This window comes from Xenopus laevis, chromosome 3L (assembly GCF_017654675.1).
Source record: "Xenopus laevis strain J_2021 chromosome 3L, Xenopus_laevis_v10.1, whole genome shotgun sequence".
Lineage (NCBI taxonomy): Eukaryota > Metazoa > Chordata > Amphibia > Anura > Pipidae > Xenopus > Xenopus laevis.
The window spans coordinates 87679839-87735884 of record NC_054375.1 but is presented as its reverse complement, the minus strand read 5'-3'; the positions used below and the strand labels follow the sequence as shown (position 1 = coordinate 87735884).

The 56046-nt window shown below is 37.5% G+C and overlaps 3 protein-coding genes across 7 annotated transcripts; all 3 read right to left on the bottom strand.

Moving 5' to 3' along the window:
* Nucleotides 1-322: 322 nt before the first annotated feature.
* On the bottom strand, nt 323-9351 carry ucma.L (upper zone of growth plate and cartilage matrix associated L homeolog). Its single transcript, XM_018252722.2, has 5 exons — nt 9201-9351; nt 8086-8151; nt 7726-7821; nt 2096-2194; nt 323-813 (listed from the first exon to the last, which is right to left on the bottom strand). The coding sequence occupies exons 1-5, from the start codon at nt 9256-9258 to the stop codon at nt 716-718; spliced, it is 417 nt and encodes a 138-aa protein (XP_018108211.1). The 5' UTR covers nt 9259-9351; the 3' UTR covers nt 323-715.
* A 2712-nt stretch (nt 9352-12063) lies between these two features.
* Nucleotides 12064-28572, bottom strand: phyh.L (phytanoyl-CoA 2-hydroxylase L homeolog). The gene is made up of 9 exons (XM_018252724.2): nt 26782-28572; nt 22315-22370; nt 20777-20887; nt 19905-20073; nt 18563-18644; nt 17165-17346; nt 15416-15565; nt 13939-14070; nt 12064-12702 (listed from the first exon to the last, which is right to left on the bottom strand). Exons 1-9 carry the CDS (start codon nt 26848-26850, stop codon nt 12649-12651), a joined length of 1005 nt encoding a protein of 334 aa, XP_018108213.1. The 5' UTR covers nt 26851-28572; the 3' UTR covers nt 12064-12648.
* Nucleotides 28573-30688: 2116 nt separating this feature from the next.
* sephs1.L (selenophosphate synthetase 1 L homeolog) lies at nt 30689-55533 on the bottom strand. 5 transcript variants are annotated; one of them, NM_001086490.1, is given in 9 exon segments: nt 30689-32055; nt 32716-32928; nt 33440-33539; nt 35640-35730; nt 38187-38341; nt 39980-40087; nt 42854-42957; nt 45023-45281; nt 55495-55533. In NM_001086490.1, coding segments are annotated over 8 exon segments (1179 nt in total). In that variant the 5' UTR covers nt 45216-45281; nt 55495-55533; the 3' UTR covers nt 30689-31840.
* Nucleotides 55534-56046: the final 513 nt, after the last annotated feature.

The following is a 56046-nucleotide window of genomic DNA, read 5'->3' as shown; positions in this document are numbered from 1 at the left end:
AGGGCAGACGCACAAGATGTTGAATTTACGCACTGCTCCATACAGATTTATCATAAATTAACTGCATATTTGAGACAAAGTAAGAGTTAAATGATTTTTGATTTTTTTCCTTAAGGGAACCAGATAATTGCAAAATAATCCTATTTACTAACCACTTATTTGGGAAGATGAAGAGAGAACAAGTATGTATGTATGTATGTATGTATGTATGTATGTAGTTGAACAGGCCAGTGCTCATATGACAAATGCTTTTGGATTTGACGACATCCAAACACTGAATACCAACACTCAGATTTACATGGCAAAATAGGGGACATACATATTCAGTCATAAATTTACACATACAGTGCAAAATTTAATATGACAAGAAAAACAATTTACCTGTTAAGAAAGACAATAACAAATGAATGTGATATTTCAGAGAAACCAGCAATAGTCAAGAGAGTGCTGGATATTTCTAAATAAAGATTTTATACTCTACTGCAAAAGCAAATATTATTTAAAGGAAAAAAAAGACCATTTTTCTAACATAATCATAAAATCATGTTCTTTATCATTTACTGACCCTGAATGAAATACAGTAAAGCATAAGAACTTGTTAACTATAATAGAACACGGAGCCATCCATGGTCCACTTGGTATCCGGTGATTGTTGGATGACAGATTTTGGCAGGATTAAAAAAAAATGTTAAAAAATGTTTTAGTTGGATGGAAGTTAAATGTTCTGTCTCTGATAGAGGTAAGAAGGAGAAAGGCCGTCGTAATGCCACTGGCGCCACTGCTCGATCTGCTCGCGGCTCCGCTCTTCTTGCTCTGTCCACAAACATTTATTACAGACCAGTTATTTCAGATCACTTATTACAGATCAGCTAGAGCATATCATGAAATTGCTAACCCCTGTAAAAATGAGTTGAAGGTACATCAATATTTGCAGTGAGTCTATGGTTTGATCTGAATCCTATCATAAAGGCAGCAGTCCAGTGTCCATATATAAAGAACACAGAATTCCTCAGTCTTTCATAGTTTAATTGGGGTATATAATCCTTTATAATCTACTGTGTTGTCTTCTATATTTGTACCCTATAAACTTCCTTTTCTGGGCAGAACCAGAGGGCACCCCTTCTCATTCTTGCCAGAGACTCATAAATTGGGGTGTCATACAAGGCAGGATGTTCCTGTTTGGGGGTCCAGGCACAAAGAGATTACTAAGAGTGTCCGTAAATGAGCACTAGCACAGAGACAGCTATTTTTATGTGTGCTGAGTACTTTATTAGAATTTCATATATCTTGTGTAGTCCCTGTTCTCACTTCGTGCAAGTGCCAGCACAGAGCTTTGGGGGGAGCCTGTTTGCTTATTACTGTACATGTTGGAAGCTCAACTGCCTTCTCCTGCATTAGCTCTGGCATTCCATGTGCTGGTAGCTGCATGTTGGCCTCTGTCAGCTTGGCTATGAGCACTGCTCTGACCGCAGAATTTATAGTAAAGTTGTGTGCTTCCTGCCAGAGTCCATTTTCACAGCTGTCCGTTTTACTATTGCGTCCTCTGACTCTAAAACCCATTGTAAATCTATGTGTATACCACTTTTTTTCCTGACAAAGATTTCCATAGAGGGTAATTCTAAGTAAATTTACCTTGGCACAAAAAATAGGAAGCAGTAAATAAATAAAAACAAATTATATTGAATTTTAGTACCTTTGTCCCCTGAAAAACTGATATCATTGGTAAATACTGCTATTTTATGTTACTGTGAATGCAGGGTCACACATTAGCGAGGAGATTTGGTGAACGTCTTAGAAGTTACTGAGTCATCTTATGTGGGAACTTAAGGAATCGTGCTACTAAAATGCAGGGACCTTATAAATGTTCCTATTTTTTATCTAAGCAAGCTGTTCAATAAGCTTATGAATGAAAACCAAGCTTGTCTATAAAGCTCTCAGCAATGTAGATGTATGAACTGAAGTACACCTGACAAAATACAATTTTGCTATTTTTAGTTACATTCTCTATACAATGGAATTCTAGCCTTGTCTAACTGTGCCTAAAGTGCTCCTTAGGAATTTACCGAGATTTATTTCAGAAAGCTGTAAAGCTTACCATCTTGCTCTTCCTCTACATAGTTCTCAAATTCATTTCTTTGCTCTTCGTAGTACTCTCTTCTACGCTCATCTGCTGACAGTCTTTGACGATTCTCAGCTAAAATAGGAATTATAGAAGGAAAAAGATATACTGTAGTGAATATTTACCCTAGATAAAAACCTCAGTGAGACTCAATGGGGAGCAAATATATCACCCAGCAACTGCATAATGGGAGTATTAGAAACCTTTATGGGATCTTTATCAATGTGCATTTTCAACATTTGTACAGAAAACATTGACTTCCTGAAGGTTTAATGGGTAGGAGCCATAAAAGATGAAGTTGTTATCTTTATAAGGTTGTTAGTGAGATTGCTTGTGCAGAGTTAGTTAGTGAGGCCCTTACTGTCATTTTGTTAGGAGTGTTGCATGTATTAGCATCCCCTTTAATGATAGCTAAAGAGTTATTATTGTTCCTAGTGGGGCCACCTGTCGTAGGTGCATTCCCGAATCCCATTATGTAGCAGGTAAGCAGTCTCTCCCAATACCACTGCATAGTGGCTCAGGTTTGTCCTATGCCATCAGGTAAGCACCATAAGTGGATTGTAGCATTGTCAGAAGGGGTGCCAATAGGGTAACAGATATATGGCTCTGAATTATTAGGTTCTATCTGTGATATTAAACCAGTGGTTTTGGATGCAAAATTGGCCACAGGGATGTTAAGGTGTTATTTGCATCTCTGCCTATAATACATTCATTTAGGGTTGGAGCCTTTCATTTTTGGTTTTAAGCAAATGCTATTGTGTGTAGCTTTAAAAAAAAAAAGTACCTTGAGTCCCCCTTGAGGGAGAAAGAGAGCATAGACTAGGGGTAGGCAGAGGAGGTACCTGCCCAACGCCCCCACATCGTTACACCCTAGGCAGGTGCCTCTTCTGCCTACCCCTAGTTCCACCCCTGTTTTGTAGTATCTATCGTAGGAAATATTTATATTATAGAGAAAGCATGTGAGACAGCACCACATTTCATGTGTATTTTCCCTGGAGCACAGTAAAGTTCATCATAAAGAGGTAAAAAATGCCCACACACTGCAAAGTAAAGTCTATGTTCAGTGTGTACAACAAACCATGTACAATAAAATATACATACAGTACAGTACATACAATTAAATATTTAGTAAGGTCAATCACTCTGAAATGCACATAACACAGTACAGTTGAAAGTGTACTTTCTGTCATCAAATCAAACTCCTGCCGTGGGGAACTTTGATTTCTTTTTCACTCCACTTGTCATGCTCATTGCAAAATGACTAGAGTTTTGCTTCTATGTAATTAAATATGAGCTTACAGTTGGAAAGGTATGCCAAGTCCAAGACATTTATTTTTCACCAATATGGTGCCCCATACAAAGTATAATTAGTGGCTTAGAAATGTAGAGGTTGTGGCTGGTTAAAACCACTTGCTCTTAACCACTAAGCTTCTGTCTACCACTAGTTTATTTAGAATCAATGAAGCAGAGTTCCTGTCAACCATAACATTTTGTTTTGGAAGTTAGGGGTAAAATTATTAGAAAGACGCAAGGGCAGCTTATAACCAAAATAAGAATACTATATATGAAATATATGTTAATTAACCTGAACCTTACAAATATATGGCTATAATTTGATATTATTCCTAATATTATAATTGCATATGCAACGGGTAGGGATTGTTTTTTTCCAGATTTTCCAAATTTTTCAGGTACTCCAAGATTGGCCTTGGTCAGAAAGTCAGGATAATGTATTATTTGGCCTAAAATGTGGATGACACAAATCTTCTTAATTGGACTATCAGATTAAAAGGAGGGAAGAGCTGCCCTGGTCAGCATCAAGTTGGCTCATGCTACCCCCATATCCTTTGCCATTGAGAGGATTTTCTTCTAAAATAAACTATGATCCAATGGAATTGCAGAGGGGTCAGTAATAATTGTTTGATGGCCTGAAGAGAGGGATGGTCTTTCTTTACATGGAGTGGTGGTGGTGGATAATTTATGACCTGTGAGTAATAAATTATTAAGATGAAGTGACCGTGCAGTACAGAAAAGAAAGCAAGTTGCCTTGCACAAGGAAAGGATTCTGACCCAAAATAAGCCATAAACATGGGGAAATGTAATAAAAGTTGCCAAGTTTGCTAGTGAACTACTAAATCAAAGCAAGCACCATTTACTCGTGCCCTGTTTGAAAACAAACATCTGATTGGTCAGAGGGTACAAATGGTTAAAGGGGAACTAGCGCTGCAAAATATGTTGGCGCTATATAAGTAAATGTTAATAATAATAATAACTATTGCGAAAATGAAAAATTAATATAAGCGTCATCATACTAAAATAAGTCGTTTTATAAATATAATCAATTAAAAATTCTGAACTGTTTATGAAATAATTCAGAACCGTTTATGAAATAATCAAGTTCATCTTCACTATCCCACTCTCTTCATTCTCCCTTCATGCAGGAGTTGGGAGTCTGATTTTGACAGTTGAATCCAATATATCTTTTGGGGGGGTTGTACTTATTTTGTTAGATTTTTTTTTTGATTGAATCACTATTTTGAGTTAGATCTTATGTATCTGCTAGGAAAGGGAGCCCCCCTATAAGATATATTGGATCTGTCAATGAAAATCTGACATTCCTGCATGAAGACAAATTATAGAGAAACAGATTCCAAGAGGGGGTTAGTGAAAATAAACTTGATTAGTTTAGAAATTGTCCAGAATTTTCAATTGATTGTATTTAGCAAGTTTCGTATTTCATTATGATGCAGCTTATATTGCTGCACAATATGTTGGTGCTATAAAAATATGTTATTAAAATATTACATTTTCATTTTCTTGATTGTTCCCCTTGGATGCACCGAATCCTTAAATCTTCAGTGTATTATTCACTTTTCATTTGAATCCCAAATTTGACTGAATACCAAACTCAATCCCAATGTTAATTTGCATACCTCCCAACTGTTGTTGGGACAGTCCCAATTTTGACAGCACAGCCCGCTGTCCCGGATTCTTATTGAAAGGTCCCACATTGCTCCTTGATCGCTTACACTGAACAGCCAGGAAACAGAGTTTCAAACTAAATGAGATTAAGGAATTTTGGCAGAGAGCCCAGAATACCCAACACCTGCACGTAGATACATTTGTAACTAATTAAGTTAAAGGGGAACTATTGCGAAAATGCACGCAGCACGGCGGATCATTTTGTCCCTCTTTAAAATTTTCAAATGTCAGGACTCAGGAGGTATGCATTTTGCATTTGTGCTGTCAAGAGACTTAAAGGGACATGTCTTCCAGGCATAAAGAGCTGTACAGGTATGGGACCTGTTATCCAGAATGCTTGGGACCTTGGATTTTCAAGATAACAGATCTGTCTGTAATTTGGATCTGCATATCTTGTCTACTAGAAAATCATTTGAACATTAAATAAACCCAGTAGGTTGATTTTGCTTCTAATAAGGATTAATTCATTTGGATCAAGTATAAGGTACTGTTTTATTATAACAGAGAAAAGGGAAGTAATTTTTTATTCGATAAAAATGGAGTCTTATGGGAGACAGCCATCCCATAATTTGGAGCTTTCTGGATAATGGGTTTTCGGATAATGGATCCCATACCTGTATAATAAAAACCATTTTCAAATTAAACATGAAACCTAAATTATCTGGCCACGCAATAACGTCATATACTGTATGATATAGCATGATAAAAAGAAGATTTGGTATAATTTCATAGGATCCCAAGTCCCCTTTAAATTCACACAACACGTAAGTGTTTCACTGAACCAAATTAAAATCCTGCAAAATATGAGATTCTGTGTATTCCTAGTTTTTATTTAGTTTTTTGAACAGAACATATTTTCAAAATAAATTGTATTCTTTAATCTCTTATGTATGTTGGTCCCTAGAGTTGCACCAAAACATGTACTACCTATCTACTGCCTCATATGTTCATAAAAGTTTAAATACCCTATTCCATACAGAAAAGTGATACGAATGGCAATAAATGTACCAAATTTCTTTTTAGAGGGTGTTTGCTAACATGGTCATTATAAAGGCATTTCTCCTGTATGCAGCTTTTATTTATACCCTCCATATCTTATTATTTTACGTGGTTATAAATGTCACAAAGAAAAATACTTACCATCACTTAATCAAATGTGTCACTTTGTAATTTTTTAAATCCATTTTTAAGATATGATACATCACAGGATTGATATTACACAGCAAAACAAGTAAAAAATAGAGGGAAAGAGATTGTACAAGAAAGCTACAGCAGATTATAAAATAACAGGATTTAATATGAAATATACATTTGTAGATAACCCCAGAAGAGAAAAGTATAAAAATGTGAAAGATGCACAAAAAAAGTAACTTGTAGCTCAGTACAGACCAGGTGAAGGACAAGAGCGCTTTGGGATTTTCACCATGATACCCTGTACCTCCTTCAGAGGACTGATAATGTCCTGCACATACCAGAGACTCAGAGCTGCTCTGTGAGCACACACAAGCTCACGCTGCCTTTCCAAAGAGACCACTGTGTTATAGAAGCTAACGTAAACATCCCTGAAGTCAGTTTTGAAGTATAAAGGTGCATTCTGTGGTGGAGCAGCAATTCCAGCTATGGAAGGGAGAGCTTCATAATGTTTATTAAGTTAATGTGAACAGTCAAAATGCAGTCAGCAGATTGAAGATTAAACTAAATTCAGCAAACACAGTAAGCTTAGTAAATTAAGTGTAGAGGAATATTGTATTTTGATATATTTGACATTTTCCCAAGAGGTTGAAATGAAAACAAATTCTGATCTTCCTTACATTACCTGCAAAGCATGTTGAGAACTATGCTTGCTAACAGTACTTCAGCCTTGACTAAGAAATGCCTTAAAAGTATTAAAACTCTAAACATTTCTTGCTAAGTAATAAATGCAATTGGGCTGCACATAAAATAGGGGCAACCATCATAAAATAGCTTATTTCAGGACTCCAGCACCCAGAATACCCACTTTTCTTAAGGGTTTAAATGATCCAAATGTCAAGGTCAGTTTTTGGATAGGGTACAAAGGACATTAGCCTTGGACTTCATGCAGCAGAAAGGTGTGACTAAAAGTAGTAAGTGTTATTGTTACATACTGTATATGTTGTATAAAACTCCCAGCATTCCACAGACAGGAATGCTGGGAGTTTTGCTGTAGGGTTGTAGTTTGGATTTCAGTAATTTACATTATTACAACTGAGACCCAGACTTCGTGCATAGTCTTCTCTATCTGCTGTCCTGCTCGCTGTGCTGGAACTACTGATCTGGGATGGTAGCCCTGCAAAAGATAACTGGTTCTTCTGAGCCCACCAAATTATTGGCAATTCCCTTGTGCAACCTATCATGTAAGGACATATAATAAAGGTCTCTCTGTTTATTCAGCAGAGAAGAGCCAAGAAAATGTAGATATGATGCTTTGGGTAGAAGGAAAGAAAAATATATGAGGTAGCACAGATTACTCATTGCAGTGTAACAAGACAAGCCTGAAGGAACCATACAAATTCTGTAATTCAGTAATACATGTTAACAGTGGGGAATCCTGGAAACTGCGGGATGGGAAGAAAAACAACTTTCCATGAAGCAAACAGACTTACCATTTATTTCATCTTGAGACTTGGTTGATCTCTTGCCACGCTTCTTGAAAAAATTGGAAGCCTCCGATCCTTGCATAAAAATCTTACTTTTCAAACCTAAGGTGGCAAAAATGAATATTTCATCGCTTGTGACCAGCTCCACAAGTGGATGTTAGTATATGTAGAATATATTCATGTATGGTTTCTATTTAGGTTTCTTTACTAGCTGAATCTGGGTACATATATGATACAGCCATAAGTTTTGCAAAAGTGATGCAGACAGTCTAACAGAGAGATAATAAATAGATAAGTAGATTCATCTTCAAGAGGCTGCTGATGTTGAACCTTATACCTTAACACCATATTACAACATTGACTTACTTTCTTTCTGGTCTGGAGCAGGATCATCTTTGCTTCTAACTGCAGCACTTTCACCTTCATGTAAAACTAAAAGCAAGACAGTGGAAAGCAATGGTCGGTGTGATTGTAAATAGATCATTCTATTCATTTCTATTGCCACTTATCACAAGAAAATAAAGTCTACTTGTATATACCATATGATGGCTTTATGTCAAAATGTGTATTTTCCATAGAAATAATGTAAAATAACTTAAAACAGTCCATTGACCTTCTGTTGTTGCTGTACTATAACTTCCAGAATCTAATGAAGCTTGCAATAGCTTTTGAATTGTGTTTGCAAATCGGCATCTGTAAAATGTAGCTAAGCAATTAGTTTAAAAAAAATTCAAGCTGTAGTCAGTTTATTTGCATCACACTTTGCTGCAGATGTTGTTGACCTACAAATCAAATTACCACCTATCAACCATAAGTTGTCAGGGATGCTGGGAGTTGTACTTTTGAGAGAACCATGCAATGAGCAAATAAGTCATTCTCTAAATAGGATGAAAATAAAAAAAAATAAAAATCACCAAAACACATTTTAGCACTTGCTTATACTTGCATCTGTGAGATAATGCAAAGCTTTTCATTACAGTCACTAAGTATACAGAGTTTCCATTCCTATCATTGGACAAACTAGCCCTAGGGAACAATTATACTGCTGAATGTCTGCATTTATGTATGTACTAAAGTAAGGAGCAGCTCAAACACAACTTAGTAGGACTTCAGTGCTGGCAATGTTGTACACAGTTATGTCACTATACTTACACATTAGTAAAACAAGCCCATCCTATTTTCACAGTTAAAAATTACACCATGGTGTAAATGATATGTGCATAGCAGAATAACACGAGTTGTGAGCAAACACAAATACCACTACTTGTTTCCTATCTAATGAACAGTTTTAAATGCCCATGCAATTGGCAAGTGCTACAAGGAGCAATACATTTAAATTCTACCAATAAAACATATGTCTTACAATAAAACAAGTGCAAATGTTGCACAGGCTAAAACTATTTCTATTTACCATTTACATTTCAATGCAGACATTGATATTTGTAACGTGTTTAGAAACATTATAGCAAGTTTGTACTTACCTGCCAGTAACACAACTGCTGCAGCACAGCTAAGAAATAGGACTTGTTTCCCGTTCATCCTTTCTGGTTTTAACTTGTCCTGTAAAATTCTGCAAGGGACTGAGGGAGAGTCCCAGATTTCTCATGTGTCAGATAGGAAGGTGAGGCGGGCAGCAGGAATGTTGCTGGAGGAGGAGGGGTCTCGCCACTGAATTCTTCTAGTCCCATAGGATTTTAAACTCCATTCAACCTTTCAAGTCACAAAGAGGCATACTGCACCAAAACAATATCCAACATTTAGCCGTGGCTTTGAATTTCCAGTTTGCCATCTTTTTGTAAAACACCATTGCAATGTTTTATCTCAATTGGGCCTCTATTTGCAGCCAGTGACCCTACAACGATGCACTCCTTACTTTATCTTAACTTGTTAGCCCAGCAAGGCCTAGAGTCTTAATATATATTATATAATAATCTGTTTAAATTATAAAAAAGACTGAAAATAACAGGTCTATTGCTGATCCCTAGGATACCGCATACCGATAAGTTTAGAGCAGTTGTTATATTTAATTATAGCCTGACTCTGGCCCAGGTTGGAACCAGGACCGGTATTCAAAATAGGCCCTGGCATTTTAAGCCCACAGAGTACCAAACAGCCCCCACAGGCCTAAGGTATCTTACAGCAGCCCCTCTGGCATCTGCTGTGTCCTTTTAATAGCTATTGCACTCTATCCCATCAATGAATTAACCTTTGCAACTCTCCCACACATTTGCATCTCTCTCCCACAAGAGAGCACTGACTCTCTTTTTGCCAGCTTCTTTATCCAAGTACTTCAGCCTCAGCATCTCTGCCAACCAAATTCATTAGATTCTCCAATCTCTCCCTGGGGACAGGGAGTCCTCTAAAACCGCACTAGATTAAAAATGGCCTCAGACTGTAGCAAATATTCTATTTCCTAGTTTTCTAATAGGAGTAAAATCAGAGAAGATCATAGAGAAGTCCAAATGGCCAAGACTGTAGTATATGTCACAGAGCTGTTATTGTGTCACTTAGTAAGGTCAGAGAATGCTGTCATGGAATATAAACAAATTCCTCATCCATTCATTACAGTGAATGATTGGTGTGTTCTGGAGATATTGGCAAGGAATTCTACACGTTAACCGAGACTGAGGAGTCATTGATCCTTCTGAAAAGAACTGTTTTTTTTTTTTTAAAAGTTAATATATTATTTAGCTGCTATTTTCTATTTCAAACAAATTCCACAATGACTTCTACTTAAGAAAATACTATTTACATGGGCCACTATACTTAACTGGAAAAGTGTGCTTAATACAGAAGAAGTGAGAAAGAAGAATAAGGACCGCACTAGCTCACCGTTTTCCCCACGATTCAGGTGCTCAGTCTCACAGTGTCCCCACTGTGGAAGTAGCAAAGATGCGAAGAAGCAGACGGTAGACGGCACTTCTGAAAATGGGGTTTATTGGAGTAACTGCTGATCAGCAGTTACTCCAATAAACCCCATTTTCAGAAGTGCCGTCTACCGTCTGCTTCTTCGCATCTTTAATACAGAAGAATACCTATTATGATATATTTAGTGATTGGTCTTTGAAATTAATCAGGCCCGTGAAATGAATACAAGTATACTTAAAGATTTGCTCCTGCTATGCAATTCCATTACCAGCCATTGTCAGGTAGCAACGACCCAACATAATGTTCTAAACTGGTTTTGGTTCCCACTAAATATCTGCCTGGTCGAAGTCAGTTTTGGCTGACAAATTGTTTGGCCAACTATTTAAATTGCCATCTTCTAGACATCCCAGCTGAGTTTATGACGTCAATAAAGTCAATACCCGGGCAGAAATCTATGGGTTACACCATGCATTAATAAATGCATTCCAAACATTCTAGGTATGATATTCTCCAGGAGTTACAAACAAGGATGTTTCTTGCATGTTGTCTCTGTTTCAGTGAATTCCTCCCTACTAAATCCTTTATGGGAACAGGTAGACAAAGTTGTAAACTTCTTCTTCTTATACTTCTTAAACAAGTTGACTAAAGTGACATTCTCTCCAAATATTTGCCACCTACACTTGTGTCCAGATGGCATAATTCTTATGCTGTTCTGCAATGCAAACTGTCAGACTACGGTGTCTGCTCTCTGAAATGTCCCAGGCTTCCCAGGGTCCTCTATGATAAACTTGCTTCTAGTGTCATATTTATATGTACAATGGCAACATACATCATTTTAATGAAAATCCTTAGAATGATAATAGCATGCATTGCTTGCACGTACCTGACCAAAGGACTCCTCTTTTTACATCTGGATGCACTCGTGTCAGATTCTTATTAAGTCATAATTACTTTTTCCCCTGCTATGAATACAAATAATGACTTGAGACTGCTCTTGAAAGCTCTGGACATGGTTTAGTGCAATGCTAACTCTAGACTAAAAGAAAAATTTAGAACCCAGTACATCAGTATTGGGATACACTGGGTCTAATACAGACCTTTTTCCCTTTGTTTTTTTCTAGATGCTAAATAAGTTTGGCAGATTATTGTATTCTGTGCATATTGTTAAATGCAATGATAATACATTTTTACATGTTAAAGTTTTATTTGAAACCCATTTACAATTTTAAATTTTGTTTAATAAGATTTTCTTCTAGGATGCAAAAAAACATTTCTAGTCTCCAAAATCACTGAGTTACGCAATATTTTCAGATTCTGTATTTGTGACGATTTGCTGCTGCAGTTGTAGTTTTCAGTTACACACTACTGATACAATAAAAATGTTGCTTCCAGTGTGTTCTGCTTCAATGGTTAATAAAACTACAGAAGATTTACAGTCAGGCATCTACAGCTAAGGAAGTACAAATGTTGAAAAGCTAATGGTAATAACATTGTTGATTTTATTTTACTTCTTTCAAGTCATCAAATTAGATTTCATATAAAGAAGGTTAACTATCGTAAATGCATTTTTACATATACATTTATACATGTATTTATAGAGGTTTTTTAAGTAAAATTTATTTAAAATGTGGAATCTCCAAAGATGTTATATTTCAGCAGCCACCTGCCTTTATATTCCAAAACACAATACTGTTAGTTGGTTGCTGTTGGTTCTGCATTTTAGAATCAGCTTCCAAAGGTGTAAACCATACAGCCTGGAGACATGTGGAATGAATTCTCATATGTGTCTGAATCAAATGCTATGAAATGTAGAAAACATGGCAGATTACAATGTTAGCCCTAAATGTTAAAGCTCCTCTTTAATCTTCCTCTCCTTAATTGATTTACCAACAAATCTTAAAGACAATCAAATAAAAGTACCCCAATGTATCATTTAAGGCTATTGTGGCAACACGGCAACAATTACAATTTCCATTGTAACAAGTTTGCTAAATTATCTGAACAGCAGTTACATAGGACATTAGGACCAATTTCTTTTATTCACTGCCAAATGTAGAACTATTACAGATTTGTTCTTTCTCCATTTATAAGCCGGGCCTTAATCATCCAAGTATCCTACAAAAAAAAAAATGTAGTCTGGCTGTTAAATATGCAAAGAATCAGAACATTTTATCACACCTGAGCCAGAAATATGAAAGTGAAATTGTCAGCATACAGGTAATGGGTCTGAAAACTCATTTTCCAGAAAGCTCAGAAATATTGGTATGTGAAATGCCTTCCCATCACTGTCAGACTGGGACACCAGGGGCCCACCCAAAAGCCTTTGACCAGGGGCCCACTAATTAATCTTAGACCAGGGGTCCACTCTCAGAATTATTATTCTTCCTCTCCTCACTCAACCTCTATTTTCCTAGTATCTTTTCTTTACATGCTATACTCTATTATTCCATTTATTTAGCCTCTTTGTTCTCATAGAAATAGGGAATGGCCATGAAATAGGTCAAAAGTTAAGCAGCATGAGGCCCACTGACACCTGGGCCCACCGGGACTTTTCCTGGTATCTCTGTGGACCAGTCCGACACTGCTTCCCATACAGTCCTATTTAAACAAACAGTTTTTTTTACTGATTATCTTTTTCTCAGTACTGTACCTGTACCTTGTACTTGATGATAACTAAGCTAGCATATATACAAAATGGATAAACAATGTTTGTTTTTATTTTTATTTTGGATATATTTTTTAAGTTTTTTTTAATGAAATAGCATTAGGGTACAGTGCTCCATATTTACAGCTAAATCAGCAACAGTCCTTTCTAATTAGCAGCGCAGTAAATAGTAAATATCCTTTTGGTAAACAATAATTTTGCTATGATTTGTGATACACTAGTACTGTACTAAGTACTAAAAAAATAAAAATACATCTGCTTGTGTAAATAAAGTGGCCATAACTATAACACTGTCCTACAAACAATTCTTCATTTTCAAGCAGACTTGCTTTTCATCTGTAATTAAAATAATGCAGCTTCTTCTTGAGGTTATCTACGAATTGATAGCATACATTCATAATCATGGCATAGAATATGTTTGAAACATTGCAGTAAATATCTTTTTCCAAAAAAAAAACAGGTCTCCAAGCATTCAGGATAATAAATTCCATACCTGTATTACATATTGTTTTCAGGACAACAGTTTTTGTTTTGATAGTAATATTCCCTGTATTGTGATAAATAACAATTTACCACAATGAAAAGAACAAACCAATCAGGTCTTGAAAAAAAACGAAACGTTGAGAGAGGTTTACTTTTTTTTTAAGTTGGATACAGGTCTGGGAATTCAAGCATTAAATGCTTACCTTTAGAGTGAGACCAGATAACCCATGGCGCTTACATGCAAGTTCCACCACCTCCTTCTCAATGTTCTCTTGGGTGGTGCCCTTTACATCAATATAGTGGCAGTCTGCACTGGCATAATGGCAAGATATTGCCTAAAGGGAAAAGAGGATACAAATAAAAAATGGCAGACGTATTGCAAACTTTCCAACTGGATGTGAGCAGGTAAAAACACACTATACTCGAAGTGAGCAAGCAAATTATTATTGCTTTACCTTATATGCCTAAGTCAGTCCAGAAGTCTAGACAATAACAATTATTCTCTCTACAGCATTTTTTTCATTCACAGAAGTTCAATACACTGCTTAGTTTAGGGATCCTATAGATATCCGATAAATAAAACAGATTATCTGAGGCAGTGAATGGAGAAATGCATGGCATATTTTTCTCTAGTTAAAGTAACTCTTCTAATTCCATGTTTTAGAAGGAAATCAGTAAAGGTAAAAAAAACACAGGTGTATAATGCTTTAGTTCAGGACACTATCCAGCACTTTAGATATGATGAGTAATTTTTCCTGTTGTTATTTCCCCTGGTCTTTATAAGCAGGGTAGAATGGTAAAATTGAAAGTACTTTTCTAAGAGGTGCCGAGAGATTCTGGCATTCTCTAGCCTCCCGGCGCATCTCTTCAAAGAAGTCTGTGCGCAGGCGCGCACTTCCATATTTGCGGCCACTTTAATGCAGAACGTCATGATGCTATACACACACACACACATATATATATATATACACACATAAATATATAAATATATTGATAATGGGTTGAGTGCTGAGGACTCTTGTAATTGTCTATATGTATTTTGTGGTCACCGCCTCATTGCACCCCCGCCTAATGGTTTTAAAAACTAGTGGTGAGCACAACTTTCCCTTGTTTGTTATATATATACACACACATATATATATATATATATATATATATATATATATATATATATATATAATTTTTTTTAATTAATTAATTTTTTATTAATATATATATATATATATATATAAGTTGAATTTATGTCTCATAAAAAATGGCATCCATACAAATACCTCCCCCTGAATCACTGGTATTTAGGGGGGTTATTTATTAAAGTCGAGGGTTTTTTTTACTATGAAATCCAAATTTATAGTGGGGAAAAAAACTCAAATTTTTCGGGATTTAATAAACCCTGAGGCTGCAAAAAGTCCAAATCCGAAAATCCGGCATCTCAGACCTGGTGAGGTTGTATATAAGTCAATGGGAGAGGTCCTTATCCTATTTTCAAGTTTCTGTGGTCCGCGCATCAGTTTTTTTATGGTTTTTCCCTGAACCGATTAGGCTGGATGTCACACAAACAGTATGTAATAGGCTACTGGGCATTCATCTGGGGACACCCCTGCTTTAAACAACTGGGAAGAAAATATAGTTATTTTAACTCATTTACCCTTCAATGTGTGAATGCTTATCATATAGTACCTTCCTAAATCCCGCTGTTCTGTTCATTCCAGAGCCATGGATGAGCAAGGGGTGAAAGAATACAGTATCACCCTTCTCCATGACAAGATGGACCCTGGGAATGGTGAGATCAAAGTCACGAACACCATGGTACATCTTATTCACTCCACCCTTTAAAAAGAAAGAGAAAGAAACAAATCGAAAATAAATACAAGCACGAATTGTTCATGTTGTGAAGCTCATTTACCATATTTTAATGATGTGGGAGTGGCTTGTTCCCCTTTTATTCTTTCTGATGTATATGAAAAAGCTCTCATTGGACTTATATAAATAAAGCAAAAATAACTGTCCACCGTGTTGGTTCTGCTCTGGAAGCAATTAGATATCCTGATGCGTTAGGGAGAAACGGAACTGCGCTGCACTATACTCATATTCTTATGAATAAATGGTATTATGTTAGGACACACTCCTCTTTGCGTAGCTGTGCCAAATGTGGGATCCAGTGACCCTGCTTACATAAGTGGTATTATTATGACATCCACAGGTCGGGCTCGTTCCTATCTACTGTTTTATCTATCCCTCCTGTCTGGTCAACCTACAGTACTCACTATGCTTAGTAGATTTGGATGATGCTTGTTTGTACAGACACACAATAACACCACTAGGGTTAACCACATCTGCACACTGATGTATAGGACGAAGAACATCAGTCCTAGGATTTAAAGAATTGCCAAACATAAGATATAGATGCAAAAAAGAAAGGTTTTTTAAAGGAAAACTATACCCCCAAAATGAATACTTAAGCTACAGATAGTTTATATCAAATTGAATGACATATTAAAGAATCTTACCAACTGGAATATATATTTACATAAATATTGCCCTTTTACATCTCTTGCCTTGAACCACCATTTCGTGACTCTATCTGTGCTGCCTCAGAGATCACCTGACCAGAAATACTACAACACTAACTGTAACAGGAAGAAGTGAGGAAGCAAAAGGCAGAACTCTGTCTGTTAATTGGCTCATGTGACCTTACATGTGGTTTGTATGTGTGCACAGTGAATCTTACGATCTCAGGGGGTGGCCCTTATTTTTTAAAATGGCAATTTTCTATTTATGATTACCCAATGGCACATGCTACTAAAAAGTATATTATTATGATAATGGTTCATTTACATGAAGCAGGGTTTTACACATGAGCTGTTTTACTCAGTATCTTTTAATAGAGACCTACATTGTTTGGGGGGTATAGTTTTCCTTTAACATTTTGGTCTCACACTGAAACCTACATCTAGAATGAAAAATCTGATGTATGTAGAATTTTCTGTAACTTCCAAATTGGATAAAAATTCAGTTTACTATGTATTGCACTTATTAATGGTGTAATTTGTAATATGTTGTATACACAATCACTTGGGGTATTTATGGGTGAGGGTGGTCTGGAGTGTTGTAGGTCTCCTTTGTTTAATCCATTTACTGATTTGTGTGTGACATTTTCTACGACTAGCAATTCTTTTGTCTTTTAAAGAGGAAGTATGTCCCCTTTCTCAACATTAGTTTAATAGGGCTTTTGCTGAACATTACTTTTTGATTATTACTTTAATAAGGGAATAAGTATGTTTTTTTGTTATTACTTGCAATAAACAGGGTAATGTCTAAAATTAAAAATAATGTCAGAAGCTAATTCCTGTTCATACATGCACAATCAAAACAAATCCCCATTCTATGGAGAAACCCTCTGTATAAACAAACCCCTCCTCTTTATACCTCCCATTCTGGATAGTCATGCTGCTTCAGTGTTCCTTTGTGTGTCCCTGGAATTACAACCAGGCAACCATTGCTGCGGTCAATCCTTTCCATGGCTGTCCAAGCACAAACAATGTGATCTGATGGTCTGAAGGGGAAGTAGTGCAAGTCTTGATGCATAGGATGGCGAGAACTTTTTTTGCCTGTGAAAAGGGTAAAAATTCATGAGTAGCTAAAGATAACAGGATTTATGGAATATGTAAAAAAAAGAGAGAGTGGCTAGTAGTATAAATAATCTCAATGTAGCATGTTATTAAGTCTCAAGGATACGAAGCTATATTTAAGAGAAATATCTACACAACCCCTGTTACTATGACTGATAATTATTTTCTTTTATATTCTGTGATTCTGCTTTGGTATGGTTGCAAGGGATTTGGAAGCAAATGTAATTCCTATTTCATAAGGGTATACCCTTTAACATTTGAATTATATGGTGGAGAATATCTTCCTTTATTAATCCTGACGTGAATGATCATGTAGCTCTATGAAAGTCACCTTTTTGAGTTTTGTAGGAGACTTATATAAAGCTGGGTCTAAGCCTCATCTGTTGAACCCCTTTTCTCTCTGGTTTCAGTCAGTCTGCTAAAAAATTAATTTTAGAAATGTGACCTGCCCCCTTTCCATCTAGATGCACAAGGGTTTTAAAATGAGAAGGACTAAGAGTAATATTATAGTGAAAATAAATAGCTTTTGCTTTCCTGACTGATATAAATTTCTATTTTTTTCTGTACTTATACTTCAACCACTACTAACTGTGGGCCACCTACTGTATATAAGCACCATTAGAAAATGTACCTGAAATGTGTGAAGGGATATGTTTAGATACAAGAACAATTCTGCCCTACACTGGGCAGATTTCATAACATTTTTCTTTCATTGATCAGGCATTACCTACTAATGCTGTATAACTAGTATACTTTCTAATGCTAACTAGTGGAGAAGTCAAACCATTTTGCTCACTAACTATTATTGCCCTTATAGCCAAGCCCCTAGCCAATGTGCCAAGCCCCCCAGCCAACATGTAGACTGAACATAGACGACATGATTTCCCGAAATCCAAATAAAAAAAAAAAAATACTGAAGTTTTGAACCAAAATTATGTGTCTGAAAGCTCAAAATGCTTTAGTTATATAAGGAGAATTCTCCAAAAAATATAACTTATTTGAATCTGACCCATTTTGCTTTGCTGAAAATGGCAAAATTTCAAAAAATATATATAGAATCTATTGGTGATTTTTTTGTGGCAAACCATTTAGCTCATCCCTACAGACAACCTTGTTCAGACTATTTTTAAGCTTGCTATAGTATATGTCTATGCTATCTGAGATTAAATGAGTATATGCTTGTACTATGACCTACCTGCATCAGGTGGCTTGTTAATAAGCATGGTATGCATAGCCATGATATTTGGTCCCGTAAAGCACTCAACATACTTTACAATCTAGATTACAGAACATATCTCCAGTTAAACACAGAAATAAACAGATATAAATATAGAACAGATCACTAGTCGTCACTATAAGTGCTATGGCACACTGTATGTTTTAAGGGCATCCCAGGGTGGACTGTAGCACGTTAATCTCTCTCTGCAGCTGATTTCCATTCATATGAATGTGGAAGAAAGTGCTTCTGAGCAACACCCAGGTGATGCTAGGAATGAGTGTCTAAAAAGCAAATCTAAATGGAAACTGAAGTTTATTTAATTCTACTTCTGACAATGCCACACTTTGGTGCAAATAGCTGGTTGGTCAGTATGGCTAAAATCAGACCAAATCTTGTTTGCTTGTTAATTATAGGATACCTTTAGGGCAATAGTAGGTTTGCAAGATGACTCGCATTGATCACTGACTCCTATTGATCTCAGTGGGGAATTACCTACTTTATTTAGTAAGCATTTTGATCACTGCAACAATTAGCAGTGATCAAAACGTCATGTATGCCACAGCAATAACAACCTAAACATGCGTTTCCTGTTTTAGCTTAACCTAAAGGATTTCCAGCAGGTCTATAAGTGCCATATTTATTGACACTTTCTTGACTGTCAAATTTTTTTTAGAGATTTTTTTAAACATTTATTAAAGCTGATATCCATATCTATACATCAGAAAGTGTGTGACAACTTTGAACTATTCTGAGTGGGTGGATAGAGAGAAAACAAATGCCACAACACGTGAGCAGATAATCACTCACATGATCTCATGGCTTATGTTTGCCCAACTGCTCACATGCCCAATAAACTTTACAAACAATGATGTGGATATATTGGTATAACTTGGTTTCTACAACTAAAGACTTATACTAAAGACTTAAAAACACTTATAGCTGTGATTAACTGTCATGGGAAAGATTTGTGCTTTTTAATGGAATACTATTATCAATTTCCTTTTTGTAGTTAAGCAAATGGGCACCCAGTACTTTAGTAACCCATAAAAGCCAAACATATCACCCCAATGTTGTCCAGAAAGAGTTTCCTGGAAACATACCACTGTTTCCAAGGTTACTATTGTATGACAGGCAGTAATATAAGCAGTTATCAGATGACTTACATCCAGTTCTGGAGGGGGGGTTCAGGTGCACTTTTTAACTAAATAAACACTACATTTAAAAAAGTATATGCTGCTTCCCTCTTTAGTTTAGCAGGCTAAATGCTTCAATTGTGATGGACTGTGTAATTAAAAACAAGTTTTACTTCCCATATTACCTGAGGCAGAGAGCAGTATCTGAATAGCTCAGGATCTTCATGGAAGTTCTGAACCTTTGTGATAGCCTTTTGGTCTGGCACATATTCAGACTTAGCAATTGCTACATCTCTCATAATCAGTAGCCCAGGCACTGTGATTTCTTTCTTGCACAGTCTCTCAAACTCTTCCCTGCAGAAAAGAATTAAAAAAAAGCAAACTTTTGAATGTTATCAAAGTTAACCAAGGTTCAGTAATTACCTAATAAAAACAAGTAGAGGGAATGCAATACATTAGCATATCAAACTAAACATACTTACAACAAAATGAAGCTCAGGACAGAGAGCAAGTAGTATTTATTTTTGGAAGGTGCTCTATTTCCAAAATATCTGCAGATACTGGACTGCAGTGTGGACACAGCACCAAGCCCAACAGGCTTAGAATAGCAGGATTGCTAATCAGTTCAATTTGAAATTCCCTCCCAGTCTATTATACAGCCATTCTCCCTCCTTTATTCTTTCACTAAGAGACATTTGCCTGTACACTGCACCAGTGGAAGCTGTGTTGATACTTACTATACATAAACCCTGCTAGGTTTATGAACATTGGTTACAGATACTGTAACGAACCAAACAATTATAGCATCATCCTTATAAATCTGCCAATTTTGCCCAGTGTTTTTGGAAGATATAAAACTTTTACAGAAATTCTTTGAAAACCATATATTGGTTCTATTATCTGGAATCTGGGAAATTCCTTAGAGGTTTTTCTGTTATTTGGATCACCATACCTCAAGTCTATGCTGATGACCAAAATGAGATATCTTTCTGTTCCAGATATGTCTGGTTATGAACATTATGGAAAATACAAAAGAATAAGATAAATAAAAGTTTACCGGAAGCGTTCAATGTCCACAGCTGAAACCAAGTTCTTTATAACCAAAAATCCATTTTCTTCGTAGAATTGTCTCTGTTCTGTGGTCAGAAGGTTGTTATCCAAAGTGTAGCTTAAAATGGGAAAACATGATTTATATTAAATCCCCATAAATATATTTAATACCTAGAAAAGTACAATATTTAACCTTTGATATGTTTGCTTTCCCATTCAACTTCTTTGTTGTATTATAACTTTTTTATTGACATATTTGAAGTTGAAACATTTAGGGGTGCTCCAGGGACTGCTGTTACCCACCCTTACTTACCTATATTTATGCTGTCATATATATTATGCCGTTAGGGACCAGGAGCAGTGATGGAAGGGTTGACATAATAACATAGGTTGAAAAACGACACACATGAATTGAGTTCAACCTTTTATGTCTATATAAAACATGTTAGTTTATCCGGATGAAGGCAAAATAAATTCTTCTAAAGCCACTATAATTTGCATAGACATTTACAGGACGTCCCTTGCACTCAACTCATTATCAACCCATTATCAAAATGTTAAGGACATTGAGACATTTTGTGCCTTATGCTACTAAAAAATGCATTCCCCTTTTAACGAAACAGGCATTGTTTGTTCATATATTGCAATATTTTTAAACTGGCCAACTACATCAAAGTCATCCCTTGTCTGGCCAGTCCTACGCTCAATTTTCATCTGATTCATTAAGGATTCCCCTGCTAGAGAAATTATTATATGATCCCCTTATATATTTATATATAGTTATCATATCAACTCTACTCCAAGTAGAGAATGTACCATTGACAACCAACCTCTGCATGATCTGACAGGAGCTATCCTTCATAAAGCCATGCTGATTACTGCTCATAATGCCATTTTACAGAACATAGTTTTGTATGTGATTCCATTGCAAATTTTCAATTAAAACGTACTGGTTTATAATTGGCAGACTAGGATCGTAATCCCTTTTCAACTATTGGAATTACATCAGCTTTCCTACAGTCCATAGGTACCATACCAGATGAAAGCGAGTCTGGCTAAATCTGAACTAAGCTCTTTAAGTATCCAGTGGTGTATTCCATCTGGCCTCGGTGCCTTGCTGACATTTTAAGTAAAATTACCATACCCTGCATCAACCACTGACTAGATTTAGCTGAGCCATCAGTGCAGCTATCAGGTGGGTCTTGGATCTCTGACTGCTCCGTTGTATACACTGAAGAAGTAAACTGATTATGTACATTTACCTTTTCTCCAATATCCACAATGTTTCCATTATTTAATAGAGCCACACTCCCAACCTGCACCTTTTTACTATTAATATTCTTAAAATTTTCTTTAAATTGCTAATGTAAAGTACTGAACTTTTGGGAAATTGGCCTATCTGCTGTATATTTATATAAGAAATCTGTGCCATCAGAACAGAACTAGATTAGCTAGGGACGTCACATGTAGGCACTAAACACCTTTGTTCTAACTTGTGCCACAGAGAAAAAATCACTTGATAAAAAGATATCTAACAGTGCTTACCAGAAGTTAGTTGGATAAACTGTAGATGTAAGTTGTCCTGATAACGGAACCGCACTCTGGGGCATTATGTAAGGTAAAATGCATGAATCAAATGTATAAACTAAACCTTTTACATGTAGATTTGTGTACTCCCTTAGAACCGTACGGCCTACCCACAATCCTTGTATTGATATCTTTAAGTAAATGTATATTTCTATTCTACCTATAATTTATCAGGCAAAACAATTAAACCTATATCTGCCCCAAACATTATTCTGTATGTCACCTGCTAGCAATGAAGAGATCGCTATAAATTACTTTACATGTAACTCTTGGACAAAATACATTGGATAAAACCACTTACTTTCCACTAAATGTAAATATACTACATATAACTTAAAAAGGATAGTAGTAGAGATCCTTGGCTTATAGACATAACATTTTGATAACCATGTTTAATTAAAGATACCACATTTAGAAAGAAAATAAACTAATAAATATGTAGACGATAACATATCAAGCAGTATAAAGCAGAAGGGTTCAAACTTTTACTTGTTATTTCATGTGATTTATTCCATGTGTTATCAAGTAAATAAATCAAGTACCAAGTTCAATGTAAAACTGCTAACAACACTGTATAAAGGGCATGTATAGGTCTTGCCTCCCAAAGTTCATATCCCGGGTCTATTAACCTATAGAAACTATTCAACAAGTAGGCTGTACAATCATGTGAGAACAAATGTTGAGATAATAATAACAACTGAGTATAAAATGAACCTTACAACGTATTAGAGGGTATATCTTTCAGCTTATATGGGAAAAGAAGAGGGGACACTACCCATGCAAAAGCAAAAGAAAAATCTGTTGTGCTTTATTTATAATTGCAAAATATATATTTTTTAAAGAATTGTCAGAACACATTTTCAACAGAAATTCTATAGGTATTTATTTTGCATGTGTATAAGGTGTATACTGCACATCTAACCAGGGAAGTACTGCTTTTAAGTGCAATTACATTTACAAATAACTCTAAAACCACTAAAAATGAATGCGCTGTTTACTGTAAAAAGTGTGGGGTAGCTGGGAAACAATTTACAGGGAAGTTGTAAATTCCAAGTCATACAAATTGCTATTACAGTGCTACTTAGTAGCAGACTACTGCCATATTCTGTTATTATGTACTGATCTTTAAGGGATACTGACAGTTTTTTTTAAAAAAATGCTGCTATATCATCCCCAACATCTGATATTCCCCTTATTTTCAAAAACAGAGTTGGAACATTTTTTGGGACTCTGTCAATATCCCTTATGTTGGGAGATTGGTCTACATTACATATTCTCAGCGCCAATTCTGTGGATGCTGCCTCCTGAGGCATCAGCCCGATACTGCTTGCCCGCTTACCTTTGTGCTACTGCGGTCTCTGCACTAGAATAGCCAAATATCCATTTCAAAAACAAGAAATATTACCAAAGGTGGCTTTTTGCCACCCCTGGTAACTGGCTGCTTACTGCCATCTGAGGCAAGGTTCTCATCTGCTTTGTGGCAGGAGCAGCCCTACATTTTCTGTCACCATTTCTACAATGCTGCAGCACTCCAGGCTAAATAAAACTGCCTTTATTTTTATTATGGCATCAACTCAGCAATGTTTCAGACCAGATTGGTCCTTTATCAAGCTAGTAAATCAATTTCTGTCCCATTTTGGCAGGCAGGAACTCACATTAAGGTTCCCATCTCTCCAGGGCTGGGACAGAAAGTAAAAGGGTAAAATAAGAGCACAAGGTAATTCAGAGAAGAAAACTAAATAGGAAGTAGAGGGTAAATTTAAAAAAAGCATAAAACAGATGTGAACAGGTGAGGAATGAAGCGATAGGGGCAAATTTACTTACCTTTGAAGTTGCATCAGCATTGGCTTTGACGCACTTCGCTGTACTTCGCCAGGCGAAGTTTCGCCAGGTCGCCGCTAATTCACTAAAATCCGAAGTTGCGCTCAGGGAGGCGAAAAGGTAGCAAAGTTGCAAGTTACGCTAGCGATGCCTAATTTGCATACGGCACCAAGTTAAAGTACAATGGACGTATGTAGCAGCAAGTACATTACACTATACAAGCCTGGGAAAGCTTCATAAAATAAAATAGAGTTGTTATTTTGCCCTATACATGTGCCCACTGTATAGTTTAGGTGCCATATGTTAGGAAATGTAGGGGGGAAGGAGGGTACCCCCAAAAAAATTTACGATCTTTTTCAGCCTATCACCCTTAAAAAAAGTAAAGTAAACTTTTTTTGAAGCAAACCCTACTCTACTCTATTGCACTTCGTCTGGTCTGAGGTGGCGAAGGCAAATCTGGCGCAAGAGGTAGCGTTCAGTAAAATCCGCAAGTTAGTGAATTAGTTACGTCCCTTCGCCATAGCGCAACTTCGTCTGGTGTAAGGGTGTGAATTAGCGATAGAGTAGGTCCACTTTGCTAGCGAATTTATTCCAGCACCCTTTAGTAAATCGGCAAAGTAACGAAATGACATCACTCTGGCAAATTTTCACTAGTGTTAGCCACATCGCCCTTTAGTAAATTTGCCCCATAGTGTTATAGAGAAAGGGAAAATAAAAGTAAAAAGGTGAAGGAAAGAGAGCAGAGCAAGGAAAGGAAAGGTGGAGATAACAGGAAGAGGTAAAAGTATGGCTAAATATGGAAAAAAAAATAGAAAGTTATAAAATGTGGATAAAAGAAGCAAAATATCAGAGACACTGGGTTAATGAGAAAACAAATACAAATTGATATTGAAGGAAGGAAGTAAAAGACAAAAGAAAATCAAAGCAATGGAAGCATGAATTGGAACAAAGGATAAGATTAGTAATTCATTTTGCATTTTATTTATATCTTCAGAGTTGTTGGCCTGGGCCTGTTTTTCCACTGACAGTAACCCTACCTTGTGTTTGTGATATTACACTTGGGATTAGCACTTGTTGTCCTAACTTGTTTTCTGTTGCAATATTATATACAATTAGTATGACTTTTATCCCACTAAATGAACTGGGGCAATAATAATCAAACTAGCCAAGTCTATATATATGGCATTCATACTAACTGATATTCCACTGCCTCTCACGGTATATAATGTGGCTGGGGTGTCAGTAACCATTGCACCCCTGGATATTATATACATGTGTATTGTGTGTATTGTGCCAATACACTAAATAATTTGCTAAAGATGCTAATTATAATTTCTATTACTTTGTTATGTGGTGGAGAAGCTATCCCAATGTGATGTTGCCACAGATAATTTCTTATTTTGTCTGAGAATGATGGGAGCTGCAGTTAAGAAAAGCTAGTGGGCTGCTGCTCATGATCACCAAGGGTTTAGATGGAAAATGGGATGTGGTCTATTGGGGCATAAAAGTGGACCTTACCAAGTAATGGCTAGCACACTGTGCTTTTTACAAGTGGTATCAAATTATGGTGGAAGTGCATAAAAGAAAACATTAAAAAAATGAATTAAATGGGACTTTAACAGTTAACCTAACATGAATTTGTTTCTGGGTTTGTGCATTATATTTTGTTCACTGTGAACTTAAGAATTGTAACTGCATCACATGATGAAAAATTACAGCTTTTTCAGAGACTTTTAGAGAGACTGCGCTCTGGAATAAACAATAAATGCACAAGCCTTTTGTCCTGGCAGATAAGAGGCTACAGCTTAGCACACATGAAACAGGTACTGAGTATTTGTTTATCCCTTTCTGGTCTCCAGTTTTGACTCTTGACACAATGTAGCAGCTCAGGTCTCTTCCAGGCAGGTATGTTAGCCAACTGGCTTCTGCTACATTGTTTCATGAGTCAGAACCAGGAACTCAGAGAATATAAACAACCAGATATATGCTGCTTTCAACATCCAGGGCTGGACCTAGGGTTAGGAAGAAGAGGCACCTGGCTAGGGTGGTAATGATAGGGGGTAGGTACCTATTAAAGTGTCTTCTGCTTACACCTAGTCTGTGTTTGTTCCCCTCTGCCGCTCTCCCTCTCCTCCCTTCTGGTGCTCTGCTTCTCTTCCCCTCTTCCTCTCCTCCTCTCTGTTGTTATCCTCTCCAATACTGCTGCCCCCTCCCAAGGGGGGGGGGTGCGCGAGGTGGCCGTTCAGGTTGCCTAGGGCACCCTGTTGGCTTGTCCCGGCCCTGTCAACAGCTATTACATCTCAATTTCAAAACATTGACTTTTCAATTCATAGTTGAATGTTGGTTAGAATTACATTTTCTTTAATTTTGCATAACAGAATTGTATGTCTGTTAGATAACCACGCCAACAGAAATGCCCCAATGCATCAAGTATTAAATTATAGTCGACTTACATATTGGACACTTGACATTATTTCGATTACAAAACATGGTGCACTACCTACATGCCCTCCATAGCCCCCTGACCCTTTATGATAGTGTCAGCTAGTAGGCACTGTTGCACACATTTGCCTGTTTCTGACTGCTCTTCATAACAAAGGATACAAGGTGGCGCTGTAGAACTGCAAGGCGGCCGCTACCTCCTGGGGTGAAAGTGCGCCTGTAAGCCATCATCTTTCTGGAAACAAGTGGTTCAGATCTTTCCTCGTTGGAACCCTTTGAGTCACTAGGCTTGTCGGTCCTGGGCTGGTTACATGTAACACATTTGTCTTCCCTAAGCTCCTCCTATTCAGGTCACTTAATGTTCCACCCTGGGCAGAGTCCTCACAACAGTGCTGTGGAAGATAGGTACCAGTTTTGACTTGAGGCCTATTTGAATTTAAGGTTTTCCCCCAGACCTTAGCCTTGTGGTGCATCTGTTTAATCTTCCCTTGTTGACCAGTTTAATATCATGTTTGCACCATTCTCCTCGACAGTTTAAAAACTGGCAGCTCGGCTTCAGTATTATGTATATCAGCATGAACAATCACACACTGAACTTCTGACACTCTCCAGTCATTCGCCATCAGACAGACTCAATGAAGTACTTGATAAGATGTTTCTGATGTTCTTTAATCATTTGCAAGTCTCAGCAGCTTAATGACTGACCTGACAGCCTGTCAAGACTGCAACAAACCAAGGACGAGAGTCTTAGAAGCATTCCAGTGTGTGTGACTGTGCACATCAGTATAAACTGCACTTGAGCAGAGCGACCAGCTTTCAATTTGTTTAGGGGGAAGGGGTAATGATTAAATAACTTGGTAGTTCAGTCAATGTCCACTATGTCAGCAGCCTCAGCTGAGCACAAGAGTGTAGTGAATCCTCTCTAACCCGCCCCACACTTCACTCAGAAAGAACAGACCAGCTGCTTAATACACAGTGAATCTATTGGTCTGGCACTGTGCCACCAGCCCTATGGAATGCTGGTCAGTGTAGTTCCAGGGGCCTTGTTTGTAAAGAGCCATGTTAAATTACACGAGGACGTAACTGAACTCCTATATTGCACAAGCTATTTGATATGTGCTTCCCTTACACCTTCATAAATAAGCCTATACACTGCTAAATATTGTGCGGATATGTTGTATATAATTGTTATCCCATTGCTTTCACAATTTGTTGTGTTCTGTGTTCTACCCAGCCATTCTCCTTCAGCAGTATGAGTAGAGGGTGAATTTTGTGTTTGGGGAGGCTATTTAACTCCTTACTTGCCAGGACTTTTTGGTCTTGCATGTCCAGCAAACACAAGGCATGCCATAAACCAAAGAGTAACTACTGTGCTGGTAGTCAGGTCCCTAATAGCTATCGTTGTAGAATTTAATATTTGTGTTAGGTGAGTAAACAATGTTCTAGTTTTTATGAAGACCCTTTGTTAGTACCCCAGTAATAAATTGTAGGGACTCATAGGTTTATTATGTCCCTATGACTTTAAATCTGTACACTATCTAGTTACTTCACTTACATATTTCATTTATTGGCCTACTGGCATTTGACCACTTCCTAACACATTTTAACATAGGATCATAGGATTTTTCTCTTTCACCTTCAGTTGCTGTCCCAGCTGCATGTGCTTCAGGGAGCCTGTGATCAACACGGCCCAGCAAAGCTGTTCTGCCAGTGACAGTTTATTTCTTTCATAGCACTCTCTAGGAGAGTGAGATAGAGAGGTTAATTAGAACGAGCAGCCTGTGCTCCAACAAGGATTTGTTGAAGAAATTTATTCTCCCTGATCATACGTCAGTATGGGATACAGTCCACGACAGGGCATTCCATCCTAGAGGTGTACCTTAATGTGATATTGACACTAAAAAACTACTTTTTAAAATATGAATGTACATTAAAAGTTACCTATAGGTCATGTTGATCGTTTTTTTTTCTGAGAGGTCTGTTAGTTAAAGTTTGTCAACCTGACTGTCCCATCTCAACCTGTCAGTTTAATTTTCTAATGCTAACAGACTCCTGCAGCACAAATATGGCAGCCCACTCATAGATCAACACAGGGAGTAAGACAGGTAATGGAAAAGCATTATGCCAATACTTTATAGCAAAATTATAAGTAATATGCAAAGCCAATATAATGATTATGTTGTGTAAATCAGATGCAGATTAGAGAACTTAAATAACAGATTCCATCAGAACAGAGTGGCGCGCGAGCTACCGGGGGCCCTGAGGGGGTGCACCCCCTGCTCCCCCAGTAGTTACGCCGCTGTGTTTATGTATGTATGTTTATGGTAACACTTCACTGCACCCCCAGCTAATGGTTTAAAATGGTTTAGTGGTGAGCACAAACATCCCCTTTTTTTTTTTTTTGCTATAGTTCATACAGCAGTAGAGACCAGCTCCATATTGCTCCCATTATTTCCAGCTAGTCAGTTGATCCCAGTTGTGCCCAATCAAAAGACAACATTTTTAACTTCGGAAAGCAAGTTGCAAGTAAAACATAGTTCCTGTGAAAAAATGTATAATGATGTAGTAGAATTCTTAGACCGATTCAGCAGCTTCTCTGCCAGTGTATGGGAGCTTTCAATAGCTGGCCAGAATATTGATAGGGGAAGTTTGATTTTTCTGGCGATCGAGGACCGCATTGGCTAGTTGATCCGGTCCTATGTCGGCGCCCATTCTCTTCATTGTAATCCGATCATTCAGCCGTTCCATTGGTGAGCATATCGGGGCCACCTTAAAGATGGCCATAGATGTAATGATCTTTATCGTGAGACCACGATTCTCTCGAAACGAACTTTTAAGTGTATGATGTGTCCATCAACTAAATATCAATAACCCCCTGACATCACACCTGTACTTCTCACTCAACTGAGTGATTACTCAGATTCTCTTAAAGTAGGACTAAACCCAAAAATTAAAGGGGCTAAAAATGGCATATTTTATAGTCTACACTTATTGCACCAGCCTAAAGTTTAAGCTTCTTAATAGCAGTAAATATCCAGGACGTCAAATGTGTCACAGGGGGTCACCATCTTGGAAAGTGTCTGCGACACTCACATGCTCTGTGTGCTTTGAGCAGCTGTTGAGAAGCTAAGGTTAGGGGTTGTCTTAAATTATCAAGCAGAAAATGAGGTTGGCCTGTAATACAAGCGGATGCTACAGGGCAGATTATTAAATTCTCATGCTACTTGCACCAGTTTCTGTACTGCCATGTAGTAATTATATGTATTAATTACTAATCAGCGGTATATTGTGACATTTGAATTCTATGTGTACTGTATATTTTGAGGTGGTCTCTAAGCTCAGTGACTGACAGCAGAACAGAACATGTGCAGTGAATCAGCAGAAAAGAAGAGGAGGAGCTACTGGGGCATCTTGAAAGGCACAGATCTTTATTGCTAAAGGGCTTTGGTTGCCTTGGGCTGGCACAGAAGCCCAAAACATAATTTACATTTCTAGTCTACTTCTTTAGTTAAGCTTTAGCTCTGCTTTAAACCAGCTGATTCACTACCAAACATTGGCAATTAAATTAATAGCCATATAGTCTTCTAACACAGCTTCCTTTGGCTCTTCTATCTAGTTGGTCTGCAAGGCATCCTTTGACTCTGCTGTTCTAAAAGTGTCATTGTACTACGTGATCTAAAACCAGCTGTGCCTTTAGAAAGCCCAATGCTGATAATTAAATGTGTTCTTATACACCCAAATTAGGTTTAAGGAAAAGAATCATGGCTACACAGTAATGGCTAACACAGCTGCAAACAGTTGAAATGAACGTGTGGTCACACACAGATGCATCCATTTTAGTGCATGATGGCAGTGTTCAGCTCACCAGCGTGCAGTCATCACAACAAACAATGGTATGTGTGACAGATCAATATCTGTACAAGCCAATTCCCTCATACAAAAAGTTTTTGTTGGAATAATGGAAGGCCAAAAACATGATTCTGTAAGCAATTCTCAGATCCATACAAAGTTCAATTTGTACACAGTAAAGTATTTTGCCAGACACAAGAAAGGGGACTGAACCAGCTTGTACAAGAGCAATAAAAAAAATTAAATATTTATTTGAATACCAAGTTTGGAGTTTAAGCTGTAATGTTGGCAATTTCAATTTTTGTTTTAATAGATCACAAATTCATGCACCAAAGTAGGAAAGGAAAATGGCTACCAACTACTTAACAGTTGCTGATTTATAAAGAAAACATATAAAGGCATGTAATCACTATACAAAATATAAAAATGTATGAAACACTATTAACCACAGAACAGAAAAGTTATTGATTATACTTAAAAAGTGTTTTGTGTTAAAGTATACACATTTAGAATTATTGAATTTATGTGACATAGGCAATCTTAGTTTTTGCATGTGATCTGCAATTATGTCCTGTAACACATTTAATCACATTGCAAAGGAGTTTCTTATGTGCTACCGATAAGGAAACAATTGTTAAGGTAAATACGGGAGGGAAAATATCTTTCTAAACAGAAGTGCTTTTTAAGCAAAGATAGCACTCTTACAACTCATCTATGCAGAGGTAACAATATATCCAGCAGTGACAAGTGAAAGGAGTGCAATACTAAGCAATGTAAGGTAGTGGAAGAGTAAAGGCTACGGCAGCCCAAGCAAAAATAAACTAGTCAAATTTAAAAAGGAATCATGCACCCTTCTATGCCAGAACCCACAACTGGTTTATTGCCTCTCCATATGAACTTCCAAAGGCATCCAACATTGTCCGACGAATAATGATAAATACACATATATAAATGAAGACACTAACTGCTTATTTGACACTACTAATGGCAATGTCTGTGCTGAGTGAAAGCACCTTTAAAAAAGAGCCTACGCGGCAAGAGATAAGTGTCTATAGATTCAAAATGAATCAATGCTTTTCAGATAACAATATCATTTTTCAACTCAGAAGCTGCCTTAAGATTAGGTGCATCTTCAGTTTATGTAACAGAAAGGAAAAAAAAAAAATAAAAAGCAAACTAATTTTTACTAATTAAATCATACCCACTCATAAAACTGACCCAAAGTCTCGAAATGGGCAGACACATCATCAATATATTTTTATATATATATATTTTTCTTTACAATTATTTAAATTGTATGATGGTAAGGAATAGGGTCTATTTAAAAACAAAACAAACATTAACAAAAAAAAAAAAGTTAGGTAAACCTAGATTAAGAGGTGGCACCAGGTGTGGGATTTACATTTTGAGTTGCAATTTGAGGGGCAACCTCAATGATTCGAGGCTTGTCTATGATTCTGGCGGTGCGGTTGCCCTTTTCTACGATACCGATAATCCATGCTTGGTGGCCCTCTCCATACTTAGGGGATTTAATTTCGGCACAGAAACGTGCTGCCTGTTCACGTGGCAAACATATAAGCAGACCTCCTGTTAAGGAATAGTGAGAAAAAGAGGTTAAAAAAAAAAAATGTAAAAAAATTATTTCACCAGACAATTCCCATTAACCTTTAAATTATTTCAAACAAGAGAAGGGGTCTTCTAAACAGATGAATACAAAAGCTAAAATAGATAGTATACACATAAAAACACCATTGTTAAAACACAGCAATGGATAGAACTTGTGTTGAAATTGTGTTGAAGTTACATTCTGCCTATTCTAAACAGCAAATAGCACTAGGGAGCAACCTGTTAATAGGATCCAAATGTGCTGCACATATGAAGTTGCCCCGGTTAGCATCCAACCAAATGTTTGTGTGTGTGGAACGGAGCACCACTTGGAGTCAGACGTTTCAAATTTTATATTTATTTCATCCATTAAAATCAGTGTCCAAAATATACAAGCAGAGTACTGTCTGTAATGCTCGCATCCATTATGCTTAACGCGTTTCGTAGCCCTCCGGCCACTTTCTCAAAAGCATGAGGGCTACGAAACGCGTTAAGGGTAATCCTTGCGAGCATTATAGACAATACTTTGCTTATATATTTTGGACAATGATTTTAATGGATGAAATAAATATTACATTTTAAACATCTGACTCCAAGTGGTGCTCCGTTCCACACACAGAAACATTTGGCACGCGGACTCACCAGATGTCTCAGGACACGATCCATGCATAAGACCAAACATATTTCCACAAGCCTTGCTGACAGCAGCCATCTTGGCCAACACAGGCAGGTTATGGATGACAAAAGAAACCTCATTCCTCTGTTGTTTAGCTAAATTCTGTGCATGGCCTAGAATTCCAAACCCTGTTATATCTGTTGCAGCATGTGCATTAAATGTGTGCATGAGGCCAGCAGCTGAAAAAAAAGAGAAAATAAAATTACATTTCGATTACAGATATCGTTCAGAAAAAGTAAACTGGCTAATATACACCTTTTACTGAGAAAAAAACAACATCATAAGAGTTCTTCTGGCTTTTTAGAAAGAATTGGTCTGCAATTTATGGGAACTTTTGTTCCAAGGTTATTGCACTGTAAACACGATTTTGCCTCCCATAAATCATAGCTATTGATGCATTTCAGGCCATGGAAAAAGAAAGGTAATGCAATGGACACATCTATATCTCTGCACTCTATGACAACCATCTATTTGAAACGTCAAGCCTTTTGTAATCACCTGTATCAGAGTGCACATCTGTATGTGTTTGCAACGATACAGACAAGTTTTAACTACAATCTTCAACTGTCCTTATAAGATGGACTTTTTAATGAAATCAGAAACAAGCAAACAATTTTTGTTATATAAATTATAATTTGGAACTATATATCCAACTACATGCTGGAGTATGCTTCATCTGACACTGCTTACCTGTTCGGTTTAGTCGTGCCATATTCATCATTGCTTCCTGGTATGCCAATTCAACATCCTCTTGGGTGACCACCAATTTGATTTTATTCCATTTTTCTGGCTATAGGTTGGAAGAAACATTGACATTTTTTATAAGAAACATTAAAATTGATGTAGCGTGACAGCAAGTACATACACCTAGTTCTATGTCATATACTGACCCTTGGCTCAATTATGCCTATAAAAAAGACTACAGCCAATAAAACAAACTTTATAAATGAGGCAGTATTTAATTTTTCTTACCTTTAAATTAACTTTTAGTATGTTATAGACATGCCTATTCTAAGCATCTTTAAATTGTTCTTTATTTTGGTTTTTGACTTATCCCTTATTCCTTTTATTCCTACTTCTAGGCTGCAAATTAAACGATTATCTGGTTGTCACTGTCCCAAAAAAACGTCAACAGGTGTGTGACATAGCTGACATAATTTCTATCAAAGTGACTCAGCCTGCAAAGTTTAGCTTCGTCTTCGCTGCCTTTATTAAGCTGGCCTAAAGCTTTATTTTCACCTGCCATTATCATCCCATTGCCAAAGTGTCTTGTAGCTGGATAAAATTCAGGCGACAAAACACATTGTGCGACATTGCCCTTAAGATGGCCATAGACGCACAGATTGGATTATACGAAACCTCGATTCGTACGATTTTTTGATCATGTGTGGTGTCCCGACATTTATCTTGCCATGCTGATCGGTCGTTCAGTCAATCGGACAGGTTAGAAAATTTTTGTCGGCTGCCGATGATATCTCTGCATGTATTGCCGATCAGACGATTTTCAGTGGGAGACTGTCACCAGCTTGTTAAACTTTCTTACGATTGCTGTAGGGTGGGAACATCGGCTGATCTGTTCTTTTACAGTTTTATTTGGTCTGAATGGTTAATGGCAGGTCGGGAGATGAGGACGTACGATCGTTCGTCCGATATTGAGGTAAAATCTTTGCGTCTATGGCTAGCTTTAGAGTAATGTTACCTACAACAATTTCAATTTCAGGTGACTTAAAACAGGCCTGCTACAGGGCGACAAGCACATTAATTCAATTAGTTCACATAAAAGTCACATAAAAGTCAATGAGGTGACTGGGCATTAAAAAAAAAGGGATGCATGGAATCCTTTTTGGGATTCGTCTGAATCCCCAACTGAATCCGAACCCTTTCTTGGGGCCAGAATTGACGTATTGCAACTTTTTTTGCATTTAGTAAGGTTCTAATTTGATTTGGCCAAGCACTTGGATTCAGCTAAATTCTGTTGAATGCTCAGATTTTATAGGGATTCAGTGCATCCCTAGTAAAGAGCATGTGAAATCACACAGCGTACAAATTTACCATTTTACTTACAAAAGCTAGCAGTGATAGTGCCACACCAATTCCCCCTGGGCATGGGTTAACTCCTTATTTAGATTAATTATACTCAGTCTTCTGTTTGCATGCTTCATGCTATATGCATGCTTGCCAGTTTTCCCCCAGAAAATCAGCTTCAAGCAGCTGGCTGCAGACAGAAGCAGCAGAGTTGAGCATTCTGCCAAACTGCAGTGATTACATATTTAATGACAAGGAAAGGTGGATTTCGCCAGGCTGGTGTTCCTTCTTAGCTTTTTCCCTGGGTCAGTGCATTTTTTTTTTTCAAAGCACTGCTTCTCCATTTTACCGGTTCACCTTTAAGTTAACTTTTAGTATGTTATAGAATGGCTAATTCTGGGTAACTTTTCAATTCACCTTCCTTTCCAGCTGTCAAATGAGAGTCACTGACCCCATCTAAAAACAAATGCTATGTAAAGCTACAACTGTACTGTTAGGGCTATTTGTTATCGCTCATCATTCTGTCGAGCCCCCTCTCCAATTCAGATCCCAGCCTCTCATTCAAATCAATGCAGGATTGCTACAGTATTTTGAACCCTATTAACTAGCTTGCTGAAATAGCAAAGCGGAGAGTCGCTGAATAAACGGCAAAACAACTAAAAAAAACCCAAAATACAATTAATAAAAAATTAAAACCAACTGCAAATTGTCTCAGAATATCACTCTCTACATTATATCAAATGTTACTGTACAGGTGGAAAACCCCTTTACAAAAGTTCTGTATGCATCAGCTACAAAAATCCGTCATGTTCACAATATAGACAATAAAAACGTGCATAGCAGACATTGGAATGAAAATACTTACAATATCTAACCACTGATGAACAGCTACTGCCACCTGGGTTCCCAAAGGTTTGGTTAGCACAAGGACATCACCTGGTACAGCATTGTCTGGCCTGCACAAAAAAGGCAGAGCAACACAAAGTAATCACTTTACAACCTAAAATGAAGAAAATAATGGTCTATGGAACAATTACTAGTAAGCTATAACAGGGTAGTTGAACTGCCAACCTATGGGGCAGGTTCGGCCATTTTACATTGCCTGTGTATATGCTCCAGTAAGACCAGTGTCCTAATGGCCCAAAGGGATACCAGGAAAGCTCCAGGTGGGCCCAACTCAACTATTTGCCTTTGCTTAAACCATGGCCATTCCACATTTCTATATGAGAATAATGAAGAGAAATAAAGTAAATAATAGGAGAAATGAATGAATGAAATGATAGAAGACAGAATGTAAGAAGCAGTTAATCAGAATATAAAGGAGCTGTGCAAAGACTGGAGAGCAATAAAAGATACAAACTGTCAAATGTTGTCAATTTACTGTATGTGCAACTACTTTTTTGAAGTGGGATCATAGTGAAAAAGTAGTAAGGAGCCAAAGTGATCAGTTACATTTTTAGTACGGTAGTATGAATCCTTTGCCGCTTGTCTAATCATGAATGTCTACCTTGTCTTCAAGTATGCTTGTTGTTTTAGCTCACATACCTGCAAACAACAGAACCTCATATGGATTGGACAAGGGGATGAAATAGCTGTAAACAACATGTCTCCCTGCATTTTTTTTTGTTTGCAAGTATGTGAGTGTCCCACTACCAGACAAGAAATTACATGAGAAGTACAAACAGAGCATATGTGGGAAGTTAAAGAAAAAGGCTGTAAGAAGGATATCAAGCAGAAAGTAAAAAGGGAAATCCAAATGTAGGGAGAACAAGGAGAAAATAGGTCTCCAAAATGAAAGCAGACAGCAAAACATGTCTAAGAAAGAGTAGGGGATTTAGAAGCTAAAAATAAAGACTGTAAAAAATGTTTAAGATAGACTAAGAGAAAAAGAGAGCAGAAGTAAAAGAAGAAGAGCAAATTGGTGAAGAGAGGAGAAATGAAAAGGTGGGGAACTTATGGGCCTAATATTCAGCTAATTGCTTAAGCAGGAGTCTGTGAAAATGGTATGCCTGTATTTCAGAGCTTTTTGCATGGCAGGGTTATTTGGGGGCAATAGATCCCATAACTGTTTTCAACAGAAATTCAGCACCCTGTACTTTGCAGAGTTGCCAAGGAGAGTGTGCTTCATTTCATCTAACCAACATTGACTGGCAACATGGCCAGTTATGTTTTACCCCACAAAGGACAGCTTCAGGCTGTTGGTGATATCCTTAACAACACCAATAGAGTGATGTATAAACAACTGTAATTGACAACTTTGACATTTATCAAGGAATATAAACTAGAAATAATCATAAAAAGGTAAACCCTGACAAGCTATATTTTCTTGTGAACTTAATAAGAATTCACAGAAATGATTAACATTAGTTTGACCAAGTCATGAAATACTTGCTAGAATAAGCAAGTGTGAGCAGACCCTTTACACTCTTGATAACCTGTATTGGCATCATCGCTACCAGTTCTCTTTTGAATAATATTAACTACCTAGTAAGAGGTGAACTACATTTTTTATTTTACACTTTCCGTAAATAGTCATTTACTTAAAAATGTACCTATAGATCTGATGTGCTTTTAAATGCTGTAAAAAAAGGTTTAATATTTTATTATCTCTTTAATGTGTTTGCAGTACATTATGTTGATTGGCTGCATGGCACAACAATTGATATTGTGCTTCCATGCAAGTCTGAGCCCATAGGGACTGGCAGTCCCATAGGGACTGGCAGTAAATGCAAAAAAAATAAAAAATCTTTGCTGTGGGTATAAAGTCAGAGGGAAAGATATGCTGTTGGGTATAAAGTCAGAGGGAAAGATATGATCATCTCCGGTGATGATGCACTCAGAACTACACTACAGGGCAAAAGCATATTTCATCAGAGAAACTAAATAAAACTAAACAGAGGGAGAAATGTATGTTATTCTGATCATTTATTTCAATAAGAGAGTGGAATATGAATAGGAGAGGGCCTTAACAGAAAGAAGAGCAATAGCAATATAAATATTGAAAAACTAAAAAAATTATGAAGACCCATTGAAAAATTCACTTAAAGGTGAACCGTGTCTTTAAAGGAATTATTGCTTCGGATGTTGTTTTCTCCAAAGGTTTTGTTTGCTAAACACAAAGCCCCCCCCCCATGGTGAGGTCACCAGACTGTCAGTCCTCTTTTAGGTCATATCCACTATTATTTTAGCAGATAGAAAAGATAAAAGGTTTAATCAAACCCCCAGCAGACTGTGTCCCCTAGAGCCCACCAGAGAAGCCTTTGGTACATCAGTTAACTAACAGTAAATTTATAATGCACTGTAGCAGAAATATGCCCTGATAATTTTAAGAGGTTTTACACAAATCCTCTGCTAATATAAACATGTGAATCTGAGAAGAAACCTGACAAATGTAAGAACTATTTAAACTTACATAATGAATTCATTAGGCTGACAGACTGTTGTTGCAACTCCTCCTAGAACAACCCATGGGTTTAGCACAGTTTGGCCCCCTGTAACCGATGTGCCTGCTTCTTCTGCAGCATCCTTAAATCCTTGGATAATGAGAGGCATTACTTTGTCTCTTTCCTGCAATGCAATAACAGAATAACAATTCTGAAGTTTCTACATTTTTATTTGAAGCAATTTCTTCAACACACAACAAAAACAACTTTTCTCATTTAAACCTTAATACTTCATGCATGATACATAAAAAAATGACACTATTGAATGCACTGTGGTACACTACTTTTAAAGGAGAACTAAACTCTATGCATCCTCAGACTCTCCTTCAACCCCCCCACCCCCAAGCTACCTCACTGCAAATGCTATTCTGCTCAGAAGTTTCCCTGTAAATCTGCAGAATTGCGCAGTGGAGTTCAAAGGCATCATCTTCTGATCCTCTTCTGTCAGTTGCCGGTACAGATCTTGCGGGAGCATACACAGTAGAAGCTGATTTAGGCCATAGGTTGGACTGTGAATGCTCCTTCAAGATCTGCATCGCGCTCTAACAGAAGATCAGAAGACAGGGAAGATGGCACCTTTGAAAGCCGCTGCTCAGCAGACTGCTGAAAAGAATAAAGGCTGCGGGGAGGGAGCTCGGAGGGGGGCAGTGGAGGGGGAGGGAGGAAGGTGTATGGTTTAGTTCTCCTTTAAAACAAATAAATTATTTATTTTTAGTAAGCCATCTGTATGTGTTATTTTTTTATCATGGGGTGGGGACTGCCATGATTCCATTTGCCTCTTTTTATGATTGCCACTGGTCTGGTCTGCACAACTCTTACTCCACACATGACAGTACAGTCGGCCCTCTTGAATTCAAGCAAAGAGGAAAGGTCGTTAGTGAATAGCTAAAAATAGAAGCAGGCCCGGCAGATGGATAGGTCAGCAGTGGCAGGCATAGGGATATTAGTTTCAGCATGTTTCACTGGAAAATTACCATATTTCAAATTATACAGTGAATTATGTACCCCCTATTGTAAAATATAAGGATATTATAATCAACAATGAGTTTTATGGACACAACGGCCTTGTGCTTTTATTCAGGTCATGGAATTCCAACGTTACTTCTAAAACCCTCATATTTTACACAAGTTTCAGTGAGTCATTATATTATTACACACAGATTAGAACGGATGTCATCACTAAGCACTGTTTAGAAGGACAATTTACAGGATATTAATGGCTCTAGTATATTATAAGAAAATAAAGCACATGACTACAGTAAATTATGTACAGTTATGTTTACTTATCTCCCCAATGAGCAAAGTAATTATTGCAGATTTTCTGCTATTCCCAGGAAACCTGTGGGTCAGAAACCAAGCATAGGTCTCCATGCTATTTAAAGTTGGTCCCAATGATCACCTTTAATGATAAGATTTTCTGAATTTTCATAATTAACATGAGTTGCTTAACTAATGCGAAACCAAAGACATGAAAGCTGATTCAATTACCCTAAGGAATTAGGTTAAGAAATACTGCTATACATGCTATATGTTTTTAAAAAATATCAGATCTTTTGTCAGTGCTAACCTAAATACCATTATACATTGTTTTGACATGTAAATAACATGCCTTTTAGAGCATAGTATCCCTTTATGTTTTTTTGGTTTTAGAGAAAGATAAAAGTTTCTAATAATCATTATGTAAAAGGTATCCTATGATCATCGCCTCAAAATCCTACACTCAGGATTTTCTTTACCGTGGCTGAACAATAAAAACACCTACCCGATCAGTGAGTTTATTACTGACACCAAGGAGCATCAGCATGTTGTCACATTCGGTAACACCCATGGCGTACAGGTCACTTAAAACATTTGCACATGCTATCCGGCCCTAGAAAAGAAATAATTAAGCATGTCACAATCAAACATGTTTTAGTATTAATGATAAGCTTTATGGTCTCTAAAGGGGAAGAACTCAATAGCTGGATAAGTGCATTTTGTACACTAATAGTACAGTAACAAGTGATCATTACCCAATGATCCATTTTTGTGAAATATTGTAATGCAAAATTATACAGGCATATCACAGGGTCAGACTGGCCCATTGTGATTCTGAAAAAAAAAAAAAAAAAAAAATTCACAGTTGGTCCTACCAACCTGTTGCCACTGAAGTGGAACAGATTGGAGAGACTAGCAGGATTTATGCAGAAGATTTTCAATAAATCAAGCCCGAAACAATACTCTTTAAAGCATGTTTCGTCTGTATTAAAAATAGTATAAATGCACTGGCACATTCTTCTTTAATCTATACATTGTCCAATGATCTTACTACCACATCTGGGGTTAATGTGCTCATAAGCCACTCTCCTCAGTCATCTTACTAGTATGTCTGGGGTTAATGGAGCACTTATTGTCCATTTCTGCATTGAGCTTACTGGCATATTTCCATTATCTGCAGTGGTCATACAATCATGACTGGAGTTGGAGTGCTCATAATTAATTTCTGCAGTCATTGTACTGCCATGTCAGGGGTTAATGGAGTGTTCAATGTCTATTTTTGGTAGCAGTCATACTGGCATATCTGTAATTATGGCTGAAGGGAGTGTCAAAAGGGGAGTAGCTGAAAATTGGCATTTTTGGAGCCTCAAGCTGCAGATCCTACAGCTCAGTATTAAACAGAAACAACAAGCACATAATTTAACCAATAATTTTTTAGCAGAACACAAATATTGTATAGTTCTTGCATCCACAAAAAGCCCAGAGTGTCAGTTAGGGTATAAATGTTAATCACCGGAGTCCCCTCTGGGAGGATTTAAATGGCCCCCAACATCTCAGGAGCAACTAATCATACTAATCTACTAATCATTGTTCACATACGGTGTGCCTCTTAAGCAGGGATCCCCAACCTTTAGAACCCGTGAGCAACATTCAGAAGTAAAAGGCGTTGGGGAGCAACACAAGCATGAAAAATATTCCTGGGGTGCCAAATAAGGGCTGTGATTGGCCATTAAGTAGCCCATATGTGTATTGTCAACCTACATTAAGACTCTGTTTGGCAGTACACCTGGTTGTTATGCAGCAAAATCTTGCCTCCAAGCCTGGAATTAAAAAATAAGCACCTGCTTTGAGGCCACTGAGAGCAACATCCAAGTTGTTGGAGAGCAACATGTTGCTCACGAGCTACTGGTTGGGGATCCCTGCTCTTAAGCATAAATTCTACATCCCTCGCTACAAAAAAAAAAAAAAAAAAAGTTTAGTGTACAAATTTATTAAATGCACTATTCAGTGCTTTGCCCTCATAACATACATACATACATACATACATACATATACATTCATTTACTTTGAGCAGACTGGGTTTAGCACATGTGCTAATTGTTGTTTTCAGGCCAGCACACACACATCATTTAGAAATTTTTTCCCTCAGTAATGACATGATTGGTCATGTGGAAACCACAATGTCAATGTCCCTGTAATACCAGCCCTCTCAAGTTGCTCACCTGATAGGAACAAAGGTGTTTTAGTTTCCAAGGAGATGCAAGGATTATTTTGAACAGATATCTGCTCTGTTGCTACTTCTTGATGTTGCAATGGACGCATTTACACAGCTCATAGAGCAGGGCAAGCAAGCAATGAAATAGGAAAAAAAGGTTGCAACTACAGAGCACAACTTTGAATGCCTGGTAATATAAAGAAAGCAGATTGGAGCTAAAAAAATTATAGCAGTTCAAAAGGGGCATACAAACTGCTATAATTTTTCACTTTTTATTTTGTTTCCCATTTTGTAATTATTTATCCATTGCCATGGCTGTTGGTTCAGGACAGAGCACCTGGACCCCACTTGTACACAGACCCCATGTCTTAAATGCTTGCTTAATTATATTCAAGTCATCTGTTTAGGGAAGTACTATATCATACATGTATTTAGGAGGTGGCAGGGAGACAAACACGTAGATATTTGGCCTGGGCCCACTAGCACATGAAATCATCTCTAATTCACATTAGTCCCTGCCCCTGTGGAGCTTACAGTCCAAGGCCTGCCTGTATGCTGTGTGGAAGAAAAATGGAGTAAAAACCACACAGACATGGGGAAAACATACAAACTCTTTGCAGAGTGTCCAGGTCAGATTTGAAATCAGGGTTCCAGCTCTGCAAGGCAGCAGTGCTACCTACTGAGCCACCATACTGCCTAATTACTAATGATTATCCATGTATATGGCCAAACATACCACACTACTTATGGACCAACCAATTGCACAGTGTAGGGATATTTTCATGCATCTGAGCCAGGACAATTTACTATTAGGGAAGGAACCAAATCAGTTAGTAATCTGAAATGCAACTGGGTCTTTTAGCAAGACAACACAAAATACATGACTCCAGTTTAAATGGCAGATCTAAAATGTGTAAAATAAGCAACAACTTACAGAATCTTTAGGGTATAAATACAATTTTACAGGACTAAATATCTGACATATTATCCAAAAACAAACACGGACCTTATTTGCTCAAACTTACATAAAAAAAAACAAGAGTATGTGCATTTAATAAAAAGTAATGATCTTAAGGAATGTAGGTTTTCTTTGCACCCCCTTTTATTATATACATTGCAAAGTTTCTTTCAAACTACTGAAAAAAAATAAAATAAATTACTTACCATCATGTAAGGATCATCTACTATAGGATAAATGTAGTCTGTTGTCTGAACCAGAGAAAGGCCACCATGTCTTAGTGGAATCACACATGTATCCATGCCAATTCCTATACAAAAAAAAGTTAATAAATGTTAACAGTTAAAAGCTAAAAATATATATAGATAAATGTACCAGGAATTTTCAGTACTGTATTAATAAAACTACAAATGTAAACCAATAGTTCAGAAGATGCTGTCAGACCTGCTTCTTGTGGCAAGATTCCCCTTCAATACTGTGAGGATAATTTTAAGTTTTAAAATGAAAATTAAATTCTAGATAAAAATAATAAAACATGGGGCCAGGGTATGAGCACGGGTTCCTTTTTGTAATCTGGTCGGTTCAGTCCCATTAAATATTGTCCCTATCCCTGGATCTCAACCCTTAAAATGTTCTAGATAAACTGTACCTAGTACATGTGAATACTTATACTAGACATAGTTCATTAGTTCTTTTAGTTCCAAAATTCACTGAAGACTGCTTGTTCTAAATGCTTCTATGCAGCAATATTTGCCTTTGATCAGACAAATATTTTCTTTGTATAATTGAATTTTTAAATAATCTTGCACTTATACATATGGTATGTTAATGAGCACCCAGCTATGTGGAAACCATTGTGCAGTACTGCTATAAATGATTCAAAGTACAACTCTCCACATTCTTCAACTAGTTTAATTAATGGTGGGTTGTGGGAGCTATAGCACTGTTTGTGTGCATATCCCTGTCTGAAATCATTGTGGCTAGGTCATTTACAAGCAACACATGGGGAAACAGGTTATATAATCCTTTAGAGTACATTAACTACTTGGAAGAAGGCCAGACATATTGCGTTCCTTTGTAAGATCAATTCTAAAAGTAATCTTTACTTTGCATTGCTGTACAAACACCTGAGAGAACAGAGGTCTGGCTAACACAATATCCCTTCAGTGCAGCTGGCACAGCAATTTGCTTCCACCTGAGCACTTCCAAAATGGATGTTCTAGTTAAATTGTCATTAATTCTATCTAATCAAGCAGCCTGCAATGCCCATTACATATACTACAGAGGAGGTGGTCTAGAATGTGCTACTAGACTAGACGAATTACAGGCAGAATAGCAAGTGGCTAAAAGAATAATTAAAAAAACAATACTTTATTGATTGGAAGGTACTAATGGATGGTTTTTTAACCCTAGGTCTAAATGTACAACAAGGAGTTCATTATACAAAAAGTGGGATTGAACTATACATTTTCCAGGCTTACCATAAAAAAAAAAAAGAAAAATATGTTTACTTGCTTACAATGATTTACTAGATAATATAACGGTAAAAAATTGGGACTGGATTAAGAACTGATTTTGTTGGCTTTTAATGAATCAGTTACCCTTCCATACTAAAACTTTTGGCCATGGGCCACTCCCATTATCCCATGTTATTTGGACAGGTAAGTAAAAGTGAAACCAATTCTGTTCCTACACCTGTATCTCAAGCTAAGAAAATGTTCTAGATAAAATTTACCTAATACTTGTGAAAGAAATACTACAAAAAACGAAGAAACTTGATAAATATTATATATTATAAATTCTGTAATAATTAAAAGAGTTTTTCACCTTCCAACAATTTTTTTTCCAGTTCAGTTGGTTTTCAGATAGTTCACCAGAAATAAAGACTTTAACCAGTCTGCACCCAAATTACTGAGCTGCCAGACCAGAAACAGGGACATTAAATTAGAGTTTGGAAAAAATGCATAAAATAGAAAATGGAATATGACTGAAAAAGGTTTATTTCTGGTGAACAATCTGTTCTCTGAATAAGTACAGTGGCCTTGTCCCAATCTAGAACCAGTCTGTTTTCTCCATTTCTTGTCTTGACAGTGGATTCTTGCGTTAAATGATAAAATTCATCTATGGCATCTTTAAAATATATTATTTAAGAGTTTTAAAAAGAAATATCACCAATGAAAAGCATTTAAGGCGTTCCAAGCTGTGAGGTCTGCTCTTCTTTTTGGAGAAGATTAATGCACAATTGTGTAACAACATATGCTGCAAAGACCAAATAGCATCACACAGATGTGCCTGTAGTACATAGCCCAATAAAATGCAATCTTAACCAGGAAAACATTATTTTGTGAAAATAATGATGCTCCTTTCTTACTCACCAAGCCTTGGCATGACGGCACCCAGAAACTGTTCATCTTCCTGGAAGTGATTCTCCTGCAAAGATTCCAGTAGCTTTTGCAAAACATCTTGAGGAACTTTGCAACCAGTGCCTTTCAGCTCTGCAAAACGAGTCAAGCGGAAGCTCTTATCAAGCTCATAGCTCTCTGGATTGAAAGACTCCCGAACAGACATGGCTTTTGACCCGATTACTTATTCCCCCCTTGTGCTTATCGAATGAATATGGCCTCTTCAACAAACCTAGCCAATTAAAATAAACACAAATTAGGCTGATCTGTTAAAAACATTACATGAAATAGTTACCAAAAATGTTAAAAGTGACCAGTTTCTGCTCATTTTTGTCTGAAAATCAGACATTTAAAAAAAAGTTGATGTGTAACATTAGGGCCACTCTGAATAAACTAGTTGCCCTGCCTTGAAGCAGTCACACTACAGTTGCATGACTAAAGCTCTAACACAGTACAAGGATAAAGAATTATTTGTCTGTGGCTATATATTTGAGCTTTGAAAACTGGCTAAACAATACATTGTCAAGAACAAATACTAACTGCACCACTTTTAAATAGTTGCCTTTGAAGGGCACCTACTGGCCCAATCAAAATGCCCCTACAAAAGCTATCGACTAATACAATGCTCCATTATGTATGGTTAGTTGGCACTTGAGGGAGGGGAAACTGGCTCTCACTAGCTCCTTACTTGGAGACACTTAGGCCCAGGGCACATCGATTGTTGGGCCCGCAGCGTTGCTCTTAGCCTGCAGCCTTTTTCTGCAGGCTGAGAAAGGTCGGATCTGCTCCCTTCTGCAACTCCCTGAAGCTGTACCGACAATCACAGCTTCCACCTGCTTGTAGCTACATGGAAGGGAGATTGTCCAAAAAATGCCAGCTTTAGTGTTTTCAGGCTAATCTCTGCTTCCATTGAGTGTAGCTACAAGGTGGCAGAAGCTACGATTGTCAGGACAGCTACAGGGATATGCAGAAAACATACAGGCACTCTGTGTTCCCAGAGCCTAACAGATGATGTCTACAGCCATAGTTGCTCTCCTGCATGAAAAGGATTGCATGGCACATTTCAAGATCAGGCAAGCTTTAAACAGGCAATAGGATAGACAGCAGAATATATAGGCTGGAAACAGCTACAAGCAGAAAACATGTAAACTGAAGTTTTTGCATACTAACCTCTAACCTTGTTTGCGGATATTGGAGATCAGGACTTTAAAGGGTAAGTAAATCCCCAAAAAAAATCTGGCTAATAAAATAAAACATAATTCTAAGCAAATTTCCAATATACACTAATTAAAAATTGTTCAGTGCTTTTAAAGGTATTTGTGTATCGTTGAAAGCAGCATTTGCTTAACTCCTTTTTACACAATATTGCAAAAGTCTTTGGTTTCCCAGCAAAGACAGAAGTGATGTGCTGGTCGGGTTTTACCCGACCTGCACCCCCTCCACCCACGCCGGCCCGACTTCCTTTTATCGACCCGGACCCGTCTGCCCCCCGCAAATGGGGGTGCGAGGTCGGCCCAAACCGACCCACCCGCAGGTATCGGCCCGGTCAGCACATCACTAAAAGACAGGTCTGTTGTTAATCAGCTGGCTTGTCTTACATTGTTTTAACAGTCTTAGCCAGTGATCCCCAACCAGTAGCTCGTGAGCAACATGTTGCTCTCCAACCCCTTGGAGGATGTTGCTCTCAGGGTCCTCAAAGCACATGATTATTTTTGAATTTCAAGCTTGAAAGCAAGTTTTAATTGCATAAAAACTAAGTATAGTGCCAAGTAAAGCCTCTTGTAGGCTGCCACTCCACATAGGGGCTACCAAATAGCCCATCACATCCATTATTTGGCACCCCAAGGGACTTTTTCATGCTTGTGTTGCTCCCCAACTCTTTTTATATTTGAATGTGGCTCACGGTTTAAAAAGGTTGGGGACCCCTGGTCTTAGCCATCAGGGCAGAGAAAAGAAAGGGACAGACAAGCACTGCTTTTAAATACATTTAACATTTGTAATGTATATTGCAAACTTGTCTACAATTAGGTTTCTTTTTATTATGCACATTTTTATTTTGGTGTTGACTTGCCCTTTAAGGACAGTTGACTAGCCCAATATGCATATTTTAGGTTGGCATTGAACAGGAACTATTAAAGGGGTTTTTCACCTTTAAATAAAATTTTAGTATGATGTAGAGCTTGATTTACAATTAACTTTTTTTTTTTTAATTTGTGTTTTTTAGCTTTTTATTCAGCAGCTCTCCAGTTTGCAGTTTCAGCAGTCTGGTTGATATGAATTGGGTAGGGCTTTACAGAGCTTTTGTTTTTAGACTGGGTCAGTGACCCCCATTTGAAAGCTGGAAATTCAAAAACTATAAAAAAAAATGTCAATTAAAAAGTTGCTTAGAATTAGACATTTTATAAAATACTAAAAGTGAACTGAAGGTGAAACACCCTTTTTTAAAATCCATACAGGAAACCTCAATTATGACTGGAATTAGAGAGTTGCTAAATGTAAATTAGGTTCAGCAGAAGCATATTTATGTTATTTATGTTTTTTAACAGTCTCATCCAATAGAGCCACAAAATATAAGGGATAATAGCTTTTCTAGAACACAACATGTAGCTGAAGTATTTTGCAGCCAATGTTTGGCCAGGGCAGTTCTAGTATTTTAAGATAATTAACACCTTGAGAATACAGGGGTGGTTTGTGCACATATTAATTCCTTGTTGTCACTACACTCCGAATCATGAAAATGTGAGCAACATAAAAATGAAAAAGTTAGGCTAATATCTGCTGATACAGATATGGGATCTCTTACCAGGAAATCAGATACCCTGAAAGCTACAATAGAGTCAATTTTAACCCAATGTTTCTTTTTTTATTTCCTTATTCACTTTAAAAATAAAACTGTACTTTGCACTTAATCCTAACTAAACTGCATTAATCCAAGTTGCCAAAATATTCCTTTTGCACCAAATTCAAATTATGAATAAACTGCAAGCATTCCAGAAAATAGATGCCATAATGTGATGTGTATATTCTGTTCATCTAAATTTTGAAGTGCAGTAATCAACTGCAGGTTTGTCTACATTGGCACTTATAATAATTACTAGTAAATCATAGGGCAAAAAAACCTCTGGGGAGAAGTGAAGTTGCACAATTTAGAGGATTTATTCAACTGTGTGCAAGTTTTGTCATACAACACAGTGAAGAAAGGAAGTAGTCTTACAAAATTTATCAGGAAATAAAAGCGCTCAACCAACAACGAAGAGAAAAAAAAAAGCATATACATACATACACAGCTTTCTACAGAGGGCTTGCAGAAAATGGCAAGCTGATACACATGCACTTAGTATTAAATGGCCAGTATACAGTTTTTAAAAATTCGTTTTATGAATAAGGCTTATGTTAAACATATCTTTTGTCTGAAATTGAAAACAAAGCCAAATTCTACTTTGTTTCTTATGAGCACATTCTCCATTATGAAGACCTCTTAATAAACAAGAGTTTAGAAGCCATGCAGCGATTTAACCACTAATCTGCCACATATCATATAAAACAATGCAGCAAAGTTAGCAGAAAGAGAAATAAAAACTTGTATTTTTATATATTGTAATAGCTCACTGTATACTGAGGGAATGTACAAATGATACAAACACTACAAGACTTTGTTTGAATCTAAATTAGCAAAATAAGAAATGGATTAATATCTCATAGAATTGTCCTTATTGCCACAGTGAATGGCACTACAGTTGAAAGATAAAGGTATGTTAAAAAATGAAGTCCCAGTCTTACCTTGGCAACAGAAAATTAAGGTAGTGTTAAATGTAAAACATTCAACCTCATCTTACTGTAGTTACAACATTTAAGGCAGCAAATAAGCATTCACTAATTCTCAGCCTTCAGCTGGCCATGAACACAAGTATAAAGGTGTACAAATCTTTGTTTTGTATGTGTGTGAATTGTCCCGACATCTTACGTTTCACATCAATCAGTCGATTGGACAGGGGAAAAGTTTTCTGTTGGATAATGATAATATCTCTGCATGTCACCATCAATATCAATGGGTCACTACTATTTGTCGGGCATAACTTTTCTTAAGATTGCGGTCTTTGAATTAATGGCCAGAACATTGTCTGATTTGTTCTTTATTTAATCTGAATGGTTAGTGGTAGGTCGGGAGATTGCAACGAACGATCGTGCGTCAGACATAAGGATATATCTGCTCGTCTATGACCATTTTAAGAGGGCTTGTTCCTACAACATCTAAAAGAGCAAATAAGTCTTAATACTGGTCATCATGCTCCGTATTTGGAACTTTCAAACATGCCATCAAACACACAGGTTTTTCTGACACTCTAGCATTCAAGCACTTTTTTCCATCCAAAATGTTATCAGCCTTCAACTTATGAAATGACATGCTATAGGCCTTGGAATATTATGACAACATAATCTACCCCTAAATCTTGACCACTCTGCTGAACCCCCCACCGTTAAGTACTGCTTTGGGCCCCAATGGAGGCAGGAGCCACAGGTTGGGATCTTCTATGTTACAGGATTTAGGCTTGCTCTTGTACCAGTACATCATAACCAGTATGCACAGATGTTCCCATGACATTAGCCAACTTTAGTTAGTTTAGTTGAAGTAGTTTTGAGAAAATGAAAAAGTAAATATAAGCTTCGTGTCATATTGTCTAAATATAACAAAATTAAAAATTCTGTACCATTTAGAAAATAATCAAGCCATTCTTCTGTATTATCTTCTCAGCAATCTTTCTCCCAAACAGGAGTCAGATTGTAAAAGTTTCTTGTGTCCATCAGATGAAAAAATATTTCTTTTGCGATAATTCCCCTTTAACAAATGTAACATCACCAATGGAAATAACAAAATAGAAAAAAAAAAAAATCTCGATTTTGCTAGGCTCTGCAACAAAACATTTTCCACAAACAGCAAACATCCCAGTGAAAAGCTTTCATGGTCTGTCCATACAGCAATGCAAATGTTAGCTGATAAATGCTCTGAACTAAAAAATATATGAGGTGGGGTGGTGACTGGGGTTGGGGGGGTCGGGGGCCCCAGTGGGCCTCGTTCCCTCCATTACAAGGCTGGATGCCTGGAATTGGAAGTCAGTGATTACATTCTAAAGATAGTCCATCAGCATCTTGCCAACCCCACTCTTTAAACCTCTACAGTTTATTGATCTACAGTTGAGTACTGATTGTTCCAACTGAACAGTCACTCTTGTAACCTCTGTATAAACCCTCTTCATATGGTATTGCTGTAAATAACAACTTTCTTATGTTGTTCTTACCGAGTGGTGCTAAACTAGCAAATAAACTGAAGCAAAACATTACTATAACAAATATAGAAATCATTAGATAATAATAGATAATGTAGTCTCTGCATGCAGTCAAAAATTTTTACTGCAATGGACTACCTATAGGATCACATTGATTAAAATGCCCTCTAGGTCAGAACCTTTAGAAAACAACTCCTTGGTGTAAATCAATAGGCAGTTAAACAGCCTAATGCTATTTGCTCTGGTCAGTGAAGCTGTGAAGAGTCAGAAGAAGGATGCAAATTAATACAAAAAACAAAAAACAAATAATGAAGACCAATTGAAAAGTTTCTTAGTAATTTGCATCCTATAACATACTAAATGTTAACTTAAAGGCGAACTAGTGACTTCTGTTGGACAAATGGTGGAAGGCTTGCACTGCGTTACAAAGGAAAAACATTTGAAATCATCAAATAAGACATGAGAACCTCATTGATTCCGTCAACAAAAATGTTCAGCAAAACATATTTTGTCTTCTTAGGAGAATACTGCAAGGTGTGCTATAAGTGGCAATTTAATCCATTAAAAGGTGTCCATGATTGCCTTCCATTCGCTTAAAGGAAAACCCCCAAAATTAATACTTGAGCAACAGACAGTTTATATCAAATTAAGTGGCATATTAAAGAATCTTATCAAACTGGAATATATATTTAAATAAATATTGCCCATATACATCTCTTGCCTTAAACCACCATTTTGTGATGGTCTCTGTGCTGCCTCAGAGATCACCTGACCAGAAATACTACAACTCAACAGGAAGAAGTGTGGAAGCAAAAGACAGAACTCGGTCTATTAATTGGCTCACGTGACTGTACGGCTTGTTTGGTATGTTTGTGTGCACCGTGAATCATATGATCCCAGGAGGGGGGCCTTATTTTTTTTAAAATGCCAGTTTTCTATTTATGATTATCCAATGGTACATTACATTAAGCAGGGTTTTACATATGAGCGGTTTTATGCAATATCTTTTTTATAGAGACCTACATTGTTTGAGGGGTATAGTTTTCCTTTAAATGGGAAACACTGGGCAAGACAAATGTAATAACTTTTTAACCTGAAAATGCTTAGGTTGGATGAAATGCAATGGATTATGCTTTGCGTGACATAGGCCTAAACCCATATCTGGTAGCTACAATGTCATTACGAAGTCCACTATATTGTAAAAGTCTTATCTATAAAGAAGCATGAGCCCAACAGGACCAAACACCCCCACCACTACTAACACCACAAAATCTTGGTGAACCATAAGAAAACTCCAAGGTATGCTTTTCAACCATAACCAAAATCAAATAATTAACACTTTAGTTATACAATCTGTGGACGATTATATGAGAAACAAAAGCTAAAGCCTGACAACTTCTATATATTACTTTTAACAAAGAAAATAAATCCCCACAGCATCCATTAAATAGCACTGGTTCAGGGAGGCAAATGTATTTTTTCCTATAGTAACAAACTAAACAATTAACACCATGGATAATGCAAGGAGAGAATCATAAAAAAGAAAACAGGTGAGTAGAAACATCAACGGTTTGGTTAAATGAGTAATGCTACCTCAGTCATTAGGATGGGGCCAGTAATGGGGACATCTTAATATCAAGCACTGCATTTACTGCCAAGCTGGGGACTACTTCATAACAGTGACAAATGTATGGTAATACTGGTCCAGTGTGATTCTAATATATACAAAGACGTACATTTTTTTGAGTGTAATAAGCTATTATTCACAAATGGTTTTAACATTAATATCAGCATTTGCAATAGGAACCGATATAGTAAATAAAATGCATAACACACTGTAGAAACACAACAGACTGTGGTAACTTTTCAGCTATCCTGAACTGAAAATACTGTCCATTATAAGAGCTATATATAAGAGTAATAAAGAGCCAATGTCAATATTCAATTTTACTTGTCAGGAAAAAAAAATAAAAAGGTAGCATCAGAATTTTCCAAAGGATATAGCAATATCCCTTAAAAAGTATCCACCAAATCTCAACGCATCTGCATGAGTACTTTCTTATCCATACCAAAGAAATATTGTATGTAGGATTTCAGAAGTTACATTCTGTTACATCCTGTATATTTTATGTCTGATGAAGAGATGTCATTTTTAACTATCTTGCTTTTTTTTATACATAAATTGCTTAACCAAAATATATCTTGTTACCACAAAGAAAAACTTTTTTCGTCCTTAATCAATACACAGGCCCCAGACTTACCAGTTTGCATTACTGGCAAAATTACAATATTAACATTATATATAAATATTATTCTACTGTACAGAAAAATATGTATCCAGCAAAACAGTAATGCCTAACGTCTTAACAAGCGAGACATATACTGTATATGGTAAGCAGGGAGCTCATTCAGGACTCACCAGAATTGAAAGAGAGAACTGTGACTTGATAAACACTATTTTAGTTACAGGGGATACACTTCCTTATTTTATTGTTCCTGTAATCACAAGCTGTGATGTATTCAACCTGTACAATTCTCCCCTGTGCCTTTTTGTTCACCCATCTCAGTGCATCCCTGATGATGCCACAGCAAGACTGCTCACCACAAATATTTACTGAGAACTGGGTGACCAGTTCAAGGAATAGATTTTAGATTTGCACTCTCCTAGCGTTTTTTTTTTTTTTCTTTTAACTTGTAGGCAGGTACAGATGATATATGTCTGCTTCAGTGCCCATTTAATGGCACTGAGATTTTTAATCATGGTTCAAATAGCTGAAGATTCAGATTAACAGCATTTAAGATCTTTTCTGCTACCAACTTGTGCCCATTAAAATATAGGTACGACAGGTTTTTCAAGGCCCACTGCTTGGAGAACAGCTAAATATATATGGGCTATGAGGATGCCATCCTCTGCACTGTAGTAGGCATGCACCAGTCTAGGAATGCTCATCAAAGTGGTGCTCGCAGTGAGAAAACATCGAAGAGGTTATTTATAACTTAGAGGTCTGCAGGTGCAGTAGTACATAGTATAGTATTCCCTGCAAATCTGTACAGCAGCTCTAAACATTAGTGCCAGGAATTCTGTAACACTTTCAATGCAAAGTAGTAATCACTTTCAAAAAGAATTGAAAAATGCTACCTAATAAAAAGTTCACATAACTGACAATATTCTTCAGTTGTGGACTGGGACACCAGGGGCCCACCAAAAAACCTTGGACCAGGGGCCCACCAAAAAACCTTAGAAGAGGGGCACACTCTCAGTACTAATATTCTTCATCTCCTCAATCAACCTCTATTCTCCTAGTTTCTTTTCTTTACATACCATAATTATTCTATCGATTTAGCCTCATTGTTCTCATAGAATAGGGAATGGCCATGAAATAGGCCAAAGGTTTAGCAGCATGAGGCCCACTGACACCTGGGCCCACCGGGAGTTTTCCTGGTATCTCTGTGGGCCAGTCTGACACTGATATTCTTAATTTGCTGCGTTCAAGGACAGCTTGTTTCGCACTCAGGGATACCGGTGCAATTAAAATACACTGGCCAGTCAAGGAGCGCTATGGCCAATCAGTGAAAGAATTTCTGACTCAACAGCCTGACATTCAAGTCTGCTGGTCCCTTGGGTAACAGATTTCACAGGCAGTCAAACAGATCTACGATCAGAACTGTCCACCAGATGGCCCAAGGGCCAGATGTGGCACTCCTAAAAGATCTAGGGGACCACAAGTCTGTTCACAGGCAGATCAAAATCCAAACCATAATTTGAATAATCATATTTAAGACAAATTAAAAAACATTACATTCAAAAAATGGTTATGTTCAAAGCTTTAAAGTCATATGGCTCAGTGTTCTTTCAAACTAAACCTTGCAATGCATCTTGGATTTGTGGCCTCCCTAGTTTGTAACAACTGCACAAACATAAAAGATGGTAAAGTTTGTTCAATATAAACAAGCAGAAATAAATGAAACTGGGGTTTTTTTGTGTTATTTTTAAATGACATCCAATTGCAACACCATGAAAGCAGCAACACTGGAAATATTCGTGATTTACACTGACAGAGCTGATGGCATAAAAAGCAACAGTGAGAACACAATACAAAGGGTTATACAGGCAAACACAGTCTCAAGACTTGCCTAGGTCATGTCCTGCACTACTGCCATTGGCCAGTTCTAGTTGCACTACAACCCCAAAGCAGCCCATGACAGGATATAGGCAGAAGGCACACTGCAGGCTGGCATGGCTTTTAGAATACCCATGAATATGGAAACTCTGAGAAGAAAAGGGAAAGTGAATGATAAAAGTAAATACAAAGAAGAGAGGTGGGGTTGAAAAAAAGAGGTTAGTGTACAGAACAAAAAAGCTTTTAATCATATAAAATGAGATTGGTCAGTTGGTTGCGCTTTAGGAAGAGATTGTCAGTGGGTCAGGGGAATGTGTTTGGCTAAGTTGTGAATAAAAGACAATAGGACACGTGAGCACTTTTATAAAGGCCATAATAAAATAATGCTTCGTGGGCAAGCTATCCTGCGACTCCCCGGATCCTACACAACTGGGGAGTCGTAGTACCATACAGCTGGGGATGAGCGGACTGCACAAACGGGGCCTAATGTAAGACCCGCCACTTCTGGACACTGGGAGCTTACGAGCAATCCGCAGCGCTGAAAGTGCTAGTTTTGCACTCCCGGGGGTACATGGTTAAGATCCAGCGCCACAAAACGGATCCATGGCTAGCGGGTACATACATACACATAATTCTGGGTGTGTACTGCTTTCTCTAATCATTTGTTGTTACTCTGGGTCCCGGGCCCGCGCTGCTCCCTCCTCCCCAACGCCGCCTTAAAGGCACAGGGCGCACAGTCCTTGGCCGGCACACAACTCCCGACTCTCAGGCCCACGGTGAAGCCAGACGGGAAGGAAAATGTCTACTGCAGCTTTCTCAAGTTAACCCCGCCGTTGCCAGTGCCCCCGGACCTTAAAGGCGGCTCGGCCTATTCTCCACCTCCCACCATCTCACCGCCCGCATACAAGGTTCGCGACAGTACGGAACACAACTCCACTCACCGGATCTATATTCCGATTTAGCGGTTCCCCTTTAAGCGACGGCGGCAGGCGCCCTCCCCCTGTGATCCCTCTACTCCTCCTCCCTCCCTCTCACTTACCGGCTCTCCATCCGCCTCCCTCCGCAGGCTTTCGCGCACCCAGAATGCACCGCGCAGCCGGAGAGCTGCACACAGAATCTCAGTGCGCATATAGCAGCTCAGCAGGGACTGCTCAGCGCCAGCTGCATACACTGTGGAGGACATACATGAGTAATTGCTGGGATATCCATCCCAAGTTACACTACAACTACTACTTTTAACTTCTGCTCTATAGGAATCATGCCTTTTGATAGCAAGACGCATAATAAAAACAACTTTTTTGTATTTTTCTGCAAATCTTATTCCAAGCAAACATACCAAGTCGTCTGGCACATCTAATCATAGCTGTACATTCAGGGTGCTGCTTTTGACTTTCTGTAACATTTGGAAAACTTATCCTACATACAGGACCACACAAAATGTAGACATTTAGGATGCCAGGACCCCTACAGCTGTGCCACCTGTGCCCACTTGACGGCCACCATGCAATTTGCCCATTCTTCAAATTACCTTTAGTGGATTCTGTTGCTCTAGATTACAGAAAGCATACTCTTAGGCTCTAGATCATCTGGG

Excerpts from the sequence above, each read along its gene's own strand:
- ucma.L (XM_018252722.2), bottom strand. The coding sequence starts at position 9,258 with ATGAACGGGAAACAAGTCCTATTTCTTAGCTGTGCTGCAGCAGTTGTG. Across the intron at positions 8,152-9,200 it reads AGCAGTTGTGTTACTGGCAG|TTTTACATGAAGGTGAAAGT; the intron begins GTAAGTACAAAC and ends TCTTGCTTTTAG. Across the intron at positions 814-2,095 it reads TGTAGAGGAAGAGCAAGATG|AGCAAGAAGAGCGGAGCCGC; the intron begins GTAAGCTTTACA and ends GTTTGTGGACAG.
- phyh.L (XM_018252724.2), bottom strand. The coding sequence starts at position 26,850 with ATGATGGCTTACAGGCGCACTTTCACCCCAGGAGGTAGCGGCCGCCTT. Across the intron at positions 18,645-19,904 it reads GATACTGCTCTCTGCCTCAG|ATTGTAAAGTATGTTGAGTG; the intron begins GTAATATGGGAA and ends TCTGTAATCTAG. Across the intron at positions 15,566-17,164 it reads ATGACTATCCAGAATGGGAG|GGTGGAGTGAATAAGATGTA; the intron begins GTATAAAGAGGA and ends TTCTTTTTAAAG.
- sephs1.L (XM_018250674.2), bottom strand. The coding sequence starts at position 45,215 with ATGTCTGTTCGGGAGTCTTTCAATCCAGAGAGCTATGAGCTTGATAAG. Across the intron at positions 42,958-45,022 it reads TGCCGTCATGCCAAGGCTTG|GAATTGGCATGGATACATGT; the intron begins GTGAGTAAGAAA and ends TTTTTTGTATAG. Across the intron at positions 35,731-38,186 it reads CAGCCTAATGAATTCATTAT|GCCAGACAATGCTGTACCAG; the intron begins GTAAGTTTAAAT and ends TTTTTTGTGCAG.